Source organism: Arachis stenosperma, chromosome 8, assembly GCF_014773155.1.
Source record: "Arachis stenosperma cultivar V10309 chromosome 8, arast.V10309.gnm1.PFL2, whole genome shotgun sequence".
Lineage (NCBI taxonomy): Eukaryota > Viridiplantae > Streptophyta > Magnoliopsida > Fabales > Fabaceae > Arachis > Arachis stenosperma.
In genome coordinates this window covers 44,262,946-44,335,034 of record NC_080384.1, presented here as the reverse complement: position 1 = coordinate 44,335,034, position 72,089 = coordinate 44,262,946, and the positions used below count along the sequence as shown (strand labels likewise).

At 30.8% G+C, this 72,089-nt stretch overlaps 4 protein-coding genes across 16 annotated transcripts in view; all 4 read left to right on the top strand.

The window, feature by feature from the left end:
* Window positions 1–29,143: 29,143 nt before the first annotated feature.
* LOC130946415 (MLP-like protein 34) lies at window positions 29,144–30,695 on the top strand. The gene is made up of 2 exons (XM_057875154.1): window positions 29,144–29,415; window positions 30,135–30,695. The coding sequence occupies exons 1-2, from the start codon at window positions 29,226–29,228 to the stop codon at window positions 30,404–30,406; spliced, it is 462 nt and encodes a 153-aa protein (XP_057731137.1). The 5' UTR covers window positions 29,144–29,225; the 3' UTR covers window positions 30,407–30,695.
* A 4,223-nt stretch (window positions 30,696–34,918) lies between these two features.
* Window positions 34,919–38,349, top strand: LOC130944225 (uncharacterized). Of its 13 annotated transcripts, XR_009072000.1 has the most exons (7): window positions 34,919–35,945; window positions 36,018–36,053; window positions 36,237–36,343; window positions 36,860–36,960; window positions 37,088–37,153; window positions 37,230–37,355; window positions 37,777–38,349. XR_009072000.1 is itself a non-coding variant. In XM_057872438.1 (6 exons), exons 3-6 carry the CDS (start codon window positions 36,221–36,223, stop codon window positions 38,135–38,137), a joined length of 672 nt encoding a protein of 223 aa, XP_057728421.1. In that variant the 5' UTR covers window positions 34,919–35,221; window positions 35,817–35,945; window positions 36,018–36,220; the 3' UTR covers window positions 38,138–38,349. The 13 variants fall into 13 exon arrangements, 2 of the variants coding, with proteins under 2 accessions (XP_057728421.1, XP_057728420.1); XR_009071993.1 differs by having other exon boundaries at window positions 34,919–35,221; window positions 35,817–35,945; window positions 36,237–37,153; XR_009072002.1 differs by lacking the exon at window positions 36,237–36,343.
* Window positions 38,350–67,170: 28,821 nt separating this feature from the next.
* LOC130944228 (MLP-like protein 43) lies at window positions 67,171–68,484 on the top strand. The gene is made up of 2 exons (XM_057872441.1): window positions 67,171–67,428; window positions 68,140–68,484. The coding sequence occupies exons 1-2, from the start codon at window positions 67,239–67,241 to the stop codon at window positions 68,409–68,411; spliced, it is 462 nt and encodes a 153-aa protein (XP_057728424.1). The 5' UTR covers window positions 67,171–67,238; the 3' UTR covers window positions 68,412–68,484.
* A 2,567-nt stretch (window positions 68,485–71,051) lies between these two features.
* Window positions 71,052–72,089, top strand: part of LOC130944227 (MLP-like protein 34) — a 1,672-nt gene continuing 634 nt past the window's right edge. The window contains exons 1-2 of the mRNA XM_057872440.1: window positions 71,052–71,352; window positions 72,083–72,089. The exon at window positions 72,083–72,089 is cut by the window's right edge and continues 634 nt beyond it. Coding sequence (XP_057728423.1) covers window positions 71,163–71,352; window positions 72,083–72,089 — 197 coding nt within the window. The 5' untranslated portion in view covers window positions 71,052–71,162. The remainder of the gene's footprint in view (window positions 71,353–72,082) is intronic.

Sequence of the window (72,089 nt, the reverse complement as noted above, 5' to 3'; positions counted from 1 at the left end):
AGAACATGGTCGTGGCTATGCAGGCAACGGCTGAGGTCCTTGGACAGCAAATTAATAATGAAAATTGAGGTAATGGTGGAAATAGATCGATGACCTTAGCGATCTTTATAAAGATAAATCCACCGATTTTTCGAGGAACCATAAATCCCACAGAAGATGATAATTGGTTTCAGGCGATGGAGTGGGCTTTGCAAGTGCAACAAGTGCATGAGAACCAGTGTGTTGAGTTTACCACTTACCAGCTGGTGGGTGATGCTCAGCATTGGTGGCAGGAAACCTGACACCTTCTGCAGTGAGACAATGTTGTGATACCCTGGGATGTCTTTCAAACTGAATTTTATAAGAAGTACTTCCCCAACTCAGTTAGGATGGCTAAGGAGCTCGAGTTACTACAGTTGAATCAGAGTTCAATGTCGGTATTTGAGTACACCAATTGATTCAAGGAGCTGTGCTAGTTTTCTAGGATTTGTCAGGGAGATCTAGGAAATTTTGAAGAGTGAAAGTGCATCAATTTTGAAGGTGGACTTTGGAGTGACATTCTGAGTATAGTGGTCCCGATGAATATCAAGTTTTCTCTGAACTGGTAAACAAGAGCAGAGTTACTGAGGATTGCATGAAAAAGGCGGCATTGGACGAGGTGATCACCAAGTGTTCGCTAGGAGGGATCAGGGAAGGAACTTTGCGCCTAGAGGTCAAAAATTCAAGTGAGGAGGCTATATTCCACAACCATCTCAAGGACAGAATAACTTTCAAAGGTTCAACAACAACAATAACAACAACCAAGGATGATGCAAGGGAAAGTAGATTCAGAATCCTTCCAATAACTTGACATGTAGGAGATATGGGGCATATCATCCTAACACTCCATGCAGAGTGGGTTTGGGTATATGCTATTACTGTTGTGGAGCCAAACATCTATCATGGAATTACCCAGAGAGGAAGAGATAGGAAGCCGAGAGAGTTCAGCAGCAGGAACGTGTGTTTACTATGTCAACGGATGAGACTGAGAGATTAGATACTCTGATCTGTAAGGCCCACATCGGTTGGGAGGAGAACGAATCATGCCTTATAAGGGTGTGGATACATCTCGCTAGCATGACACATTTTGACGAGTGAGTGTGGGGGTTTTGGCTAGCATCCCTATCGTCAAAGGCAAAACCGTGAGGCCTTGTGTGCCAAAGCGGACAACATCGTGCTAGTAGGTGGCTTGGGCTGTTATAGATGGTATCAGAGTCAGAACCCGGATCGATGTGCCAGCGAGGGCGCTGGGCTCCCTTAGGGGGGTGGATTGTAAGGCTCACATTAGTTGGGGAGGGGAACGAAGCATGCCTTATAAGGGTGTGGATACCTCTCCCTAGCATGACGCGTTTTGACGAGTGAGTGTGGGGGTTTCGGCTAGCATCCTGTTGAGTTAAGAAATTAACTAAATTAATTAGTAATGACAAACATTATTTTTGGGCAAATAAATAATTAGTGTTGATTAATTATAATTTCATATTACTAATTATTTATAAAACTGCTGCAGGCCAAAATCTGATTTATAGCCCAAATGGAATTGAAAATAAAACAAGGCTAATGGGTTAATGAAATAAACAAAGCCTAAAAAGGAATCAAAGCTAAGAAATCAAAACGGGCCAAGCTAATGGATACCCGATCCAAGCCTGTATCCATCAATTCAAGTTAATCCTACCAAGCGTCTCATACAAGATTGAAGCCTTCATTCCCTCTCACTTGCTTTTACCAAAGCAACATTCCTCTCTATGTGGTCTAAGTCAAATCAGTTTCAGAAAAGTAAGAAAGAGAAAGAGAGAAAGAGCTTCTACACCAAGATAGTCACCAAAGAAGCAAGAAAGAGAAACTAAGCTTGAAAGGTAGAAGTCAGCTCAACAAATCCAAACCAAATCAAGCTTAGGTTATAGGTAAATCTTTTCCTCATACATGAAACTCGGTCTCATCTCTTTCTTCCCAACTCTCTGCTCTATCCGAAAATGGCATTCAAGGGAAAGTTGTTCTCTACCCTATTCTGTTTCACATCTATGGTCACAAGTGATACTTGGGGACCAAGTAGTTTTTCAATGGCTAAGATCAAGTTGACCATGAGAAGATTTCAATGGTTGCTGTTTTATGACTTTCGGTTAAGATGAGGAAGTCAGAAGGAGAGTTTCCACTCTGGGGATTAAGGTGAAAAAAAATGAATCTGTGGGTTGGTGAAGCTCAAGGCTCAAGGTGTTGACCTTGGAAGAAGAACCAAGCAACATGCAAGGAGATAAAAAGGAAGCTTGCTGTCCATTCAGAGGTAAGGAGAGAAAACCAGAGAGTGAGAACAGTGTTCTGTGAAGTATTCCCTGTGAAGTTCCTTTACTTGGATAATGCTTTCTATCAAAGAAGCATTCGGCCAATACTGAAGAACTAAATCAGTGGTTTGCAAAGTTGGTTTTTCACATAGCAAATAGGCTATTGAAGAAGTCAATCTCCTTCATGTTTTACTGATTGTAATGTACTTTTCCAAGTTTATCTTTCTGTAATTTCTTGTGAGAAAAGGCATTGTGAGAAAACTCAAGTAAAAGCCATGAGTGGAAAAAGGTTGAGTGATACACTTGAGAGAAAAGCCTAGAGTTATTCTTCTGATTTCTTTAGGTTGGTTAAGTGTCTTGTATCTTATACATGTTTGGTATCCCTTTCTTAGTTAGGTTAGCACTAAGAGTGAACAGTTAGGAATTAGCATACCCAATGTCAAGTTAGGTTAGAACTTGAGTGTGAAATTGGTGTATGTAATACTGTTAACTATAGTGAAATTCTTCCATAATTGTGGAGGAGATTGGATGTAGGTTGCATAGCACAAGGCAACCGAACCAGGATACATGCTGGTGTTCGCTTTTCTCTTCTCTGCTGAGTTCTGTTTTCTGATATTCATGAGACAAAAATAAATTGTCTCATAAATTTCTGCTGCTGAGTTCAAACAGAATCAGAATTGTAATTTTGTTTAAAAGAGTCATAACAACAACTTAAAAAGGAAGGCATAGATTCAACCCCCCTTCTCTAAGCCTACCACAACCTTCAATTGGTATCAAGAGCTGAGGTCTCAAGAATCAAGCTTAACCGCTTGGAGAAAAGATCTAATGGCAAACAACTTGGGCACAACCACAGTTGCTTACACCCTCACTGAAGGCCAGTCAAACAATCGGCCACCTTTCTTCAACGGGAAGAACTATTCCTACTGGAAAGAAAGGATAAGGATCTTCATCCAATCCATTGACTACAATATATGGAAGATCGTTGTGAGTGGTCCCAAGATCCCAACAAAAATAAGTGCTGATGGAGTGGTGACTCCAAAAGAAGAAGCTGAATGGAATGAAGATGACAAGAAGAAGATAGAGTTGAACGCTAAAGCAATCAACCTTCTTCACTGTGCTATCAGCTTTGAAGAGTACTGGAAGGTGTCTAGATGCAAGACAGCTAAAGAAATCTGGGAAAAACTCCAGGTTACACACGAAGGCACTAAACAAGTCAAAGAAACGAGGATTGATATGTTGCGAAAAGAGTACGAGATGTTTAGCATGAAGGATGGAGAAAGCATTGATGAAGCGTTTGAGAGATTCTCAGTCATAATCAACAACCTTGATGCTATGGGTACAAACTATGCAGAACAAACCTTGGTGAGAAAACTCCTGAGAAGTCTCACAAAAGAGTGGGAAAACACTACCACTGTCCTAACCGAGAGTAACAACATAAGTCCCATAACCTATGATGAGCTGAGAGGAAAACTCCTTGCCTATGAAGCCACACACACAAACACAGACTCAAAGAAAAAGGGAATAGCCCTCAAGTCATAAATAGAACCAAAAGAGAGTGAGTCTAGTGATGGTACTTCAGATGACGAGCTTTTGTTTTTTGCTAGGAGATTTAGAAGCATGATGAAGAGCAAGGGCAAATACAAGGGTTCAAGTTCAAAGGAGCACAAGATAGACTTGAGCAAGGTGACGTGTCATCATTGCAAGGAGGCTGGACACTTCAAGTCAAACTGTCCAAAGCTTAAAAAGGAGGACAAAGGAAAGAAGGAAAGGAAGAGAGTACTCATGGCAGCTTGGGAGGATCTTGAGAATGACTCAAATGAAGAAGAAGAATATGAAGGAGATGACAAAGACTGCTTCATGGCTGGAAACAACAATCTTGATGAGGTAAACTATTATGATTTGACCATTGAGGACTTGCATGCCATTATTGATGATCTCACTTTAAACACATCAAAACTGCTTGATAAATAAAATTAATGCAGATCTGAAAGAGATGTGTTAAGAGATGAAAATGAATTTTTAAAAGAAAAAGTAAAGGAAACTGAATGTGCTTTGGACATCATTGAAGAAAACAGATTTCTAAAATCTGAACTTGAAAAATTAAAAGGAAAGCACATTGTGGATCCTTCACATGAGTTAATTGCTGAAAATGAAAGATTAAATGATATGATTAAAAGACTGAACGGTGACTTAGCAAAATTTGCTCAAGGTTCTAGTAACTTGGACAAATTACTTGCAAGTCAAAGACCATTGTTTGAAAAATCTGGTTTAGGCTACATAGCCAAGGAAGATGCAGTTTCTAATATTTTCTCTATAAAATTTATGGCTTCTTCATCAAATACCAAAACCATACCAAACAAATCTGGTATTGAAAATACTCCAACACTTGAAGAAAAATTTGATGAAGTATACACAAGTGAAACTAAGCCTTCACCAAGAACTGGTCCGAGTTCAAACCGGCCAGGTTTGGGTTACATTTCGAATAATGAGGCTATTTTCAAGAAACCACCATTTTACAACAAAACCTCATATTCGAAAGGTAAAAATGTTCAAAGAAATTCTGGTGAAAATACTTTTGTAAAGAGGAATAACTTTAATAAAAAACAGTTTGTCAAAAGAAATGCATCTCCTCCAAAAACCAGAAAATTCCAACCATTTAATCATTTCAAGCAATATAACTCACCTCAATTTCAGCGGCACACATCAGAAAATCATTGTGTTAATTGCAAGAAATTTGGTCACTCATATGCACAATGCTTCATTAAAAAAAGAATTATTAAAAAAAAGGTTTACAATATTGTTTGTGATTTCAATGCACTTGGACAACCAAGATGGATTAACTTCAAAGGATCCAAATTAATTTGGATACCTAAGGCTACTTAAAACTCATCATGCAGATTTGCCTAGCATCCAAGAACAAAAAGGACATGTGGTACATGGATAGTGGATGTTCAAGGCACATGACTGGAAGGTCAACCTACTTCATCAAACTAAGTAAGTATGATGGAGGTTTTGTGACCTTTGGAGATGATGGAAAAGGTAAAATAATTGCTGTTGGAAAAGTAGGTAATGAGCAATCTACACTCATTGATGATGTGCTTTTGGTATTTGGTTTAAAGCACAATCTTTTGAGTATAAATCAGCTGTGTGATTTAGGATATTTAGTTGTTTTCAAAAGGCTTGAATGCTGTGTTGTTAATGAAAAGACAAATGAAGTGATGTTTGTTGCCAAGCGTTTCAATAATATGTATGGACTTACTCTTGATGAACTAAAGGATCAAAATGTAGCTTGTCTTCACTCTAAAAAATCTGAAAAGTGGTTATGGCACAAGAGATTGGGCCATGCAAGTATGTTTCAAATAAACAAACTTGTAAAGAAAGAATTAGTAAGAGGTCTCCCTTTGATAAAGTTTGACAAAGACATCACTTGTGATACTTGCCAAATGGGAAAACAAACAAAAAGTTCTTTTAAACCAAAGGAAGACATATCTACCAAAAGACCACTTGAGTTGCTACACATTGATTTATTTGGTCCAACAAGAACTCAAAGCCTAGGTGGTAAACATTATGGTTTAGTGATTGTGGATGACTATACTAGGTTTGGTTGGGTTTTATTTCTTGCACACAAAAATGAAGCCTTTTCGGCCTTTGAACCTTTTTGCAAGAAAATTCAAAATGAAAAGGATTTGAAAATCTCTTCTATAAGAAGTGATCATGGAACTGAATTTGAAAATAATTTGTTTGAATCCTTTTGTGAGGAATTTGGAATATCTCACAACTTCTCTTGTCCAAGAACACCACAACAAAATGGTGTTGTGAAAAGAAGAAATAGAAGCATACAAGAGATGACAAGGGCTATGCTTTATGAGAGTAATGTTCCAAAATTTCTTTGGGCTGAAGCAGTAAATACGGCTTGCCACATTTTGAATAGAACAATCATAAGGAAATTCTTGAAGAAAACCCCTTATGAACTTTGGAAAGGCTACCCACCAAACTTAGATTACTTGCACATCTTTGGATGCAAATGTTTTGTTTTAAATAACAAAGAAAATTTAGGTAAATTTGATCCAAAGGCTTATGAGTGTTTGTTTGTAGGATATTCCACAACTAGTAAAGCATATAGAGTTTATCATCAAGATGCTAGAATTATTGAGGAGTCCATACATGTTACATTTTGTGATACTAACTTGGTGCAAAGCATTTTGGAAGATTGTGATGCAGGAAATCCAGCTCAAAAGGAGGATGAAACTGCTCAAAATCATGGAAAAGAAAATTCTGGACAAGCTGAACCAGAAACTGCAAATGCTGAAAATTCAAAAGACAATTCCATTTTGTCTCATGAATCTGAAAGAAATCCTGCAGCCAGCAGCGCCCAAAATCCCTTGGTGACTGAATCTGCCTCCAAGTCCACCAGACCTCGTGAGTGGAGATTTTTGAAGAATTATCCTGAGGAATTTGTCATTGGGGACGTCTCTCATGGAGTGCAAATAAGGTCTTCCACTAGAAAGGGAAATGAAGGATCCAACATAGCCCTTCTATCACAAATAGAGCCTCAAAACATCAAGGAGGCACTTAGTGACCCCTCTTGGGTTAAAGCTATGGAGGATGAGCTTCTTGAGTTTGATAAGAACAAAGTATGGACTTTGGTTCCAAGGCCAAGTGAAAAGAAAGTGACCGGCACTAAGTGGATATTTCGGAACAAGTTGGGAGAAGATGGTAGCATTGCAAGAAACAAGGCAATGCTCGTGGCATAAGGATATGACCAAGAAGAAGGAATAGACTTTGATGAATCCTTTGCCCCTGTTGCCCGAATGGAAGCCATAAAACTTCTCTTAGCTTATGCTGCATATTGTGGTTTTAAATTATACCAAATGAATGTGAAATGTGCATTCTTGAATGGAGTGATAGATAGAGAAGTGTATGTGGAGCAGCCTCTTGGTTTTGAAAATAAAAAGCATTTTGATCATGTTTTTAAACTATCTAAAGCTCTCTATGGTTTAAGACAAGCTCCTAGAGCTTGGTATGAGAGACTTAGCTCTTTTCTTTTGAAAAATGGTTTTCAAAGAGGCACCACTGACACAACTCTATTTATCAAGAACTCTAATGATTCTTTTATTCTAGTCCAAATATATGTTGATGACATTATTTTTGGATCAGCCAATGAATCCCTTTGTTCTGAATTTGGAAAACTCATGACAAGTGAATTTGACATGAGTATGATGGGTGAACTTAATTTTTTCCTTGGGCTGCAAATTAAACAAACTGAAAATGGTATTTTTATTCACCAAGAGAAGTATGCCAAGGAATTAGTTAAGAAATTTGGTATGGAAAATGCCAAACCTATGGGAACCCCCATGCATCCTAATTCAAAATTAGATAAGGGAGAAACTGAGAAAGATGTTGATGAGACTAGGTATAGAAGAATGATTGGTTCTCTCATGTACTTAACTTCCTCTAGACCCGATATTATGCAAAGCGTTGGATTGTGTTCTAGGTTCCAATCCAAACCTAAAGAGTCACATCTTTCTGCAGTTAAAAGGATCATTAGATATGTTCATGGCATATCTAATTTTGGTCTTTGGTATCCTAAGATTGATGATTTTTCTGCAGTTGGTTATTGTGATGCAAATTTTGCTGGTGATAGAGTTGATAGAAGGAGCACTTCTGGTTTATGTTGCTTCCTTGGAAAGTCCTTAAATGTTTGGTCAAGTAAGAAGCAACCAACAATGGCATTATCCACTACAGAGGCTGAGTATATAGCTGCTTCGTCTTGTTGTTCTCAGCTTTTATGGTTAAAAACACAGCTTGCTGATTACAAATTAAATGCTGAAAATATTTCCTTATTTTGTGACAACATGAGTGCCATTAACATTTCTAAAAACCCAGTTTTGCACTCAAGAACTAAGCATATTGAAGTGAAATTTCACTCAATAAGAGAACATGTTCAAAAAGGGGATATTAGTATTCAATTTGTTAAATCGGAAGAGCAATTGGCAGACATTTTCACTAAACCACTGCCTGAGGACAGATTTTGCATGCTTAGGACTAGTCTTGGAATCTTGAATTATGATTCTTTGTTTAAAAATTACTGATGTGCTTGCTGGAGCAATTTTGTCTCATGAACAGGTATGAGACAATTCAGGGCAGATGATGGTTATTTCCTTCACTCAGTGTGTTCTGGGCTTCTGGCAAGAGTTAGTTGAACTGGGCTATGCTCAAAATTCAGATCATGGGTGGTCCTATGTGTTTCCTTAAATCCAACTATCTCTGGGCCCATATGTGAATGTTACATTTTTTTTGGTGATGGGCTATATCTTTTTTTTAATTTTTCATTTAATATTTATAATCCAAAAAGATTTTCAGTTTATTTTTTTTGGTTTTTCAAAGTTAAAATTTATTTCCTGTTTTTATTTTCAAATCAAATCAAATCTTAAATTTATGAGGTCAGGTCTTTTCATGTCATTTCAAAAGTTGATGCAGTTGCATATTTTTGGAAAACCACTTTTGGGGTACGGTTACCAACACTCCCTCTCTTCCCTCCATAACTTCTTCTCAACCCTTCGGTTTCTTCCCTCTCACTCCACTATCTCTCTTCCATCAAAAGCTTAAATCTAACCAAAAATGGGGAAGAAAGTTATTGCCAAAAGAGCACCTCGTGAGAAAATCCATAAACTTCTAGGATATTCTAGACCTTCAACCCGTTCTCAAGACACCACTTTCACTCCCTCACCTTCTCCTCCTACCTCTCCTCCTCGAATTGATCCCATGGCTCGTACCAAGAACACTCCAAGATATCCTGCCTCTGTCAAACCAACACCACCACCAAAGGCGACGCCTTCAAAACCTGGCTTTTCAAAGCCATCCTCATCCAAAGGGAAGCGTTCGGCGACGGAGGAACCTGTTCCTGAGCCACAACAACCTAGGGCAAGGTCAGTTTCTGTGCGCTTACAGAGAGGTAAAACTCGAGTTCCTCTCAAATCAGTTAGTGAACCTGACATTGGACCGTTTGATCACAAAGCTCACTTTTTGACCTCTCACTCGAACTATAACCCTTATAGATTCAAATCTACCATGAACAATGATTTTTATGAAGGGGTTATCCAGTATCGTACTCTTTGTCCATCTTTTCTAGCTGATCTGCATTCTTTGAAAAGAAAAGGTTTCCCTTTTGTTGATAACTTGATTTTTCTGGACTGGAATCATCTTTTTGATATCAAAAAGCCTGTTTATCCCTTGTTGGTCAAAGAATTTTATGCTAATATGACTTATCATGAAGGCACTGCTCACTCATATGTAAAGGGCCGAGATATAGTTTTAAACAATGAGACTATCAGTGATGCTTTGAAGTATACTGATGTTGGGCCTAGTGCTTACACTTCAGTTAAGTGGGATGAAGGAATTGGTGTTTCATACAATGATGCCCTGGCTAGTATCTGTGAACATGTTTCCTTAATTGATGGCATTACACCCACTCACAAAGCCCTTGGACATGAATGTGCTCAGTTGCACCGAATGGTCAACCACATCATACTTCCTCAAAGTGGTTCATATCAAAGGGTTTCATACACTGACACTCTTGTTTTATATGCCATTCTCACCAAAACTGAACTTTCATTTGCATATTTAATGGTTAGATACATGTTTGATTCTGTTAGAAGTGAAAAAGACAAAGCACTTCCTTATGGCATGTTTCTAACTTGTATTTTTGAGTATTTTGGTGTTGACTTGACCAATGAGAAATATGAAAATAGACATTCATATCTAAAGAGAGGTGGTTCAGTGAAACAGCAAAAAGGACCAACTCGATCTGAGAGAGTGGTTCTAGATGATGATGATGAAGAGTACATCCCAGATGACTCTCCTCCTCCTTCCACTGAGGGTACTTCCATTTCCACTGGGAAGAAATCTGCTCTGCTGAATGTGGTCAAGGATGTTGCTCAAGAGTTTGTTTTCCAATCAAATCATTTGATTGCCATGAGCAAGGAACAAAGGAAGCTAGCTAGCAAGCATGAGAACTTCCTGAAGAAATCAAGAGATAGGGTGACTGTGCTCATGACCTTCATTGATAACCTTAATAATGATGAAGACATTGCTACTGATGTTGAAGAGGAAGCTGCTTCAGAGGGGGATGGTTCTGATGCCTAAAATTTGTCTCATGAAAACTATTGATGCTGCTCTGTTTTCTGTCTCATAAAATCTGTTTTCTTTTGCTACTGTTGGACTTATTTTTGTTATCTTGGATGACTGTAAAAACTTTGAATACTGCTGCACTTTTGGTAGTTTAGTTAGTAATTTGGATTGTGCACTGACCTTTCTTGCAGGGTTTTTAGTGATGTTTTTGTGGGTCTTGCTTATTATCAACCCTTGATGACAAAAGGGGGAGTAATAGGAGCAATAGCTGGAATGCTATTCTGACTAAAGTTACCTTTGATTACTATTTTTGTGAACTTTGTTTGACTGCTGCAGATTTTAATAAGCTTGATTTGCAATTGTTTGCAAATATTGTAAACTGTTGTGAATGAGGTTGGAAACTTGCTTTATGATATGTTGCTATCTTGACCCTGACCCTGATGTGTTAAAACTCTATTTTGGCCATTAAAACTGTCACTGTTTGATACATTTTGGTTGGTACATAGTATTTGTTTGGTTCCATATAAGCATATGTAAACAGGAAAGAAAAGAAGAGCATAAATCCAGGGGGAGCAAATTTTGAAAAGGAAAGAGGGAGCAACATGAAAGAAAATGATAAAAATCAAAGGGAGTTTCTAAACTTTACTCAAACTCATTTCTTTTGCTTATTGCTAAAATCATGTTTGTCATCAAGGGGGAGATGGTTGAGTTAAGAAATTAACTAAATTAATTAGTGATGACAAACATTATTTTTGGGCAAATAAATAATTAGTGTTGATTAATTATAATTTCATATTACTAATTATTTATAAAACTGCTGCAGGCCAAAATCTGATTTACAGCCCAAATGGAATGGAAAATAAAACAAGGCTAATGGGTTAATGAAATAAACAAAGCTCAAAAAGGAATCAAAGCTGAGAAATCAAAATGGGCCAAGCTAATGGATACCCGATCTAAGCCTGTATCCATCAATTCAAGTTAATCCCACCAAGCTTCTCATACAAGATTGAAGCCTTCATTCCCTCTCACTTGCTTTTACCAAAGCAACGTTCCTCTCTATGTGGTCTAAGTCAAATCAGTTTCAGAAAAGTAAGAAAGAGAAAGAGAGAAAGAGCTTCTTCACCAAGATAGTCACCAAAGAAGCAAGAAAGAGAAACTAAGCTTGAAAGGTAGAAGTCATCTCAACAAATCCAAACCAAATCAAGCTTAGGTTATAGGTAAATTTGTTCCTCATACATGCAACTCGGTCTCATCTCTTTCTTCCCAACTCTCTGCTCTATCCGAAAATGGCATTCAAGGGAAAGTTGTTCTCTACCCTATTCTGTTTCACATCTACGGTCACAGGTGATACTTGGGGACCAAGTAATTTTTCAATGGCTAAGATCAAGTTGACCATGAGAAGATTTCAATGGTTGCTGTTTTATGACTTTCGGTTAAGATGAGGAAGTCAGAAGGAGAGTTTCCACTCTGGGGATTAAGGTGAAAAAAAATGAATATGTGGGTTGGTGAAGCTCAAGGCTCAAGGTGTTGACCTTGGAAGAAGAACCAAGCAACATGCAAGGAGATAAAAAGGAAGCTTGCTGTCCATTCAGAGGTAAGGAGAGAAAACCAGAGAGTGAGAACAGTGTTCTGTGAAGTATTCCCTGTGAAGTTTCTCTACTTGGATAATGCTTTCTATCAAAGAAGCATTCGACCAATACTGAAGAACTAAATCAGTGGTTTGCAAAGCTGGTTTGTCACATAGCAAATAGGCTGTTGAAGAAGTCAATCTCCTTCATGTTTTACTGATTGTAATGTACTTTTCCAAGTTTATCTTTCTGTAATTTCTTGTGAGAAAAGGCATTGTGAGAAAACTCAAGTAAAAGCCATGAGTGGAAAAAGGCTGAGTAATACACTTGAGAGAAAAGCCTAGAGTTATTCTTCTGATTTCTTTAGGTTGGTTAAGTGTCTTGTATCTTATACATGTTTGGTATCCCTTTCTTAGTTGGGTTAGCACTAAGAGTGAATAGTTAGGAGTTAGCATAGCCAATGTCAAGTTAGGTTAGAACTTGAGTGTGAAATTAGTGTATGTAATACTGTTAACTATAGTGAAATTCTTCCATAATTGTGGAGGAGACTGGATGTAGGTTGCATAGCACAAGGCAACCGAACCAGGATACATGCTAGTGTTCGCTTTTCTCTTCTCTGCTGAGTTCTGTTTTCTGATATTCATGAGACAAAAATAAATTATCTCATAAATTTCCGCTGCTGAGTTCAAACAAAATCAGAATTGTAATTTTGTTTAAAAGAGTCATAATAGCAACTTAAAAAGGAAGGCATAGATTCAACCCCCCTTCTCTAAGCCTACCACAACTTTCACATCCCTATCGTCAAAGACAAAACCGTGACGCCTTGTGTGCCAAAGCGGACAATATCGTACTAGCGGGTGGCCTGGGCTGTTACATGATCAGAGGTAATTATGGAATTGGTGATAAAATTTTAGTTGCTTTGTTTGATATTAGGGCATCACATTCATTTATATCGTTTGTGAAAGCCAGTGAGTTAGGATTGAAGATAACCATATTAGCCTATGATTTGCAAGTACATACTTCTGCCTCTAAGGCTATCATGACTAGATTAGGTTGTCAACAAGTCCTGTTTTGAATTAAACACCGAATTTTTACCATGACTTGATTTGTTTCCTGATGATTGGGCTTGATCTAATTCTGGGTTTGGATTGGTTGTCGAAGTATCACGTACTAGTAAATTGTTTTGAACTATCAGTGCGATTTATGTTTGAAGGGTCAAAAAAATCGGTGATGGCGAAGGGATATTACTTAAATTCTGTCATAGTGAATTGCAGTGGAAGTGAGTGTCAGAGATTCATGCTTTTAGCTGCAAGTGTGTCGGGTGATAAATAAAGTTTAAATCAGATTCTGGTTATAAATGAATTTCTTGACGTATTCTCTAAAGACATACTTGGATTTTTTCCTTCTCGAGAAATCGAGTTTACGATTGAACTAGTTCCTGAAACTAGTTTATGATATTATTATTATTATTATTATTATTATTAAAAGTGGCGAAGTCATCCAATAAACAAAAGGAAGAATTAAAACATGGCTTATATATATATATTCATCATATTTCATCTTCACATCTCTTCATTTGTCACCGAACGTGGAAAAGAAAGGAACTGAGTGTGAGAAAGAGGGAACCGAACCGTGACTTCCTTTGATCATTCAGCGTTCGATTTTTTGAGATCCGTAACTCCAATAAAAAATTTAATCTGATAAAAGTGTTCGTATTTTTTTCTTTTATACATTGTTATTACTTTTATTTGGTAAAAGTTGACGGTGACGTAGCTCTTCTTCCTCTTGAGTTCGACTAATTGGAGTTCTAGGAGGTACAGACGATTTCTGACGTTTTCTTTTTCAGCAGCTCGATCAAAAAGTTTTTCCGGAGCTTCCATTATTTTAATTTCGCACGGAAATAGGATGTGGTAACTTTATAATAATTAAATATGAATTTGATAAGTGAAATGTTGATTTGGTTGATTATTGTTTGAGTTTGAATGAGTTTATATTGAATTATTATTGTTGCTTGTGATTTGTTGGTTTGGCTATTAAAAACAGATAAGTTGTGGTTGTTTTAATGATTTTGGAACTGTTGTGATAAGATATTTTGAGGAAATTGATGAGATTTGGTAGTTGAAAGATTAAATTAAAAGTTGAAAAAAATTGGTAATCGAAAGACTCGAAAACAGATTAAAATACAAGTAATATTTTGAAAGGGAATGGCTAAGGGTTTCGATTTCGGTATGAGAGAAAGATTAATATTTAAACTTTATTTTTGAAGGATAACATTGTATTTGTATATAAAAATTGAGGTACAATTTGTAATTATACAAATTTCTGTGTATTTTGGGTAATAGATAAAGTACGGGGATAACAATGGGTATTTTATAAAAATTTAGGATTATTTTTATAAATATAAAAAAAAGTGAGGGTTCAAATATAATTTTATAAAATATTAAGATTAAAAATAAAATATTAAAAAATTCATGGCTTAAAAAGTAATTAGTAAAAGATTAAGAATAAGGTTTTATAAACTAAGTTTTAAGAAAAGACATATATATATATAGTATTTACTATTTAAAATATCTTATTTATATTATTGTTATTATTAATTTATTAAAAATATTATATATTAAAAATATTATTAATATTATTATAAATCAGAGAAGAGCAAACAGAGTGATCTTAAAAGCTTTAGAGAACACAGACTCGTTTAAAGTACTTGATAATTCGTTTCTATAAGACGCTTAGGGAAAGACGAGGGAATAATGCAAAGATAAATTATATTATGAAATGGTAGGGAAGAAAAGAAGAAGAAAGAAAAGTAAAGAAAAGAGAGATAATTAAAGAAATCTCTGTCACAGGAGAGCAGAGAACAAAGATTAAAGGAATATATTAACTAAAAGAATATCTGCCACAGGAGAGCAGATGGCAAAGATAAAGAAAAAACTTTAAAAGACTGTCTGCCACAAGAGAGCAGATGCGACCTTGTTTGGACCTTAACACCAAATGTATAGTGGGGACGCCCACACACTGAGAACTGTTTTCCAGATGTAAGCATATTATAATACATTTTAAAGTCACATTGTATGCGACTTGGCCATAAGACTTATATGCACACTGTATGCATGTGGAAAGTCATATTTGGGACTCATACCTGGGTAATGTCGGGAGCAGATAGGCAACCAACACATGAGTCATGGCCTGCGATAGCACTAGACATGCATCATACTTGTTTGCGCATATTTGTTTGTGAGTGTATTTTCTATGATTGTGGATGTGCTAAATGATTGTTTGAATTCTGTGTTCTATAATTGTTGAACTGGATAGTCCCTTGTTGACTGTTATTGCTGACCAAGTATATAAAATGAACTAAACTTTTAACTCCGATTCTACTAAGAACTCTCCAGTTCTTACCCCCTATCTCCACTCTTTTCAGCTACAGGTGCGAAGGTTTAGTACGGAGCTATAGGAGCATAGAAGATTAGTTTCACAAGTTGAGTTGTTAGAATTTATTTTTCCTCTGTCGTTTATTATTTTAATTTTTAGAGGGGTAGGACTTGTATTGAGGATCTTTGAAATAAGTCTATGTATATAAAGCTATGTGAATATATATACTTTTTTGATTAAGTGGTTCAAAACAAAGTCTCCTTTTGTTTTCTTAATAAGAGTTTCTGTTCGTATTCACGAAAACTCAATATTAAATAAACATAGTATCTAATTAAAAGAATAGAGGTAAGTGACGCCTGGGCTTTTAGTACGATCATGAGGTGTTAAAAGTTAGGGTGTTACACCGTCGTCCTCAACAGGCAGTGGTAACGTGGGTCTCAGAGAGCCAGCATCGTTGTCAGCAAGGGGCTTGCCTAAGCTTCAATCTATGATTCCATTCCTGTATAATCAACCTAGGTTCGTGCTGCTCTCTCAACAAGGTTTATTGCCAGGAGATAACAGAACTCAATAAAGATAACAATTCATCCCCGCTAAGCTTTTCACCTGATCTAAAAGGACAGAAACTACATAAGCAACCACTAAAAGGCTCTATCAGAAGAGAAGCATTAGCAGCAAAAAAAAAGAAAACAGCAATTGCCTCTTCAATCACCCGCATTAGAAGCCTTCGATCGAGTGGACTACCTTACATTAGACGCTTGGCACAGTCAGGACATCGAGTTACGGCTTCCCTCACTAAAGTAAATAGAAAACAGGTTTAGGCTCTATGCCAAGTAGATAATATAAACCCAAGTACTATAATGATATAAAAACTAAAAACTGGCAGAAACCACAGAATTCACCATGTCAATTCTTAGTTGCTCCTCTTTCTAGGGATCTAATGGTCTACGACCACCTTCTTGTGACTATGTTGAAGAATTCTTTCCCCCCCTTGAGTTCTCGAGTGAAAGGGTCCAAGCCATAGGAAAATATCCAGTTTATCTCGCAACATATCTAGTTTATCCTGAAGCAGCATTTCTCGAAGTAGCATTCCCATAAGTAGAGGATGAAACCCTTGCTTGTTTATCCCGACGAGGGTTTATGAATCACTCAAACGAGCCTTTCTAGCCGCATCTGAATCGGCATCCCTATCCATATGTTTATGCGCAGGGGCATCCAAATCCGAATCTGTAGAATCTATTGGGGAATCCCCATCCGCACCCGAATTGGCTAAATCTAGTATAGTGGGTCTTGTTCCGATGCGGGAAAAAATCTTTTGAAAAGGCATCTCAGTCAGTGGTGCTCTGTCTCCCCCTTCATCGCTACATTTTGAGCGTTTCAATGGAGCCTCAGCCTCAGATATGAACTTGTTTCATTTAGCTTATTTTTTTTATCCCTTTATGTTTTGCTGTATGAATCTGTTTTGTTGAAGTCATTCAATTGTTTTCTTTGTTCTACTTATTTCATTCATTTCATTCAATTAGTGGTTAGTTGGTTGTTTAAAATTTCTGAGTTAGGATTAAAAAAATTTTGGTATTTATTTTTATGATTCTAATTTTAATTTTGAGTTTATATTTCTGTTCATGATGTTCTATTTTTTATTTGCTATTGTTATCTGAATATATATAATTCATTGTGATTCCCTCTGAAAATAACCAGTAACAAAAATTCATAGAGGTACTGTGTGATTCTCTCTTAAAAGGTTTTGTTGTTAAGTTATTGTTAATGCTATGAACATATCTATTTTGTCTTTTTGTGCACATAAATAATTATGAATGTTAATCAAATTGAGTATAACTGAGCTACTTCCTTTTTCGATCAGATATAAGCACTTTACCTCCCCAATATCTATTCATTTTGTAGCGGACTATGCCAAATGCCACTCTTTATAATGTTGCTGTGTAAGGGGGTTAAGACGACTAATAAATACCAATTCACCATAAGCTGCAGACTGCTCATTCCCACCAATAGTTATAGGCACCGACCTTTTTAGTATAATAATCACATACTGCAAATTAGGAATAGGGTAAAGTTTACAGGCTTTAGGATAATGTGAATAACGCAAACAAAAAATCAATATACCAAAAACAAAGAAATGTTGAAAGTGAGAAAAATGAAGACTTCCAATTTGAAAAATAACTCTATAAAACACCATTGATCTAATATCTAACTGAAGCATACTTTAAGACATATGTTGACAAGAACAAAAATGATTCAAAATGCTCAGCAGCAATAAAAATCTTAAACAAACATCCTTAATTGGCACATAGATTCATCAATAAGGGAGCTAAGATATAACTAAAACTTTAGCAAATATTCATATACATGATATTAAAAAAGAGAGGAAAAAATAAAAAAAGAAAAGAAAAGAAAGAAGACAAGAAAATAGCTTATTATCATGTATTTTCATGAATTGCTTCAGTTTAAAAATCTAATACAAATTAACAAAATATAACTAATATTGGACAACAAATTATAATATACAAAAGTAAATATCTATCCACTCATCTTCAGTATTTCTAAATCAAGATATAAAGATCTCACAATAAAAAGCACTAAAAAATACAACTTTTTGAAATTTAAATAACAGAAAACTCAGTATTATGATTAATCTAAATAACAGAAGTATATGATGAAACTTTGAATGATGAAAAGAGAAAATTAAAAGAAATAAGTTTACAACTTCAATTGAGTTGAAAAGGGACATAGTAGAAGTTGGGTGCACAAGCAAACCCTAAACCCTAATTCTTACGCAAAGAGGAGTGTGGTGCAGCATAATAAATTGAGGAACTTGAGCACCACGAAGCTGGTGGCAGATTAAATAAAATTCACCAAATCACACATCAAAACAAAACAATCATCATCATCAACATTTGTTAATTGTAAAATGCACAAAATTGAAATTGCCAAAATATAAAACCTTGAAGATTAACTTGTACCAATGAGAATCTTCTTGATAATGGCGTTGAGGAAAATCCCGGTAGAACTGAAGAGGCATCGCGTCCGACACAAGTTCAAGGGACTTTCAGAAATAAAAAAATTGCATTAAAATGGGAAGGTACCTGGTGAGGAAGACGGTAGAGGAAGAAGCAGCAGGTCCTCACGAAGAGGAAGAAGCGGTAGCAAGTATGAGGTACCTGGTAAGGAAAAGGTCCCCATGAAGGGGAAGAAACGACAGCAAGCATCTGAAACGAAGGCTTATTACTCAAATTTTATATGGGCTAATTTTAAAATATCAAATACTTGTTATTTTTTACTATAATTTTTAATAATTCATTTATAAATTAAATATAAATCACTAGATCTATTATCAATCTAATCTAATGCTTCAAATTATATGATGTATCAGATAAACTCAAAACATTTGAGTTGATTTTAGACACACCATGAAATAGATATCAATGTAATTTTATAACCAAATTTTTCACAATATTACACCCTACAATTAATTATGGTTCTAAAAATCGGACCAGATCGATCGATCTAATCGGTTTATTGTGAACCAACAGCAATCACGGTCCGATTAACTTTCTAAAACTGCTGCTTTAAAAACCGATGGAAAACCACCGAACCAGGAACCAGCCGGTTTGAAAAAAACGTTGTCATTTTTGGCAAATTTGGCTTAGCCTGGTGCCTCTTATTCTCCTTCCTCTCAGCCTCCATCAGAACTCTAAATCCCCCTTCTCCAACACTAGCCTCTCTTCGAGCCACTGTCGCCGTGCATTCGTCGAGCTCGATCGCCGTCCGTCCGTATAACCATTTCTCTCTTTTTCCGTGAGCTCGTTCCAACCCTTGTATTCATCTTCTCGGTGTTGTCGTCAACTTGTCATCTTCTCGCCGTCGTCTGGTCGGCGTCTTCCGTCAATAAAGCCATTGAATCCCTTTTTCTTTGCGGATTGAAGTTCTGCCCCCTTGCTTCTCATTCGATCTGGCAGAGTGCTCTCGTGAGTCGTCAGTGGTGAAGTGAAGAAGAAGGATAATAGTGGTCATCGTCTGGTCTTTGTCTGCTCGTAGTCATCTGGTTGTCGTCGCACTCAACTGATCGCCGTCATTATCTGCTGCTCAGATCGAAGGTCAGTGTTCACTGTTAGGGCTTGTTCTTCATATTTTTAATGATCTGTTCAGATGCAAGAACAAAAGTTTAGGATTCTGCTAGTGCTACTTAGATTGCTTTTTTTTTTTGAATTTTTTATTCTTGGTTCTTTGTTCTTTGGTTTAGGATTTTGCTATTGCTAGTACTACTCAGATTCAATTGTTGAATGATTAACTTCGTTCCTCTCCGAATCATATGAAAAAATATAAATTCATCAAATGAGAAAATGGTTTGTTTATTCAAATCGGACTCCTGCCAAAGTATAAAATTTTGTTAAATTTTACTTCCATATTTGTTCTTTAGCTTTGGCTATGTAATTGGATTTATGTCCTGAAGTTGAAAACATGCTATCTGCTGGGTTTGGAATTCAACAGTTCTAGATACTATTATGAAGGCTGTAGACTAGAATCTAATGCCTTCTAGGGAATATCTTCTACAGGCACTTGAACTATGTGTTTGTTTGAGCGTCATTATTTTGATAAAAAAAAAATATATTTTTTCAGTAAAAAAAATATTTTTTTTTTATTTTTAGTATGTTTAGTAAATTTCTAATAGTAAAAATAAAAGTATTAAAAAAATCAGAAAAACATTTTTTTTGAGAAGTTGTAATTTACATATTTTTTTAAAAGATATTTTTTTCTTTAAAAAAAAGATGTTTTTTATGTAATAAATAAATAAATAAGTACTTTTATATTATTATACCCAAACATAATTGATAAATAAAAAGATCCTTTTTCATGAAATATCCAAACATAAAATTACTTTTATTTTTCTCTAAAATCTTTTAGAAAAAAATAACTTAAATTTTTTTTTTTAAGTTTATCAAAACAAACCTTATCAATATTTGGTGAATTTAATTTTAACCGATTTAAAGTGAAAGTAATTCATCTTTCCTATGTGCACTCTAAATGGAAAAAAGACGTGTATCGATATCTGGTTTTTCTTGTGAATGCTGAACAAAAATTCTTTTGAGATATGTGATTGTTAAGGGATTAGAATGAGACTCTCGCAGCTTGTCAATATAATGAGACAGAGATATGCCAAGTGAGATCCTGCATATCTTGGCAAAGTTAATTCTAGTCTATTATTCAACCTTTTAAAATTTGATTATTTCCATAAGAATTTGCTTCATGCTTATGGTATTATGTCTTTGAAAACATAATATCATTACTAATGGGGCTATTTTACAAGGACCTCTACTATTGCTGCTAAGAGATCTGGTTTTCCAAATTTGGTTGGAATCATGTATAAATTGTGTGGTGTGATGTGATGTGGCATTGCTAGTGTAGTTTTTTAAGTTTGATCAGTCTGCTGTCTCTTGAAAATTAAAATATTACTAATTTTTGTTAAAATTATGCTAATGCATGAGCTTTTATCTATATGATTGAGTCTTCTTTGTTACATTAAACTGAATTTATTTATTAAATTTTGTTAAATTAGATCTTGTTTTGAACTGAATAAAATGAATAATGAAATTTTTATTATTGTTAAATTTTTGTTGTTGAATCTTTGTTTGGATTAAAAAAAGAAATAAAGAACTAAAAGAAAAAAGAAGAAAGTTAATGCATAAAGAACTAATTATGTTGTAAGGTGTTTATTTATTATTTTATTATAAAATAATTTTTCGGTTAGACTAATAAACTAATAAACCAATAATTAAAATGGTTCGATGACCAATTTAATTTTTAAAACCTTGCAATTAATCGACCTTAGTCTAGAGGTTGTTTCGCTCTTCTTGAAATTCGTTATGAAAGGTTTTTTTGGTCAAAATTAAAGAGTATATTAGTATCCTAAAATAAACATGATATTTTACTATGAAAAAATAAAATTCAAATTTTTAAATTATAATACAATCAAACAATAGAAATTACTCATATAATAGTATTTTGGTCTTTTTTTAAATTATCCTTTAAAAGGCATTTTTTCTTTTCATAACTTAAACTGGACTTTTTTCATATAAAAAATAACTGTAATTCTTTTCTCTTTTGGACAATCTAAATATTTTTGTTTTATTCTTTTTTCGTGAACCAGGCTTAGCCCATGTAATAAAAAAAATTATCTGACAAACTTTTCAAAATGCCATTACGGTCAAAAAGTGCCAGCACCGCGCGTAACATTAACACACCATTACGATGCAGGTGAATCTTAGCATGAGACTGTCCAAATCAGGCGTCTTGCTCGCCTCGTACTCTTTGCGATGCTGGCAGATTGGGCATAAGATACGTGGAGTTGTATGCTACTTAAATAGAGTTCTGACCGGTCTTTCAATAAATGAATAATTGGCTTTGGTTATTGGGATTGATATATAAATATGTATGTATTACATGCCGAATTGTTAACTGAACGTTTGTTATAAAGTGGGCCGTTAAGATGGACTGTTGGATCTGTTTTTGAAGATTTTTATTTTTGTTGTCCGTTAGAGTTGTTTAAAATTTTTCATTACTAGAGATATAGCATTGCAAGGAAAAAACGAATTGACGTTAGGCAAATGAATTAAATTTTTTTTTTTTTTTTGCAAAAAATGTATTAAAAACTGAACATATAAATATCTTTGGTTCGAGAAAAGTGAGGAGAGATCATAAATGAGGTAGCTTTCGTTCTACAAACTACAAAGTGCAATGAATGGGAGAAGAATGAGGAGCAATGCAAATTGAGAACTCACTGTGACTTCACCCTCTCTAGAGTTCTACACAGTTTTCTTCCTTTTTCTTTCTCTCTCGAGACCTTTTTTTTTTACATTTTATTTTTTGTTGATAAACTTTTGGGCCTGTATTAAAAGTTGTAAAACAAATTTGACTTGTTGGCCGATGCATTTTGCAGCCTGATCCCTATTATTTTGATAGAATAAATATTATCATTTTTAAATTAATTAATAACACTTGACAAAAAAAATTAATTAATAATATCATCTTTAAATTATAAAATTTTGCTACAAACCAACATTATATTAAGAGTACTATTTTCTAAATTGAAAGTAGTAATATTCACTCTCTTAACCCTTTTATTTCTATGTTCATCTTGAAAAATTTTCAATAACAAAAGATTTTTTTAAGGGATAAAAAATGTGATAAAAAATCTAAAAATTTCATTTCAGCTCATTTATGTTATAATGAAGTCTTTTTAATATCAAAATGTTAAAACTAACTAAGATTAAATAATTTTTAAAAGGCATATATGACTTTTTTTTATTCGTAACAGGAATCTTTTTATTAAATATTTAAATATGAAGAAGGTATATGAAATACACAATTATACAACTGATGTTAATATAACTGATATTAATGTTATTGTATACAACTGAGAAGTCAATTGATTTCTTGTCTTAAAATAGAGGGTTTGTTGGACACACTAGAGAGTTTGTTGGCTTGACTCCATTGAGGCAGCCATTTTGAAGAGAATGGAGTACTAACCTTTCAAAGGGTTCTCCTTGCAAAATGAGAGTTGCATTTCAAAGCCAAAGGATTTTAGGGTTTCTCCATACTCATTTGCAGAAGCAATAAGTTTTCCCAGACTTTTACTTTATAAGATAGTGTTCATTCCTTCATGAGTATGGATTTTTTAGTCTAAGTCTTAAGGTTTTTTTCATAACTTAACAAGCATTTAAGCTATATTTCGACCGATCCTTTCATGGATGTTTATCACTTATTTACTTGTATGGATCTTTTATGAGCACATCAACATGAAAAAAAAGAAAGAAATAATGAAAATATATCAAGCATCAAGGACTACTATATAATATGTCTTCTTAGCTAGGGTCAAAATAAAATTCTGAAAAAGACCAACTAACCAAGCAGCAACATGTGTCAAAAAAAAGACAGGCTAATGCTACGCCTCATTATGACCGGCGTTGGCTAAAATTCCCTACGATGCAAGGTGACATGGAGATTTCCTACGCCACGTGTAAAGATATTATTTTTAAGTCAAACCTTAGCCATGGTAAGTCAACCTATGTCTAGCCACCATAAAACTCTCCTAATAAATATACAACATTACTTAAAAATCTAAACAATAATCAATGAAAAATACAATCAAATAAAATCTTTGTCGAGGTACCCACTATTCACCCTGTGGTCGTCCTCATATCGCTGCTCAAGATCATGATCAACGATGTGTGAAAATACGGGCGATAGTTGCGATAGTTGTGAAAGTGGTGGAGGTAGAAGAGACATGGCCGGAGGAGCATTGAATGATGAGCCACTTTGCATTTTTTACATATAATTGTACATCTAGAACTCATTATTGGTATTTAGTCTTAAGTTTAGGATGTGAATGGGTCTCCATGGAGCAGAAATTTCTCCCTGTAATAATAACTCAAAAATAAAAGGAATATAGAAGAAAAGATAAGTAAATAAATAATATTGGGGGTCCACTTGATATTTTTTTTTTCTTTTGTTTCCCTTAACCCTAATCACACACGGACACATTCTTTCATCCCTTCACTTAGCCGTCACACATAGCAAAAGAAAAAAAAAAAAGAATGAAAAGATAGGGAGGAGTGAGGAAGAATAGGGGAACAAGAAGAATAAAGAAAGAAAAAGAAGAGGAAGATGGTGCCGCTGAGTCACTGTAGGAGGGAGGGAGGGAGGGAGCACAGTTTGAATCTGTGAGGGGGAATGGACAATGGTGTGAGAAGCTGCGGTCACTGTCGTTGTGGTCAGAGCTTCCGCTGGAGGGAAACCTTGCCGCCGTCGTCGCAACAAAGGAGAAAAAAAGAGTGCGAGTAGAGAGAGAAAGGGCATCACGGTTTGAGCTAGGAGATGCTTTTGTCGCGTTTGCCATCGCTGTCGTCGTCCAAGCGTGAAGGTTGAACAAGTAGAAAGAAATGCGAGCAGAACGAGAGGGAAAAGGAAGAAGGCTAACAGGGAAGGAAGGAGCAATTGTGTTGCCATTCTGAACTGCTCCGATGCCATCGCCGAGCTGCCGTCCTCCTTGCCGTTGAGCTTCTGCATCCATTACCTTACCTTAGCTCTGCCCTCTTTTATTCCTACCTTGTCTATCTGTCGACGTTGTTGTCACTAGATTGTTGCTGCCAGAGTTTTCCATAATTGTACCTAGCTCCACCTTGCCACTGTCTCCATTCAAATTATGCGCTCTCTCGTTCCATTATACTTCAACCCTCTTTACCCTTTGATTTGACACTCCAGATTTGGTATCTTTGGTTTCTTGATACCAAATTATGGGTAGATTTATATTTAAAATTGTTAACTTTTGGTTTATGTTATTATGAGCTTTTAGTTATATTTATAAAATTATTATTGAAGAATTTTAATTTGATTAGAATAATTGATTTATTATGGTTGAATAATTATTTTTGTGAAGCTGAAATCTTAGAAATTTTATATGAGACTTTATGTATATTTGATGAAATTTTATATTATTTTAGAATATTTGATTTTACTTGAATATGTATTTTTGAAGCATTGAAGTATTTGTTGGTACTCACTTACTTTAAAATTGTGATATATGTTTGGAATTCCTTAATTATGATTGAAATAGTATGATTGAAAATTATTTTCAATGAGAAAGTATTAATTGATTTGATTTGATAACTTATATATTTAAAAGATCAAAGATTTTTTGTATTTGAAATTATATGTTTTGAATTAATTTAAGAGGCTCGTATTAGAAAATCGTAGTTAACAACAATCATGACGTTAATTTAGATGTATCTAACTCAGACCTCAACTAGTAGGAACGTTGCTAGCCCAACGTGTAGGCTACATGTTAGATCTATTATTCTATTCGGGAAGTGTTAAATAAACAATGACTATCTTGAACAACATGAACAACCACCAATCAAATAACAATACACTACACTCCTAATTTAATACTACTAATTAAATTTAAGATTAATTTACTCTTTTAACCCTATTAATTCACATTGTTTAAAAATGTTGTTGGTTACATATACTTTTCCTATTCTATATGGACATAGAGAGAAAAGGGTTATCCATAGAAGTGAAGCCACCCAATGTGGACTATTTGATTTGATTTCTGTATTGAGAACTCTCTTATTTATTCGCTTATTTATATAAATTATTATTTTCTAAATAAAATTACTTTTATAATAATATTTATACGATCTTATGTAGATTATAGATGTATTGTCTAGACATTAAGTTATAAAAATTCACTCTATTTTTTTAAAAATATTTTTCAGAAATAAATAATCAATTATATGAGCTTTTTTATTTAAGGAAAATAATCTGCAATGGGTATCTTTTATTTGTTGTGTTTCTAAATATTATATGCTCCATATCCATATGTCATTGGTAGGATCTAATTATTTTTAATTATTTTATCTTTTATTAAAAGTGTATAACACTATAACCATTCTTTCTAGAACTTGTAAATTTATTAAAAATATTTGTAATTTTTTTATTTAACTTATATTCAAATCTGTTAGACTTATTAGGAGACTATTTTTCTGGTATCAGTTATAATTCATTTTGGGTCGCAACACTCTTTCACTTCCATAATAAAATTCAATATAATTCAACCAAATGTATTAAATCAAACACAATTCAAACACAAATTGAACATAATAATATACACATAAAATTTTCGATATATAAATTAAAATAAAAAGAATTAGGATTACTTACATAACTTATATATAGATAAGGATATTTAAGTAATTTTTTTTGTGGAGATTTCACAAGTCCTTAGCTTCCTATAATCCTATCAATTAGAAAAATACATACTATCCAAGAAGCAACTGTAAATGAATAAATACCTAAAATCAGTATATTACCAATATGATCTATCTTGTGATTGTGTTGTGAGTGATCAGGTCCTAGAATGTCTAGTCTGGGATGTTGAGCTTCACCATTTTCTACAAAATGTAGCAAAGAATTCAAAATATATTCCAAACTGTATATGAATGATGTTTCCTATTTTCTCAAGAGGGAAAAAAATTTCTGTTAATCAGAGAGGAGAATTTTTCCTGATTAAAAAAGAAATCAAATTATCTTTGTGATGTATTAGCAGACAAAAATATGGATATCATAGATATATGATATGCACAAAGAACTAGGAAGATAAATTATGAATATTATTGTGTGTACCAGCAAAAGAGAGTAAATTAAATGTGCTATAGCTACAAGTTGTTTTGGAAGTGGCTGACTTGTACTCACAGGTGGATTCCAATTTTCATGTCGATTCTCATGGTTAGCTTCAAGTTGAATTTTGACATTATTTAAATCAAATAACTACTTAAATACACTAATAGTTTAGATAAATTAACCATAGTGACAAAAAGGAGTTTAAATTTTTTTATATGGAACTATATAAAAATCTTACACTAACATTTATCAATGTATAGAAATTAAAGTTTTGAATGAAATCAATTTACAAAAAACTTACCCGGGTATCACAGAGAGACACACAAAGAAAGATGTTGGCAAAACAAGCCCATATACCATTGTTTATTGAACAAGATTATAAACTATGTTACATTTTTATTATGGAGGCTAAGGAGCAATAATAATAGTGAAAAATCATAACACAAATGATTATTAAAATGAGATATGTCTAAAATAAGTACAATAATTTTGTGTTTATTGAATGTATTTTATTGTTATAAACCGTTAGATTTTATTAAATGTAAATCAAAACTATTATAAAAAAAATATTAATAGACCATAATAAATATAGAATATACTAAGCATTACTAATATATAAATAAATAAATATCTTTTGATATACAATACTTTAAATGAGAAATATACTTTTTTTAAATAATAAATATAAAATATATAAATATGAAAAATATAAATTTTTTAATTATTAAGATCAACAATTATCATGCAATAAAAATTTTTATAATATTAAAAAAATCATATTAAAATAATATTTTTAATTACAATATAAAAATATAAAATAATTAAATTTATTTTATATTACTCGATAACCAATTTAAATGATTATATTAAAATTTTATTAAATAATTACTTCGTTAAAAATATTATTATATAATATAAATTTTTATTTGAATATTTATAAAAATGTAATTTATTTAAAAGTGTAGCTTCCGATAAGGTGTAAATATTATTATATATATTTAATAATAAATTACGTCAATAAATATTTTAAGAGTGTAGTTTTCGACAAAAAAAAATAGGAATGAGAATGTTGTAGAGAATTATTTTAAATATATTTATTAACGTAATTAGTTAATAAAAGTATTATTATATAATATAATATTTCCGACAAAAGGAAACAGAAATGAAAATTTATTAACTAACTACGTTAATAAATATTTTAAATAAATTATATTTTATAAATATTTTAATAAAAATTTATATTATATAATAATATTTTTAACAAAATAATTATTTAATAAAATTTTAATATAATAATCTAAATTATTTATCAAATAATATAAAATAAAATTTAATTATTTTATATTTTTATATTACAGTTAAAAATATTATTTTAATATAATTTTTTAATATTATAAAAAATTTTATTGCATGATAATTGTTGATCTTAATAAATAAAAAATATTTATATTTTTGTATTTATATATTTTATATTTATTATTTGAAATAAAAAAATTATATTTTTATTTAAAATATTATATGTTAAAAATATTTATTTATTTATGTATTAGTGATGTCTAATGTGTTCTATACTTATTAATTATTAGAGTAATTACCCAAATCAGTCCCCAAGGATTTTAAAATTGGATATTTTAGTTCCCAAGAAAAATTAATACACAGATCAATCCCAAGAGTTTTCCGGCAGACAAATCAGGCCTAGTTCATTTTTCGACAAAGTAATTACCCAGATCAGTCCTTAAAGATTTTAAAAATGGACATTTTAGTCCCCAACAAAAATTAATGTACAAGTCAATCCCCAATATTTCTCTTTGTTAGACATAACAGTCCTCCGTCCAAAAATAAAATAAAATAAAATAATTATTATTATTATTAATTGTACATAATACTGTACTATATTTTTTGCATTTTTGGACAAAAATAATGATAAATTTATTCATTAGATTCTTATATATATAAATTTATCATTATTTTTATCTTGAAAATACAAAAAATTATCTTGAAATTATAGGGTTATTATTATTAATGTATTAACTGAATTTCAATGTTTATTATTTATATATTTAAAAATTATTTATTTGGTTTCATAATAAATAATATTTTTAAATTTAAATAATTTATTAATTAATTTGTACTTATTTATTAAAAAAAATATTAATATAATTAAAAAAAATTAAAAAATATTGTTTAAAAAATAATATGGACAAATAAACCCCTAACCAATTTAAATTTAGAGACAATTATGTCCCTGTCCATTTTTTTAACATGACACGTTAGCAATTTCTATCGAGTTTTTGCCGTGAAATTGACCAAAGAACCGGGTTGGCAGACGGAGTACAGGATCAGAGACCGTAATAGAACGTATTTTTTTATTAAGGGTCGTCTTGTCATTTTGAAAAATGGACAAGTACCGGTTTGACATTTACTAGTAAAATAACATATATTGACTATATCTTGTGTTGATTAAAATTTTGTATTAGCAGTGCAATAAATAGTGATGAGGAACAAGCTGACAATATAGTAGGTAGCTTATTTTTCTATATAAGGTCCTATAAATCTGAATTCATTGTCTCATATCTCCCATCAGATGTTCTAGCTAGCTAGCTTTATTACATTATTGGTATTATCTGATTTCTTGCTTCATAGTAGTTGTTTCCTTCTTAAGACAATGGCACTGAGTGGTAAGCTTAGTATTGAAATTGTGATCCATGCACCTGCTGGAAAGTTCTTTAATCTTGTATCAAAATCTCTCCACCAAGTTCAAAATATTTGTGAAAGAGTGCATCACACCAAGCTGCATCAGGGTGAGGACTGGCACAGCATTGGCGGTTCGGTTAAACACTGGACTTATGTTATGGGTAATTAAGCTTAATTTTAAATGAATTAATTTGTAAATTAAAAGAAAGCATCTCGTCGAATTTTTATTTGTCATGATATCATTTTTTCAAAAACCTAAACTTATGGTAAAAGTCGCATAAATAATTATATTTTTAATACATCTTTTTTTATGTAAGAGTTATTTTTTGGGTTTACATAAATTTTTTTTATGATTTTTTCTTTTTTTTATTTATTTTAAGCTAAAATTCTTTCTATTAAAGTTCAATATGAATCAAATTTTAAATTTTTTTATTATAGAAGTTTTGATATTATATTATGATACCACTTTTTACAAAAATTAAATTTGAGAAGGAGATACATAAATAATTATATCTTTAATATTTTTTTAATTTGAGATTTTATTAAATTTAATTAGTTTCCCTCCATTTACAACAAAAAAAAAAAGGTTCGTTCTTACTATGAAATAATATTAGTGAGAATTATATGAATTTTGTTTAAAAATTCTATTATGAATGAGATTATTAGAAGAGAGCTATAAGTATTTTTTTATAGTTCCTAAAAATATAAACAAAAAATAGATTTTGTCTCCAAGACAAAAGACAAAATTTTAAGACAAACAAAAGGACTAGCATAATTTGTATGTAATTATGTTAACTAATTGACATAATTATTCTCAGGTTTCCTCAATTTTTTTCCTTTTTTTTTTATTTTTTTAAATTTGATTTTTGTCAAGCAACAGATGGTAAAGTAACTACATGCAAGGAGACAATTGAATCCATTGATGAGAAGAACAAGACAATCAAATTCAATCTCTTTGATGGAGACATAAATCAACAGTATAAGGTCTTGAAGGTCACCATTCAAGAGATTGATAACAGCAATGGAAGTGTTTCAGCTAAATGGACAGTTGAATATGAGAAAATTAATGATAATGTGGAAGCTCCTTATGGTTACATGGAATACTTTGACAAATGTACTAAAGAGATGGATGCTCATCTTCTCAAGGCATAATAATTACTAAAAAATTAGAAACATGTTATATGCATGGTTGGAATTTAATAAGGGGTAGGTTTTCGGGACTGTTTTGGAAGTGTTTATATAAATTAAATAATAAGTGTGAACTTCGGTGAACAATAGAATAAGGACGGAAGTATGTTTTTAAATTCCAACCTTGCATGTATGTATATATGTATGTATGTATGTATGTATGTATGTAAAGTCATCGTTAATGATTTCTTTTGTTGGGTTGTGTTTATGCCATGGATGTGTGGAAACTTGAAAAGTATCTGTGTATGTCTAATAAAAATTAGAGTAATGATTGGTAATCAATTTTTTTGGGCAACATACATAAGTTAAATTTTTAAAATTATTTTGTTTATTTTAAATTTAAATTTTAAATTAAAAATTATTAACTCTAAATTTTAAATTAAAAATTTAAACGTTGAATTAAATCGACTAATATTAACTAATTAAAAATTAATTTTCTAACTTTCTCATAAACATAATGAGTATATCGGAAAAAATATTTGAATGATCAAATTAGTATTTTTTAAATAAAAAAATATTTTTAAAATATTTAATTAAAATTAATTTTTTAACTTTTGCATAAACATAATGAGTAAATCGAAAAAATATCTGAATTATCAAATTATTGTTAAAAATATTGTTTAATAATAAAAATAATTTTAAAATATTTAATTAAAAATTAATTTTCTAACTTTCTCATAAACATAATGAGTAAATAAAAAAAAATCTGAATTATCAAATTATAATAATAAAAATATTTTTAAAATATTTTATTAAAAATTAATTTTCTAACTTTCTCATAAACATAATGAGTAAATAAAAAAATCTGAATTATCAAATTATTGATAAAAGTATTCTTTTAAATTTTTTAATAATAAAAATATTTTTAAAATATTTTAAAACAATAAAAATATCCAACTATTAAATATATATTCTTAAAAAATATTTTAAAAATTATATTTTTATGTATTTTATGCAAAAATATTAGAAAAACTAGATATTTTTACTTTAAAATTTAATGATTTTAGCTAAATGAATTTTGTAACAGCGCAAACCACCCGCTAGCACGATATTGTTCGCTTTGGCACACAAGGCCTCACGATTTTGCTTTTGACAATAGGGATGATAGCTGAAACCCCTCACACTCACTCGTTAAAACGCGTCATGCTAGGGAGATGTATCCACACTCTTATTCATTTCCCTCCTCAACCGATATGAGACCTTACAAATTTAGTTTGCAATTTTTGTCGTAAATGGACAAAAATATTTTTATGAAGTCACAAAAATCTAAAGATCGAATAATCAATCAATACATTTTTTTCAAAAAATTTTAACATTAATTTTAATACCAAATATTCTTTGATTTTTTTTATTTAAATTAAATAATTTTAATATTTGTTAAAATATATAATTGGTAGAGTATTTACTAATTTTAATATGTGTTACACATTTCAGATACTGTGATATAAAAATCATAAAAAATATAATCCGATAACTAATACATACTCAGGATAAGTAATAATGTTTGAAATTAAATAATTCGGTTACATTCGAAATACATACAAACCATATATTTGTTTATAAATAGACTACTCAGTACTCGTGATATGTGTATTTATATATCTAGATGTCTCATTACTTGGGATACGTCACATATGTTTATTCATAACTAGATAATTTAATATCTGAGATATGTGTATGCATGTATGTTTAGGTGTCTCAATACCTTAGATATATTGTCAAAATATAATATATAAATAACTGAAGATAATGATTAATAGGACTTAGGTTTGGTTTGAAAAAATTTTTACTTTTTAAAAGATATAGCACTTGCATTTGATAAAATCAAGTTAAAAATGGCTTTTAATAAGCATAAATACCATAATTATGTTTGGTAAAATAATTTTTAAAAATAAAAATCTATAATAAACATATCTATATATAACAAAGAATAATTACTTTTTTTTTAATTTTTTAAAATTTCATATAATATAAAAAATAAATATTTATCATATCATAATACCATCACGAAAAAACCATATCAACCAATAATAAAATTTGTATGTAATCTAATATTACTATTAGTACATCCATTATCCACCTATTTTTACATATGTATATATATATTGTTACTATATATTTGATTATATGTTGTTACCATAATTTTGACTAATATTTATTTAGTTAGTATACAAAAATTTTGTTTTCCTTTTGTCCATAAATATTTTTTACTATTCCACTATTATCCCTTTTTATTTTTTCTATAATTAGTCTTGAAACTTTTAAAAGATAAATATTATTAAAAGTAAAATTGATCTTTTAAAATGCAAAAAAAAAAATAATTTATAAGTTGTAATTGATTTTATATAATTTAAAGAAAAATCAGTTGTTAGATAAAAAAATTAATTTTCTAAATAAAAATAAATTTTTATGTGCAAAAACTAATTTTTTTCATGTAAAAACGGATTCTTTTTTAAAATTGATTTTTTATTTAAAATTAATTTGACTTATTAACTTAACCAAAATTTTTTATTAATCAAACTTAGATCTATTTTTTTATTAATCTTAACCATACGTATTCTTAGATATTAATAATAAATTTAAAAATAAAATAAATATATTTATAATTTTTATTTTAATATAAATACTATTATATCTTTTTTATTAAAATTTTTTGTCTCTTCAAATATGTTTTCAAATTTCGTCTATACTCGTACGTACTCTCATTCTATATTAAATTAGTTTGTACTTGATATATAAAATTTGGAATTATATGGTTATTTTAGTCATTTTATATAATATTTTAGTTTTATCTATGTGTATTCAAACATAATACTTGATATTACATTAGTGTCTTATACATCGTATCCAAACACAATACACAAACAATAATTTTTAGTGTCTCCATCCTATTGTTTCTGTCTTAGTATCATGTTCTGTCTGTCTTTAAAAACAAACATAACCTTAGTGATTAATCATTGTTAGATAATTTCATCGAGTAAAATAACATATATTGACTATTTTTTTGTGTTGATTAAAATTTTTTATTAGCAGCGTAATAAATTAATAGGGAGGAACAAACTGACAATATAGTAGCTTAGGTAGCTTATTTTTCTATATAAGATCCTACAAATCTGAATTCATTGTCCCATATCTTGCATCAGATGTTCTAGCTAGCTAGCTTTATTACATTATTAGTATTATCTGATTTCTTGCTTCATAATAGTTGTTTCCTTTCTTAAGACAATGGCACTGAGTGCTAAGCTTAATATTGAAGTTGTGATCCATGCACTTGCTGGAAAGTTCTTTAATCTTGTATCAAAATCTCTCCACAAAATTCAAAATATTTGTGAAAGAGTGCATCACACCAAGCTGCATCAGGGTGAGGACTGGCACAGCATTGGCGATTCGGTTAAACACTGGACTTATGTTATAGGTAATCAAGCTTAATTTTAAATGAATTAATTTGTAAATTAAAAATAAAACATTTCATCGGATTTTATTTGTCATAATATCATTTTTTTCAAAAATCTAAATTATAGCAAAAAGCGCATAAATAATTATATTTTTAATATGCCTTCTCATGTAAGATTTATTTTTTGGGTTTATATAAATTGTGTATAAATTTTTTTTGTTATTTATTTTAGGCTAAAATTCTTTTCATTAAAGTTCAACATGAATCAAATTTAAAACTTTTTTTACTATAGAAATTTTGATATTACGTTATAATATCACTTCTTCCAAAAATTTAATTTGAGAAGAAGATATATGAATGATTATATCTCTAACATTTTCTTTTCTTTGAGATTTTATTAAATTTAATTAGTTTCCCTCCATTTACAACAAAAAAAGGTTCTTACTACGAAATAATATTAGTGAGAATTATATGAATTGTTTAAAATTCCATAATGATCAAGATTATTAGAAGAGAACTATAAGTATATACATAATTTGACAAAATTCTTGTATTTTTTGTAGTTCCTAAAAATATAAACAAAAAATAGATTTTGTTTCCAAGACAAAAGATAAAATTTTAAGACAACCAAAAAGACAAGCATAATTTGTATGTAATTATGCTAACTATCGACATACTTATAAATAAGATTTATAATTTAAAAAATTAAAGACTCAATTAAAAAGATACGAAAAAGATGACGTTAAAATATTCTAACTACTCTCACTACTAGAAAACTAGTTATTACAACTGATATTTTCGACGGATTTTATTCCACGGAAATACAGAGGGAATTTCAGAGGGATTTTTTGTCGAAAAACAAAAAAAATGGATTAGCATAAATTACAAACGGAAAAGAGAATTCGTCGATAATTTCGTCGAAAAAATTAATTTTTTTTCGTGAAAAATGGTTACAGACAAAAAATTCATCTGTAATTAAATGAATAAAATGCTACATTTTATTAAATTATTACAGACGGAAAATCCGTCTATAATTTAAAATTTTCCGTCAGAAAATATTAAAATAAGAGTTGTAACTGAAAAGCTCCTCGTTTCAATCACGGTACTTCTCCAAATCTCTACACTTACCCTTCCAAATCCTCCATCAGCAGCGCATCTCAGCTTTCCAATTTCATGCAATTAATTCCTCTTTTTCCAATGGATCTTCTTCGTCACGCTCTCTTCCGTTTCTCCTCCTCCTCCACCGCCGCTCTGCTGCCATTGTTCGGTTGTTCCTCTGAGTTTTTGGCGTCTTCCGCTGCTGCCGCGACCGCTCGCGTCGGACGATCTCTCTCTATCATCCCTTGCGTCGCACGAGCCTCCTCCCTGTGATTCTGTTGCTTAGGGTTCAATTTTTCTGTGCCAATTTTAGATTTATCAATTTTTCTTCGCAGTTTCTATCTTCTTGTTGTTGTTGATGCTGATTGAGCTTCTTGTTCCTGTTACAGTTTCTATCACATACTGGTATCTCGAAACAGATGTTAATTTTGCCCTTTTCATTCTCTTTCTTCTGTTTAAATGTTTCTAATTTCTAGCTTAGGAATTCGATCACCTGTTCTGAGCTTGTTCCACGATTCTACTCTATTTGTGATTTTTTTTGTGTGGATAAATGCATTGCTTTCAATCCTTCATCTTGGTTAATTATTTTGGAACCCTAGAATTGCATATTCTTAATTAATAAGTGTTCTAGCAATACAGTAAAATTCTTTGAACTCTTATAGATATAGAATGGAATTGAACTTCTAGATTATGGCTTCTCTTAATCACTTATTGCAGCAGATAAATTTATCTATGTAGAAATTATAGTATTAGGATTATTTATTGTAGTATTATTCTCTCTTCTGTGATTTGGAAGTTGTAGAAGTAGTTGGGTGATATGTTAAGATAGAATATTGAAAGGTTCTTTTTTTTTCTCCTTCTGTTTTATGACCTTCTTTTCAGATTAAATATTAATGAAAATAAAATTAGCTTTGTCTATGACCTACTTGGCTGAGGAGTAAGGAGCAGATATTCCGATATGATATCAAGTTTGGTGGAAAAGTCCAAACAGCTTTTCATGAAAGATATCAGGTTAGTGCACTAATTGATTCTATGGATTTGTTAAATAGGAATTGGTTACTAACCTGGTTATTTTGGTGGCAGGATGCTGCCCAAGTATAATGTCACTGCCACGTTAAGGTTGGTTTCAAATTAATTTCTGTTTAAAAAATGATAAATCTAAAGCATCAAGCAGAAATTGGAAGCTAATAATTACTAGTAGAGAGTACACTCGAAGAGACATAATGTGAAGTTCTGGGCTTATTATTATTTAGAGCATAATGTGACATTAGTTTATTTGAAATTGCATGATGCATGGTTTAGAGTTTCTTCATGTGAAACCTGGAAAAGGAGCAGCATTTGTGAGAACCAAGCTCAAGAACTATGTTACAGGGAATACAGTTGAGAAGACTTTTAGAGCTGGAAGCTCGGTAATCTATTCTAAACTGCAGTTTTAGGGCTCATGCTTGGAGTTGTTATGTTCATAATTGTCACTTGAATAGGAAAAGGAAATGTTCTGGAGTTTTAGTAGCTATTATCCTCTATTAATAATATTACATAACACAACTCTCCTCTATTATCCGAGTTCTGGAGAAGCTATGCAAAGCACATCAGTGAAAAAATTGCTAATCCGAGTTACTTGAACAGGGGAACCAAACTCCACTCTTGATGAGGCAGAAACAGCGCTACCAGTATTTATTTGTTCTTCCAAATTCGGGAGCTTGTCTTGTTCATTGCCCATGAATGTTTGGCTTCTACTGTAATGATATCAATCAATAGTTCACAATAGGATAAGAGAAACTAATATACTGAAATGTCAAATGTGTTTCTTTTGATCTTGTTTGTGTACCTAGATAATTCAAATATTTATATTTATTTATTTTATTATCATAAAAGCTTTTCAGTCCTTAATTATATATGCTTTTTTTTGTGTTGTAATTATTTAGGCTTTATTGGTTGGAGTTATGTCTTATGTTCTTGTGAATTATATATTTCTAAAACATAAGGGCCACATACACACGGACAAGGAGTTCCAACTTCACCTGCTGTAAGCTATGATGTTTTCTGAGATTAGTTCCTAATTTAGGCATAGTAAACATATCTTTGTTCTGTTATAGATAATTTATATGCAATCATCTTGTTTCCTTTTTTCCTGATCTGTTTTTCTGTTTCAGGCTCTAGAACCTGCTACTCTTATTCCTCTTCAGCTTTTAAAGTCAACTGGAACCAAATGCATAATGGTAAGTGTACTTAAAAAGGTTTTTGAACTTCTGCTATAAGGTAAGAGGTTATACTGACATTTGCAAATTATCTAAGGTTGGCGACCCAAAGCAACTTCCCGCAACTGTCCTCTCAAATGTTGCGAGTAAATATCTTTACGAGTGCAGCATGTTTGAACGTTTACAAAGGGCAAGGCATCCTGTTATCATGCTTACTGAGTAGGTACATAGTTTGCTACTGGATCTGATCTGAAGTCTCATTGTATGACATATATTTTGGTGGAGCAATCATTGCATGCTTGAGGTTCCTTGGGTATTGGGGTTAGACTGTTAGCAACTTAGCATATGGTCTAAAAGAATTTCTTTTTGTTTTTAATGTTTAGGGTTTATCCGTTTAGTTTGCCTTGTTTGACTGAATAATCAATTCAGCACAATTCTTATTTACTGTTGAGAAGGATTGAGTAGAGATATAAAAAAGATTGAGTAGAATATGTGTGGTGCATTGCTATATTATGAAATTGATGCTGATTATTTCTACACTGACTGTAAAAGTGGAATCCATCCCATATGGAATATGCATTTTGTCTATTTGGTGAATCTTGGAGTGTACTGAATATGGATTTTCAATTGTTTCTTTTGATTAGTTGCAAAAGCTTTGAAGAAAGTAAAGGTTGTTTTTCTTTTGGTGAATCTTGGAGTGTATCTATTCAAGCTGAAGGCTTGCCATGGTGCAGATTTCCTTTCCTGGTACCGATGAGAGATCTTGTATGGTTTTCTCTTCATGGGAAGCCCAAATTTTCCAATATTCTTCAGTTAATGATAGGGTCTATGTTCTCACTCTGGGCATCTTTATTGAGGAACAAAAAGGCAAAGTTTTTTTGTGAGAAAAACAGTGATGAAGAAGAAGAAGCAGCAGCAGAAAGAGCAAGTGAAGTGAATTTTGCAGATGAGATAAGTGGAATTAACACAGGACCTCCTTCACCAACTTCATCTATTAATTATTAGAGCAGCAAAAATTGTTCAAATAAGTTAAGAAATTGAATAGGAGTTGCTTGCAATATAGGTATTTTAATTTACTAGTATGAGAAAAATCAATTAGAGCCTTTGGATACTCATTAACAACTTTTAATTTACTCAATAGACTTTATTATGTTTGTTACTTATTATTATAGTTGATGTATCAATACACTTTGTTTATATTTTGAATTATATTGACTTGCTTGTTTATAGTACTTTTTTTTAGTTTGATAATACGATGAATTTGTTTATTTTTTGAAATATTATAAATATTTGAATACAAATTAGATAAAAATTTGTATTAAATTTATATTTATTTTGTATGAAAACAAGTTTATTTTGTAATTGGAAAAATAAAAAAATTCTATTTTAACCTTACTGACAGATTTACAAATGGATTTTTTGTCTGTAATCATGATTTTCCAAAGTTTAAATTACAAACGGAAAATCCGTCTGAAAATATGTCCGTAATTACAGACGAAAAATCCGTCGAAAAATTTGCCTGTAATTACAGACAAAAAATCCGTCGAAAAATTTGCCTGTAATTACAGACGAAAAATTTGTCTGTAATTACAGACGAAAAATTTGTCTGTAAGTTTGTCGCCTTATGGAAATGGAGGGAGAATTTACAGAGGGAAAATCCGTCGGTAACTAGTAAAAATCCGTCGGTAATTTTTCGACAAAAAAAAATCTGTCGGTAAATAATTTCCGTCGGGACTTTTACAGAGGGACAAAATCCGTCGATAACAAAAAATTCGTCGGTAATAAAGACTAAATCTGTCTGTAAATCTGTCTGTATTTATCCATTTTCTAGTTGTGTCTTTAAAATAAAAATATTCAAAATTCAATTAAAAATGATTTAAAATTTAAACTCAATAAAAATTTATATTCAATGTGTTTTGTATTAAATATATTTAATAACCTATTATATCATATTAGTTGAAATTAGCTTTTATAATGTTAATTTTTTAATAATACTTTATTAAAAAAATTATTTTTTTAAATTTTTTTAAAAACTAATTAATATTATATATATTTTGTTACACTACGTCATGTTATAAAAAAATTATTTATTTCTAATGCTTATAGTAAAAATAAAAACAAAATTTAAATTAGTAAATTTTAATTTATAATATAATTATTTTATATATTATACGAATATAAATTAATTATTTTTTTATTTGTAAAAATTTTAAGAGCTTATTTTAATCTATTACCTTTTTGGTTTTAGTCCAAATTAAATGTTTTTTTATTATTTTTGGAAAAAAATCTTTTAAAAAATTTAATAATATATGATGAAAAACACCGAATAAATTATACAAAAATCAATTAAAATATAATATAAAAACGTCTTTAACAAAAGATAAAATAAGCGTATTTATGTGAATGGTCACCATAAAATAATATCACATTCCGTTGTCGTGGGGCTAGGGCACGAATCTTAATCATAGTGTTACCACCTTGTTTGTTTGGCACGCACTTGGTCTAGCCACCATACATTATTATTGTTATTATTATTATTAAAAAATCTAATAATTTTATCGCAATAAATATATTAAAAATTTAAATTTTATTTACTAGTAAAATATTTAAAATTAGACTTTTTTTTTGTTTTTTCAGTACACAACTAGAAAATGGATTAATACAGACAGATTTACAGACGAATTTAGTCTTTATTACGAACGGATTTTTGGTTATCACCGCCAACTTCACTTCTCTATATTAAATGTACACATGACAAATTTTGCTTCACTCATAAAGGTACCTCTAGAACAATCTATGCCAAAGAATCAAAACAAAAAAAAAACAGAGAACAACAAAAATAAACAGAGATCAAAACAACTTAATTGGTATCTCTCTCCTTTCCATTCCCAATTTCAATTGGTACTGCATAAGCCAAAATAATTGAAACATTTAAAGGGTTCTTAACAGAATGCAGAATGAAAAAGAACATTTGAAAGAACTCACATGGGCTAGGCAAAGTCAAACCAGCAGAAAGCCTAGGCACAACAATAGCAGGATGATTCTACACATGTGCCAGAAAATCCTCAGATGGTTCAGAAAATACAATTTCATCGTAAGATTCAACTAGGAACATCTAAATAACTAATATTCAACCAGTCACCATGATAACATAAAAGCACCAAAAGGCAACAATTAAAACTCACAGGTGGTAGGAGCTGCTCATTTAATCACCTCCATTGGTGATTGGATATGGTACAAGTCTCATGCCTTTACACCCATGTCATATTAACAAGGTCTTGCATTGCAGGTGCATTTTCATTCCATGAACACATTTTTAATAAGGATCGTTAGCCTCAAACTAGTTGTGCTTGTACCTGAAAAAGAATTTGAATGAGATATTGAAAGCAAGTATAAATCAGGATGCAAAAAAACTACCAACGTTAGAAAGAAGTTAATACTTTATGTCGCTTATCTCATCCCTCTCTCAATACAACATACAAATAAGAGTCTTTTTATCGGTATATTGATACCGAAATTAAAGTCTGAGATAAGAAGGGAGTCTTTTTATTGGTATATTGAATAGACAAACATGGCTCTTTCATTTGACAAAATGCAATCAATTGAAAAAGAAAATACCGAAGGGAGTGCCAATCTAATATTTTAAAACTTCAAATCTATAAAAAAAAATTCTCTCCCATTTTAACAAAAGAAGCAACATTAAGACACAAACTTATGAATACAGCATGGAGATACAGTTAGCTCATTGTACAGTAACAGAGCAAGAGAAGAGTTACAGAAAAATTTAATGATTCAAACCAAATCTTTTTTTTTTTCAAAAAAAAAGGTTTAATACATTCCTATAGAATATTAGACTTTAATTATGATAGAATAAGATATATGACTGAATATGTTTAGTGTACTATCACGATTTCGCTTGAAAATGTAGAAGTGTACTTATTCCTATTGCAGTATATATATATAGTGCTCAATGCTAAAAGGCTTCTATCCTAAAGCAAGTATTGAAGCTAAGTTCTAAGCAATGTGTCTCATAGATATAGTTTCTCTGAGATTATATTCTTCCAATGAATTCAGTATATGACAATAGTAAATCCTACACCTCAAATTGCCTAGATGGTTTTGCTACCCTGATAAAGCAGAAATTAATAGATATAAACTTAGATGTATCAGTTTGGTAAAAAAGAACATACCAATCCAATTCCTATACCATAAACAAATCTCCCTATCACCAATATAGGAAGATTTGGAGCTAGTGCTCCGACAAGATATAACAATGCCGCTGAAACCAACTCCCTTCTTCTACCTAAAATTGAAGTTTGTCATAAACTTCCCCAGGAAAGGGGATATATAAAATGATAACCAGTTAGAGGGATAATTACCTAAGTAGTCAGCAACATTGAAGGCCAAAACAGAACCAATTAAGGCACCATATAATGATCCACTAGTCTGCAAAAGACATCAAAATCAAATACCTAATGTTATGTTCAAGATAAATAATAATAAAAATGTACCAAAAACAAGGATCAAATTATAATTATAATAGAAACAAATTGTAGCCGTAACCTAAGAAACAAGTTAAAGAGTTAGACTAAACAAGCAATAATAGATACTATCTTTAATTTCTTCTATAAAATGACAAATTACACCAACAGTTGATAGCTTGATTTAGTTGCAATTTAATTTCTACCAGAAATAATGTATACATATAACAAAATTAGATCAAGCTAGCCATATACATTTTAGGCCCTAGTTAAGCTAATGATTGGTTTCAATTAGCTTTATGGTTTCAGAAAAGTTCATCAACTCATTGCACATGCAATCAATATTCCTTTTAACCACCCTACTAATTTGGATTGCTAGCAAAAACAACAACTAGTATTGGCAACGTAAGTGACTTGTAGCCATGTGTTAGAATTTGAAAAGAAGTAAATAAATAGGTAATCTTGTCTTTATCTGCATCAAAATTGACTAAGTTCTTTGAAGCACGGTGGCATCCATCAAAATTGATTTGTTCATGCTGTTCAAAGACTTGGAGGACAAGAGAGTAAGTTACTTTATTCATTAACATAGATCTATTTTCTTTTCCAATTTTATTTAATCTTGCTCGGGTAATGATTAATTAAATCCATAGTTTAGTTAATTTGTATGTTATTATTACATATATTTGTTTCACTAGTATTTATAGAAAAGCATATTAGACAGTAAGGTAAGAAAACAAAAATGTCGAAGGACTGAAAATAGTCACGAAGCTAAGCACATAGAACTAAATAACAGATGCAGTTATATAGCACAAAGAATTTCTTTGAAGCATACTTACATGGATTATAAGAACAGGACAATTAACTAGTGAAATTTTGTTGATATTCTGCAGAACACAACTCAAAGAGCTCAAATTAGATCAAGGAGTATGAATGAGAAAATGATTAGAAATAGAAAAATATATACTACCTTATATATGTCGAACCAGTATGTGTGCTTGACCGGATACATGACCCTTAAGCCAGAAAGTATGGGACTATGCAGAACAACGGCTCTTAATTGAGGCAACTTAGCTGCAAACTCTGACAAGCTTTATTTTCAATGTATGTTTCAAATTATTCAGTATCACTAGAAAGAGTTTTATCCAACTAATATCATTAACTAAAGTTTGTCTGGACAATTCATAGAAATAAAAAATAAAAAGAGAATATTAATAGTTAAAAGAAGCAGAGATGAATGAAAGAGTTAGAAGTACCTTCCAACATCACCAGGCTTGACCAAACCAGAATTAACCCTAAGACATGGAACAGAAGCAGCAGTCTTGATCAAAAGTCTTAATCTTTACTTTATTTATAATTGGAACACATTAAAAAGGGAAAAATAATAATCCAATATTTTAGAGAAATCTAGTGCAAGGTTGTCCTAACTTACAGGGAGGATCCCAATAGTATGATGTATAAATAAATGATAAGAGAAATATCTGAGAAATTCAAATTATAACCATATTCTCATGTTACTGTCTTGACTGAAAAAGATTCTGAAAGAACAGTTGTAAAACTGTCATGACATAAACATATTTAACTACCTGGGTTCTTGAAGGAACTAAATAATCCCGGGCACCTTCTGGCGTGGATTTAGATAGTATTGGAGTTTCAATCTACCTTATGACTAGAAAAGGGTAAAGATCAACACTGGGATACCAACCGCCAAGTATCAGCAACCGAAGTAAAGTATCAAGGGAAGGTGGAAACATGATAAATCATTAAAGAGAGAAAATAGCCGAAATGATGAACTAACAATCAGAGAACAGTACCTCAACAAAACCATGGATGTCTTCTAGATATCTCCGAATGAGTTTAACAACTTTATGTCACAGCAATATGTTGAAACTCATTTGTTGCCGCCGTAGATCAAGGCATCGATACCTTCCAACAAGTAATCATAAACAATAGATCTCCAACAAGTAATCAGAAAAATACAAAATACGAACGAATATAAAAGTTAGGGTTTGCGATCTACCAGCTGCGCGAAGGGAATCTGACAAAGAAAGCGCTGATCTGGAATGAAAAGAAGCTCAGAATCCGACGGCGACAGATCTTTTACGGTGGCGGTGGAGGCTGTGTCTGTGTAGGGGCTGCGGTGGCTGCGCCGCTTAGGGGCTGCGAGGCTGTGGGGGTTGCGGGGAGCTGCGAGGGCTGATGCGGGGGCTGCGTGGCTGCAGTGGCGGCAGAGACTGCGGTGGCTGTGGGCGGCGGGGTGCAGGGCGAAGAGTTGGAGGGATGAGCCTTCTACGACGTTCGACAACTAGGTGTGAATGGAGTGTGAATGGAGCGTGATAAAACTAGGGTTTTCAATATTTTCGACAGATTTCATTTAAATTACAGACGAATTTTCTGTCTGTAATAATTTAATAAAATGCGCGTTTTGTCTACTTAATTACAGACGGAAAATCCGTCTGTAATCATTCATTCATTCTTTTTCCGTCTGTAATCATTCATTCATTCTACGGAAACGACGAATTCTCTTTTTCGTCTGTAATTTATGCTAATCCATTTTTTTTGTTTTCCGACAAAAAATTCCTCTAAAATTCTCTCTGTATTTCCGTGGGATAAAATCCGTCGGAAATATCCGTCTGTAATAACTAGTTTTCTAGTAGTGCGTAGGTTATTATCAAATATATCAGAATTAAAGAATAATTACCATAATCAATATAAAAAATTATACTGTTAAAATATTTATAAATGATCAAAAAATTAATTTTCATATCAGCCTTAATTAGATAAAAAATAACTTATTAAAAAAATCTCATAAAAATAAAATTTTAAATTTTTTTAAATAAATTAAAAGCTTCATATCCGACAATAAATAATCCAATAATGGACCATAAGTTTTTATGCATGTGATTATTCAATCGTTGCCGATTTTTGAGAGGAGACATTACGGGAGTTAATCACGTTGAAAGTGTATTAATTGTGGGGCAGCTGAATTTCCGTTTTTCAAAGTCCTTTCATTTTAGACAAGTGAAATTAATGATATTAAATTATTGGTTAGTGATTAAATGTTGATATGGGTTGTATTTGGGCCAATTAGAAAAGTTTTAGGTGGTGGACTAAAATGGGAGGGATGCGTTTTTTAGAGTGTATTCTTTTTCGTAAATATGTAGACTTTGGTGATTATTTATTTAGAATAAAAAAAAAGGAGATAATCAAAAAATAAAATTTATTTTAGTTAGATAAATAATCTTTTATTGTACAAAATATAATAGGAGCAAAAATATAAAGAATAAAAAAATGAACATCAGAATTTTAAATTTAAAAAATAATTAAAAAAAGTAAATAATAAATTTAATTATTTTTTTAATTCTATAAAATTGATAATTGTTATTTTTTTATGTCATTAATATGTATTTATTTTTTATCATTAATTTTTTATTCTTATTTTACTCACATTTTATTTCTTGTGAATGCTTATCTTTTTTTAATATTACACACATAAAAGTTGATGCAATTTATATTAAGTAAAATAAGAATATTTTGCTTTTATAACTTACTGTGAATATATTTAAGAAAATGCGCGAAACTTGTATTTAATTTATCATATTATAAACATGTTATAATATTTATATTATCTATTATATACAACCATTGATGTGAGAATTGTTCACACGGTCAATGATTGTCAAATTAAAAAAATATTAATATTAATATTTATGTAATTCGTACATAGATTTATTATGACATAAATAATTTTTATAGTGATATAATTTGATTCTATATTTACATTAAATAGATAAATTTAAATTTAAAAATTTAAAAATATAGCTTCTTAATTAATAAATATTTTGAGCCTAATTATATTAAAATAATTAATATTATTCTTTTTTTTCCTAACTATACTATTTTTTTTGGGTATTGCTCCTAACTGTACTATTACTACGGCAGTTATGCTATACATACAAGCCTTTTTAGCTTATAAGTAATACAAGTTGGACAAAAGTCTAACAAAAAATACGCTCACCCATAAGAGCGTGTTAACACGCACGATAGTTAATAGTTCCATTATAAAAAATGCTTCTTTTTCTTCTTCGATCAAAACCACAAATATCAAGATTCAAACCACGTTCGAAAACTCTGAAAAAACCGTCAATAAGAAAATTTCAAAATCTCCATAAAAAAACACCAAAAGATTATTCAATGTACTGTTTCATTAATCTTCGAAGTTTTTCACTTTTCTCTTTCTCATTTTGAACGCAAAACACTATATCGTCATATTTCGATTTATTAAGTAGATTCATTATGTGTTATTGGTTCAAAATAGATATTACTGTTATCGTAAAACTGTTCAAGTCGGTGATAACTATTTTACGTACTCTTTCGTGAATGGTTTAACTTATTTTTTCATCTATTTTTATGAATGTTTGCATGTTAGGAAGTGAGTTTGTATACATATAAACTTTCGACTGTATTTCGAGTGAACTCATATTTGGGTGTATATGACTGGTATTTGGGTGTATATCAATCGAATTCGAGTGTGATTGGTGTTGTTGTGCTTGCGCTTGTAGTATCATTATATGCATGTGGTTGACTTAAATATCATTTTGAACTCATATAATACAGTTGTATGTGACTGGTATTTGAGTATATCACATGTATTCAAGTGTAACTGGTACTGTTGTGCTTGTACTTACGTTTGTAGTATTATTGTATGCATGTTTGGTTGACTTGTATATGATTTTGAACTCATAATTTCGTGTAATCCAAAAAATAAGAAATATGTATTTGACTGGTACTTGGATGTATATCAATCGAATTTGAGTGTAACTTGTGATGTTTTTATCTATTAACAATATTTTTTATTCCTTACAGTAAAAATGGCAAGCAAGAACCCAACTGAAAAAAAAATATAATGTAAGCACATATATCTTAGAGCCATTCGAGAAAGCGAAGCAATAAGATTGTCCAAGCCATTTGCAACATTATTGAGTCCATATTGTCAAATAGATTCAGATGATATTGACAGTAATTAGTTTGAATGTTGTGTAATTTGTAAATAGTTTGAACACTTTTTATATAGTTTGTGAATATTTAATCCAATTTTATTATAAATGTTGTTTGCATAAATAAACTTCTATGAAGCTGTCTCTGTTGTATTCAAAAGCTGTCAATTACAGGTTCAAAAAATCAAGAAAAACAAGACAGAATGTACTAATACGACGAATTACTTTTATAATACACCAAAAAATAATTGAAATACACCCAAATTGCATGCTTACATATTTCCATGAAAAATATAACTAGGAGTTATGGGAATTCAGAAATTTGAATTGTTACCCTCCGTAGAAATTGAATTGTATATGTACTGTAAATTTAAAACAAATCTCTTCAAGACACTAATTTCCAACACAAGTAGCATATATATATATATAAAATGTAAAAATAAGAGCATGCAGAATACACCTAAAAATATTCATCGGTACACCCAAATAGTGTCACTCTACACCCCAAAATCTGTCCTCTGCTACTGAATCTCTGAATTGATAATTTATAACATGTCCATGATATTGGCTGGAATTTGATTGCACCACTGATCCGCCATAAAAAATGTTCAACTGCAAAAAAATAAACTCACTTATTAGCAAAACTATTAACAATAATAAACTCAATTACCTCACCCTGTTTAAAAAACATCATTTTTACCTCGTTTAGAGCTTTCATTTTCTTTTTCTTTAAAGCAACTATAGAATGCAATTACAACTATAGAATCATCATAAAAAAAATTAGATTCATGACTCATCATCAAATAGAAACTAAAACAATTCAACTAAAATAATAAGATAATTCAACCTCGGTCAATTAAAAAGAGTCAAAACACGTAAATACACCCAAATATTTTCACTTTACACCCAAATATTCCTGATTTACATCCAAAAATCTGATATAAAATGCAACAGATTCATCAAAATTACTACATTACATATAATTCAAACAATCAACAATGAACAACAAAATTTACAGGTAAGATTCACAACATTATTCACATCTAGAAATCATAAACTACTAACAAAAACATTAACTAGAATTGAACCTCACCTCAAAGACTTCATTGGATTCAAATTCAAAATTCACTTCGCTATGGTTGAGTTGACAATCTGAACTTGAATCATTTATTATCTGCAAAACGAATTCAGAGCTTGATTTCAAAACGATTTCAGAGCTTAATTTCAAAAACAATGGAAATCGAGAAGAATGAAGAAAGAGAACGCAGAGAGAAACGCACGAAAATGCCAAAAGAGAACAGAGATAATGAACAAAAAATGCAAAGATAATTTGAAAAAGGAAACAAAATCTTTTAGAAAAAAGAAGTTACATATTCGCGCGTTGATTGAAAAATCTGTTAAATTAGAAAGGCACGTGGAATAGACGCGAGAGAACATGCGCGTCTGGGGTGAAAGACTTGTATAACCTGTATGGTTAAAATGCTTGTATGTGGAGATTAATTCTTACTACAATTAGTACAATACTATTATTTCGTTTTTTTCCTTTTCAAAGTCCTTCTTTTCATTTTTTTAATCTAAAAATCATGCTAACCAACAATAAAAACCAATGTATTGGGCCCAAGCCCTAATCCCCAGCATCTAATCTCTCTTACCAGTCCACACACTTAACGTTAATTAATGGTGCTTCTTTCAAACGGATAACGAAAACATTAATGCAGCTCACAGTCAACCGTCTCCATACACATGTCGCATTAATATGTGAGCATATAGTGTCAACATCGCATGCTTACTTTCATGATCAGCACCAAAGAACTTTTCGTCCGTTAAAATTTATATTTCTCATATGAAATTTATACAAAACAAAATTTTCAGTAAAAATACAAATTAAAGTATGGATGATGTCAAACTACATTAAAATAAGTCTGATCTTATTATATATATATAATAGTAACATAACTATTACAAAATATTAGGGTTAAGTATGATTTTGGTCCCTAATGTAGAGGCTGAAAATTTCTTTCGTCCCTCGGCTTTTTTTTGCTCGAAAATGGTCCCCAAAGTTTCAGTTTGTTTTAAAATCGTCCTTTTTACCAATTATATTTTTTTTATTACCAAATTACCCTTTATTAAAAAAATTATAAAATAAAATAAATATAAAATAAATAAATAAATAAAGAAAAAAAAAGAAAGAAAGGGGGGATAACAGAAGCGGGGGTGGGTGGGGAGAAAAAGGGGAGGGAGAAAAGGGAGGGAGGGGGGTGGGGAGGGAGAAAAGGGGGGAGGGGGTGGAGGGGGAGACCCATGCCGCAGCACCGTCGCTGCCCGCCGCCTCCGCCCGCCGCTGCACCGCCGCCACACCGCTTTCTTCTTCTTCTTCTCCCGCCGCCACACTCACCGCCGCCCCACCCACCGCCGCCCCCTTCTTCTTCTTCTTCTTCTTCATCTTCTTCTTCTTCTCCCGCCGCCATACCCACCGCCGCCCCCTTCTTCTTATTCTTCTTCTTTTTCTTCTTCTTCTTCTTCTTCTTCCTTCCACCGTCACACCCACCGCTGCCCTCCACTTCTTCCCGCCGCCGCACCCACCGCCGTCCCCCGCTTCTTCTTCTTCTTCTGTGAATTCTGTGAATTGAATTTTTTTGTGAAATTTCTGGATCTGAATTTTTGTTTATCTGAGTTGAGTTCTGGATCTTTTATGATGATGTTGATTTTCTGAGTTTGGCAGTGGATGGGGAGTGGTGGTGGTGGTTCTGGTTTTGGTGGTGGTGGTGGTGGCATGATTTTGGGGAAGAAGGGGTAGGGGCATTTTGGTCCGAAGGACCATTTTAAAATAAACTGAAACTTTGGGGACCATTTTCGAGCAAAAAAAAGCCGAGGGACGAAAGAAATTTTCAGCCCCTACATTAGGGACCAAAATCATACTTAACCCCAAAATATTACAACATTCATAAATCATCCATGACAAAATGAATTTTTGCATATTTCAAATTAAAAAAAATATTTTTTAATATTATTAAAACAAAATAAAAATGACAAAGAATAAGATAAGCTTAATCAGATAATTTAGTTAATTCTAGTGATTTCAATGAGTAGTCTTTTTCCTTTGAACAATTTTTAAAAGTACATATATCTTTTTTCTTAACACGATACATCTTAATAAATACTTTCTTGTTTAAATTTTAGGAAAAATTTTCAAGTTTACTGATAGACCAATATTTCAATAAATTTTAACCATTAATCTTAATTATATATATTTATTATATATATCCTATATCGTTTTGCAAGATCCTTATTTTTTACTAGTCAATTAAAAGGATGGAATCTAATGTTAACATCATCAACACATGAGGAAAGCTTTTGTATCAAACTATCAATGTCATAAAAAATTTGGAAAACTTTCAAATATATTGATACATTGGTATTTCAGTAATTTTAAATCACTAATTTTAATTATAAAAAATATATAATATATATAATTAATCTCAACGGTTAAAATTTATTGAAATATCAGTATATATATCAATATACTTGAAAACTTTCCTATACTGTTTAGATAAAATATTCAAAAGATTACATTGTTATTTTATTAAAAAATATTGATAATACATATTTGACTCAAAAATGTAAACAACATATCCACTCTATCATTTTAATAGTATTCACATCGATGCTAGCTAGCATTACTAACAACTGCAACAGCATCCACATTAAACATTAACCTGCACTTATTCATATATTCATATGAAGACCAAATATTTAGAAACAGCAAAAAAAAAAAATGTTCAAAATTTTTTAACATAATCCCGGAACCAAAGTAGTATGAAAAGCATAGTCTATTCACAAATATTAAACCTCCTAATTCCTAAATAGCTGTATCTAATCAAGCAAATGATACTTCGATAAGATGATCCATCATGCACATCACAAGAAATGTGTACATATAACCTTCCAGTAGCTAATGCACCTCATTGAACATTTTCTATCCAACACCAAATTTGTATTCATTCTTTCGGTCTCAGCTGTTGAATAGCTTAACGATGAACTGATTTTAAACTCTATTTGGCAGCCAATTACAGTCCATCTATTCATGGCTCCAGCTTGGCAAAGGATCTTACTAAAACGAATTGGAACATATTGAAAATACAACAATAGATTAGTGACTTCTAATTCAAATAACTATCAAAAAGTTAGAAAGATTATAAAAATTACAATATTGCTACAACGGCAAGATTTTTAGAAAAATAATCATATCTCACTTGTACAATTTAAATCGGGAATATAAAAATTTAGAATCCAAAATTTATTTCAAATCTTGTGTACCTTAATCAATATGTGAATTGAAAATATATAGAAGAAGAGACACATTAAAAATTCCCTTGTGTGCTTATAAAGGTGAGAATGCTTGTTACTTTCTTTTGCAATAAGAGGTTTGGAGAAAGAGGGGTGTGAAACGTAAGAAAAAATGGTTTGAGACTTTGAATTATTTGTATGTTTTGGAATGTTCGTTATTGAATGATGCATTATATGTAATATTTTTTAATTGATTTCTAATAGGATTAAAAATTATAAATCTATTGATGAACTTAGTATATAAAATTTATTGTGTGTATTTTTTATATATAAATATTTTTAATTTGTAATTTATCAGTTTTAATATTAAATTAAAAAAATAAAAAATATCAAAATAATTCTCTCTAAAATTTGTTACTTGTTCAACAGATGGCCAGTTAAATTCAATTCTTTATTCTTAGAGAATGTTTTAAGATTCTTTTAAAAAGAGAGACCTTGATTCAATAAAATTGAATAGAAAATTAATAGATTATGATGTAAATATTCCTTCAATGCTTAAAAAATATTTAAGAGGAAAAAATGAATAAAAGAAAAAAAATTTATTCACCTAAAAAAGAGAATAATTTTAGTTTATTTCGGTTTTATACCATTTCTGTATTAATTAACTATCCTTCTTGTCTTTCATGAATATTGTCCAAATCGATCAAATCAGATATTGTTCCATTGTAATAACTTTTTCTTCAAAATATATATATTAGCACAACCTTACCATAATTTAGATCATTACAAATATTAATATAATAGAATGGCCTAACATAATGAGCAAAAATATAGGTGTCAAACTCTCCTTGAACACTCAAAATTTTTTCAATATTTATTTCTTGAGCAAAAATAATAAAAGAAAATCAAAATTGATAAATAACATCTCAATGAACTTTGCCTCAACATATAAAATTCACTACAACAATATAAATTATTTTCTAGGGTTATATGTGTAAAAAAAGAATTAAAATTTATCAAAAAAATAAATTTTGACATAATTTTAACTATAAAAATATGTTAACAAAAGTTTTGTCAAAAATAGTATTTTAACATATAAGTAATTGTGGAAAAAGTTTAAATCTTATTTTGATATATATTGGCTATTAAAAATAATTTGTTAGAAAAATTTGAGAATATATTTTCTGTGATACTTATTAACTGTCAAAAATACTATTTATTTTGACACATATTGACCATAAAATATTCTCAACAAAATTTTTTAACAAATAATGAGATGAGATCTTAAAACTAAAGAATAAATTGAGATTTTGAAGATAAAGAATGAGTAGTATGATCCCAAACTGAGAGCAGTGTGATGTCAAAATTGAACCCAGAGAAGAAGAGAAATAATGGAGTAAATTGAAAACAAATGAATGTCAAAATTGAGAAATAATTTTCTACGGTCAAATTATTCATAAAAAAACATAGAGAATTTGACATTTGTGATATTTGTCAAAAATATATATTAATTTTGACATTTAATTATGGTGTTAAAAAACAAAGTGTTAAAATAGCTCTCTTTTCTTGTAGTGTCACACGTTAGATCTATTATTCTATATGGACATACGAGAGGGAAGAGTTACCCTTAGAGGTGAAACCGTCCAATGTGGACTATTTGATTTGATTTCTGTACTGAGAACTCTCTTATTTATTCACTTATTTATATAAATTATTATTTTCTAAATAAAATTATTTTTATAATAATATTTATATGATCTCATGTGGATTATAAATGTATTGTCTAGTTATTGAGTTGTAAAAACTCACTCTATTTTTCTAAAAATATTTTTCAGGAACAAATAATCAATTATGTGAGCCTTTCTATTTAAGAAAAATAATCTGCAATGGGTATCTTTTATGTTGTGTTTCTAAATATTATATGCTTCATATGTCATAGGTAGGATCCAACTATTTTTAATTATTTTATCTTTTATTAACGTGTGTAACTATTCTTTCTAAAACTTGTAAATTTATTAAGAATATTTGTAATTTTTTTTATTTAACTTATATTCAAATCTGTTAAGTTTATTAAAGGATTATTTTTCTGAGCATCAGTTATAACTAATTTTGGGGCATGACACTCTCCCACCTCTGTTCTCATTTAATAAAATGTCTCTATTCCCGTCTTATCTCTATCATGGATTCCTGTTTATTTTTTTTATTTTTTTATTTTTTGCAGGGGAGACAGATACCAAATATCCATGGATATTAAATTTTAACTTTTTTTTTAAACAAAATTAATACAACCATAATAAAATTTAATATAATTCAACTAAATGTATTAAATTAAACACAATTCAAACACAAGTTTAACATAATAACATACATATAAAATTTTCAACATATAAATTAAAATAAAATAAATTAGGATTACTTACATAACTTATATATAGATAAGGATATTTAAGTAAATTTTTTTGTGGAGATTTCACAAGTGCTTAGGTTGTGGAACAGGTATACCTCAATCCCCGCCCCTCCCCCTTTTCGATTTATTCGCGGGGGCAGGTTCAGTCTCTGTTACAAGTCCCTGTTAGCATCCTTGTTATAGATACTATTAGAAAAATCATTTTTAGCAGTCATTTATTTTGCTTTTAGCGACAATAAATTTTATTGTCGCTAATAATTTTACCGACAATTAGACATAGCCATCTTATTCTTTGTCGAAAAAAGGTTTTAACGGCAATTATAACATTTGCCGGTAAAAACTTTTTTAATGGTCGAAAAAGTATATAACTTTAAACGGCCATTTTTTTTGGCAATTTATATGGCCACTAAAACTAATTTTAAGATTGCAATATTATTCTCTTTTAGTTGCTATTATTATTACCGCTAAAATCTTAAAGCATTTTTTAATTATATTATGCTACTTTTTAAAAAGTAACGATCTATTTTTTTTATTTTAAAATTATTTTTACCATTAATTATTATTATTTAAACAAAATGAACACTATGAAAAAAGATGAACACTATGAACATTACCAAAAAAAAAAAGATAAACACTGAATAAATGATTTCTTTTGAGAAAGAAAACACTATGAATCAATAGAAATGAATTGATATTTTCAAATAAAAAAAACCACATCAATCTGTACAGTAATAAGTAAAGAATATGCATGAGATACAATTAAAATGATCTGGTTCTTGAATACACATTAGCACAAAACTTTCTAGTAAATACATAGCTAGTATGTATAGAATACTAACTACTAAGTAATAAATATGCAGAATACACAATTTTGAAGGTATCAAGTATTACACTATGTTTATTTAAAGAGAAAATAGAAGAAAAAAAAGGAAAGAAAAAAAAAAGAAAAATGATCATTTTTTATTGTTTAGTTATGAAGAGAAATTGGAGAGAAAAGAAAAGGAGTGAAAAAAAACTGCTGGACCTACCAATTTTTTTTTCTCCAATGTTGAAAATAAAAGAGTAAACACCCAATTCGGTCCTTGTCCATTTTCACGAAGGATAAAGCGATCTCTGTCCAAAAAAATGGACACTTCGACCCTCAATCTTTTTATTTTAGGACAATATGATCCCTCTGTTAAAAAATTATTTAAATAATAATAAAAATTAGTTTTGTGAGAGTTTTATTTGTATTTTGTGGGGGTTTTAAACCTCCACAAACTATTAATAAGTTTGTTTTTGAAAAAATTCATTCACCAATGATGGTTAAGTGAAGAAAAACTATCAATAAAAATGATGTAAAAAAAATAGTAATTGTAGTACAAATACTTTTTAAAAGAAAAAAATAATATCGAATAAGAAATGAAAAAAGAAAACTTTAATGTTGATAATATTGATATTAATGATGATGATGGTAGAGGAGATAATGATAATGATAAATCAATAAAAATAATAGAAGTAGGAGCCATAATAATGAGGATAAAGAAGGTAGTGGTAGTAGTGGTAGTAATTAGCTATATTATTGAAAATAATTTTGTGAAAGTTTAAAACCCCACAAAACTAATTTTTATTATTATTTAAATAATTTTTTTAACAGAAGGATCGTATTGTCCCAAAATAAAAAGGTTGAGGGTCGAAGTGCCCCTTTTATTTGGACAGGGATCGCTTTGTCCTTTGTGAAAATGGACAAGGACCGGATTGAGTGTTTACTCAAAAGAAAAGGGAGAGAAAACTTATTTTCTCTCACAACTTCCAATATTACCCTTTCATTTTTTTCAATATATTTTATAATACAAGAGTAAAGTTATCTTTTTATAACATTTCTTTTCTTCTTATTTTTCTTTCATCCAAACACATCTAAAGAAAATAAAAATTCACTCAATTTCTTTTCTTTCTTTTCTTTTCTTTCTATTTCTTTCTTTTTCTATTTCTTTCTTTCCAACCAAACATAGCCTGAATCTGCTTTAAGGTATTTTGAAGGTATCAATTTTTAAGGGAGCTTAGGCTCCATAAGCTTCTGAAAGCTGGACCTTCCTATCTGAGATATCCTGCGGACAATTTCCTTTGACCAAGTTGTTGAATGGAGTTGAATGAAGAAGAAGGTGATATTGCAGCTGCAGAAGCCCCCGTGTTCGCTGAAGTTCCCCCAATCTTGAATAGAGTTGAAGAAAACTTACCTTCGTATAATCCTATCAATTAGAAAAATACATATTATTCAAGAAGCAATTGTAAATGAATAAATACTTAAAATCAGTATATTACCAATATGATCTATCTTGTGATTGCGTTGTGAGTGATCAGGTCCTAGAATGTCTAGTCTGGGATGTTGAGCTTCACCATTTTCTACAAAATGTTGCAAAGAATTCAAAATGTTAGAAACAAGAGACTGAGATAGAGTAATCTGAAGAGTGTATTATTCAGTGTATTAAAAAGTACAATATACAAGGGGTATTTATAGGTGCTAAATGAATAAGAGTAATAAAGGCATAGAATCCTATAATTAATATACAGATATACTATATAAATATAGACGATACTAATTGATTCTAATGATTCTCTAACATCCCCCCTTAAACTCAAGTGGGAGCTAAGGATACTAACTTGAGTTTGGATAACAAAGTCCGGAAATGAGTGGGTGATGAGCTTTCGTGAAGATATCAACAGTCTGATATAGTGTTCCAACAATAATGAGACGAACATCATCAATAAGGATACGTTGCCGAACAAAGTGACAATCAATCTCAATGTGTTTGGTGCGTTCATGAAACACATCATTATGGGCGATCTGAATAGCACTACGGTTATCACAAAAAACATCAGTAGGGGATGATTGAGGAGCACCCAGATCTTCGAGAAGATAACGAACCGAGATAACTTCAGCAGTGGTGTCAGTGAGGGCACGATACTCAGCTTTTGTGCTTGAACGAGCAGTGAACGTTTGCTTCTTAGCATGCCAAGAAATGAGAGCGTCGCCAATAAACAAATAGTAACCAGTAGTAGAACGACGATCAGTGGGATCACCAGCCCAATTAGCATCAGAGTAAGCTTGAAGAGACAAAGAGGAATGGGCAGAAAAATAAAGGCCATGAAATAGAGTGTCTTTGATGTAGCGAAGAATGCGAAGAACTGCCGCATACGAGGAGCTGACAAGAACTGGCTAAGGACATGAACCGGATAGGCGATGTCTGGTCGGGTGACAGTCAAGTAGACGAGACCGCCAACTAACTGTCGATAGAGAGTCGGATTATCCAAAACGGTGCCATCCATAGGGGTAAATCGAGCATTAGGCTCAAGAGAAGTAGACTCAGTGCGACTATCTGTAATCCCAGCGTGAGCAAGAAGATTTGAAGCATACTTAGCCTGAGAGAGATAGATGCCATCATCGATGGAGATGATCTCGAGACCAAGAAAATAGCTGAGAGAATCAAGATCTTTCATCTCAAAAGTACGATGAAGTGAGGCCTTGAGATCAGAGATACCATCAACATCATCCCCAGTAATGATCTTGTCATCAACATACAAAAGTAGAAGAACAACTCCACGTTCGCTTTTATGAATGAAGAGGGCATTCTCATGAGGGCTAGAAGTAAAACCAAGACTGCATATGGTAGTGCTGAACTTGTCAAACCATTGACGAGGAGCTTGCTTAAGTCCATAAAGTGCCTTGCGAAGGAGACAAACCTTATGAGAAGGACAAGGATATACCGGAGGTAGTTTCATATAGAATTTCTTTTTCATATCCCCATTAAGAAATGCATTCTTCACATCCATCTGATTGAGAGACTATTTTTTAACCGCGACAATGGCAAGAAGAGCTCTAACAGACGTAAGACAAGCGACAGGAGCAAAAGTCTCTTCATAATCAATATCATACTCTTGCGTATAACCTTGAGCAACCAAGCGGGCTTTATAACGGTCAATAGAGCCATCAGAGCGAGTCTTGATCTTGTATACCCATCTACTACTCACAACTTCCTGATCAAATGAAGGATCAACCAAATTCCAAGTGTGTGCTTTTTCAAGTGCCTGTATTTCATCCTGCATTGCTTGTTGCCAATTTGGATTTGAGGAGGCTTTTATGAATGACTTAGGTTCATGTTGATGATGGATAGTAGAAAAGCAATGGTAATCAAGAAGATGAGGATGTGGACTCCTTACCCTAGAAGAACGAGCGGGAGGAGGAGGCATGACGGTAGGAGCAGGATCATCGTCCGGTCTGGAATTATCGGGAGATGGAGAAGGCGGAAGAACAGGAGGCTGTGGAGGGTCACTCGAGATAGAATCTGTAGATTCATCACTAGGAAAAAGATCAACATTAGGGTCAGTAAACAAAGGTGACTGAGTAGTAGGAATGGACTCAAAGGATGAGAACCGAGAAAACATGTGGTGCTCCCAGAAGACAACATGACGAGATATACGAATACGTTTAGAGAGAGGATCCCAACAACGATAACCCTTGTGGTCAGTGCCATAACCAAGGAAACAACGCATACAAGCCCGAGGTTCAAGTTTACTATGTTCATGAGGCTGAAGAAGAATAAAACATACACAAATGAAAATTCAAAGAGAACTATAATCTGGGGAGGTATGAAAAAGATGCTCAAAAGGAGTAACATTACCAAGAACAGAAGAAGGGAGTCTATTGATAACATGAACAGCAATAAGAACAGCTTCACCCCAAGTACGCTCAGGACACGAAGAGGAAATGAGCATTGCACGGACGGAGTCAAGAATGTGACGGTGTTTGCGTTCAGCTCGACCATTTTGTTGAGACGTACCAGGACAAGAAAACTCAGACAAAGTACCCTATTATGCAAGAAAGGCTAAGAGTTTGGAATCACGGTATTCTATAGCATTATCACGTCGGAAAACCTTAATGACCTTGGAAAACTGAGTTTTAATCATAGTAGCAAAGTTGATATAGATCTGAGGTAACTCATGGCGATTAGTCATCAAATAAACCCAAGTAAAACGGGAATAATCATCAATAAAAACGACAAAGTATCGAGCTCCGCCCATAGAGGCAGTGGGAGCGGGGCCCCAAACATCAGAGTGAATGAGATCAAAAGGAGAACAAGCAAGAGATGAATTATTGTGAAAAGATAAAGTAGGTTGTTTGGCAGTTTGGCAAGAAATACAATCAAAAGATTCATTTGGAACCTGACCTAAAACACAAGAGGACGTAGTTTTCCTAAGGAGGTGTGGGCAAGACCTTGATGCCATAAATGGAGGGTAAAGGGAGAAGAAGCAGCACAGAGATTTGGTACAGGAGGAATATGAAGATTCTCGAGTTCAAACAACCTTCTGACCTTACGTCCAGTCCCGATGATTTGTCCCGTCCGAGGATCCTGTACGCGACAACCAGAAACAGAAAAAGTGACTTCAAAACCCAGATCAACAAGTTGACCAACAGAAATAAGATTGAAGTTTAATTTGGGAATATAATAAGTATTAGGAAGATTACGAGTTGACTGGGATATAGAACCTTTGTGTGTTGTGTGCAAGAGGGAGCCATTTGCAGTATTGACAGAAGGTCCATTTGTAGTGGTAGACATGGACGAGAAAATATTACGCAACGGAGACATGTGATTAAAGCAACCCGAGTCAAAGTACCATTTAGAATTACCTGGAGGGGTGGAAAAAGCAGCAGGGGCATTACCAGAAACAGAGAGAAGACGCTGAAGAAGAGATGCAAGATCAGATAGAGAGACAGGAGACGGGTTGAGTGGACCAGGACGTGTTTGGCGAGTAGGATAGGTAGTAATTAAATGTCTCGAGAGCTTGCAGTAACGGCAAAACAGCTATGAACAATGGTAGCTAATATGACCTTTCTGGTGGCATGTGCGACATTCAACAGAAGGACAGTCGGGGAAGAAGTGCCCAGAACGGTTACAATTTCGACAGAATTTACCCTTTCTGTCGGTGGCAGCAAAAACATCTGCCTTTTCCATGATAGTAGTCACAAAGAGCAAAGAGATGAGGGAAAACGGTAATTTCGGAGCAGAAAATGAGAAATTGGAGTGCAGAATTGGAAAGAGCTCACCAAAAAACCTTAGGGAGGATCCCGCTTGTCTGCCACGTCAGCAGTGATGTCAGCGCCTTGTCAGCGGAGCGATGACACGTGGCGGCGTCTGAGAGGAGCGGCAGGCCATGTTGGAGATGAGGATGAATGCGGGTGGACAACCGGACCGGGTCGGGTCGTTCGCGGGTTATTGGGCCGTGAGGGTGGCTTGCGTCGCGACATGTGGGAAGGCGAGGATCGTGCGATCGGCACCACGATCCAATGGCTGCGGAAAACTGGAGTGCGAGGAGGGCTGGCGTCGCGACACTTGGAAGCGCGAGGATCGTCTGATTGGCGCCGAGATCCAACGGCTGCTGAAGCGTCTGGAAGGAGAAACAATGGAGGTGAGCAGCGGATTTCCGGTGGCGCGTGAGGGCGCGTCCGGTGGCGTCTGCCGGCAATCTTGGCGGCGTTGGAAAGCTGATGAATTGAAGAATATGATGATACCGGAGGTGACGAACCAAAGTGTCAAAAACAGATCGAAAAATGAGAACGAAGAGGCACTGTCGGAAGAGAAAAACAAACAGGCTATGAACAGAATTTCATTGAAAAAAAACTTTAGGCTCTTGATACCATGTTAGAAACAAGAGACTGAGAGAGAGTAATCTGAAGAGTGTATTATTCAATGTGTTAAAAAGTACAATATACAAGGGGTATTTATAGGTGCTAAATGAATCAGAGTAATAAAAGTATAAAATTCTACAATTAATATATATAGACGATACTAATTAATTTTAATGATTCTCTAACACAAAAATATATTCCAAACTGTATATGAATGATGTTTCCTATTTTTTCAAGAGGGAAAAAATTTTCTGTTAATCAGAGAGGAGAATTTTTCCTTATTAAAAAAGAAATCAAATTATCTTTGTAATGTATTAGCAGACAAAAATATGGATATCATAGATATATGATATGCACAAAGAACTAGGAAGATAAATTATGAATATTATTATGTGTACCAACAAAAGAGAGTAAATGTGCTCTAGCTGGAAGTTGTTTTGGAAGTGGCTGATTTCTACTCACAGGTGGATTCCAATTTTCATGTCGATTCTTATGGTTAGCTTTTGTAGAGAAAGAAGTGAAGTAATGAACAACTCTTAGAAATGATTTATCAAACATATGCATGGAACAATTCATAAAGCATAAGAGATAACTAAAACTAGTATTCATAATGACATCTAATAATTCATTGTAAAAGGAATTCAACTGAAATGATTTTAAATAACTCAAATTTGCATGCACACAAAGAATATGTTTTACTACTTAGAAGATAGTTTGGTTGTCACTTAACATAAAACAAAGATGAATGACTATGTAAATTGGCATTTGATAGACCTCAGCAAAGATAATAAAATTCAACCAGCGAACCTTCTAGAAAAACAGATTTTATATCGTTTCTGCTTTAGCTGATACCAAAGTAGATCTTAAAAGTATATATGACTTTATAAATTTGAGAGGAAATGGTTCACTTGCTTTGCTTTTACCTTACTTTGATGTGTATTCATGAGTTACTTGTTGCTTTGAAGCTGAGCAGTGCTATCTCAGCGGCTTGGTTTAGGAAAAGGGGGTCTTAGAATGACACCTGAAGAGATTCTAAGTGAAATACTTTAGATTTGTGTTATTGTTCCATACGTTTTTTTGACATCATCTTTATTTTCCTTTTCTCTTTGTTTATCTTGTTTAGAAAGATGAGTCGATTATTAACAAAATAAAAACTATGCATTCTATGGTCCATGAAGGAACCAATTCGTGTTAATTCATTCATTGATCGAGTTAGTGGGGTCATTTGATAAATACAGTTCATCTGTTCCATGGATTAATCCAATCTTATATAAGAACTTTCTCTTATTCTAATGAATAATATATAGACTTAGAACTTAGAACCTTATTATTGTTAAATGCTCTCTTTTTGCTTTTACTTTTTGCACTGATATTTGATTATTATAATTTTTGGGCGGATTTGAGGTATAGTTGCTTTCTCTATCACTGTCACTCTACTTAATATTAACAAAATTTCAAAACTTGGATGCAAAAGAATGGTTTAGTACTAGTACAGCTTATTTTAATCTCCTCTAACCAATTCTTCTCTTTTGTTAACCAATGATCATCTCTTATAATTCCCTTTGATTTGTTGCAAGGAACAGCGTCGGTGGTCGTTGCCGGACTTGTCGCGGTCCTGATTCTCTCCCCTTGCCACCCTCATTTTTTTCTCTGTTGTGTTTGTGCTTCTCTTTAATGTTGTTTTTCTACTATACAATTTAGTAGGCCTGTAAATTAAAATTAGGAGATTTTAAAGAAGCATTATTCGATGCTGAGTTTGCACCGCATGAAGAGGACAGCCATGTCAAAACATTATTCCGGCAAGGACAGGTTGATATCTGAATTGAGGGGTTTTTTTGCTGTATTTTATTAACTCTATCCCACTTTTCTTTATGATAACTGTGACTTTATGGGCTTACTACTTCAATGATTTATTTTTACCATGGACCTACCTTGTATGTTGTATCTTATCCAACTTTTTTATTTTGTCCTAAATAAAAATTATGGAGCTTAATTTGGAATTTATATTTTTTGGGCATAACACCCAGTTGCTAAACCCAAAAAGATATCAAGGCATAGTTTTTGTGGGCCTTTAACTTTTCTGCTTTGTCTTGCTTAAAATATTGAAGACCTGGTGATCAATATCTTGTGATTTGAAACCTGTAAGGCTGTAACTAATTTAATCCCACTTGTAGAGGAAACTTATCATAAAGGACAGAGAGCCGATCAAAGTCAAGCACAGCAACTCAGTTTTCACTTTCGGACTGTTTTATATAATTGAGTTTTATTAATAAGTGTTTTATTATAGAAAAATAATTTTTGTCTACATTTCTTCGTTTTCAATTTAACTTTTGATTTAATGGAATTACTAAGCTTTGATGCACGTTTTATTCTATATTTATTAATTATTGATTTGATCTATCATGTAGATATGTCAAAATAAAAGAGGTACAAAAATTTACTTAAAGTAGCCGCAGCTACAAATTCTTCACAAGACAAATCAATAGCAACTGCAAATTCAGCTCGAGACAAGTCGACAACTTCAAATGCATCACAAGTCAAGTCCGTATTAGCTGCAAATTTCTCTCAAAACACATCGGCAACTACAAATTTCTCCCGAAACAAGTTGGTAGCAGTTGCAAATTTCTTCCGAGACAAGTCGACAGCAGCTGCAACTTCCTCCCGACAGCATTTTTGATACTTTGTTTTTGGATTATAATTTTTTATTTTTCGGAGACCATGTATGAATTAAAAATCTTATTATGATGTTTGATTTAATGTTATGCCTTTTGGTTATTATGAGATTTTAAAGTTTGAGCTCTAAAAATGTCACTTAAAATAGGTAATTTCAATCTCATTTTAAAAAGTATAAAATTGCCATCATACTTAGGTAAAAACGACGGCTAAAAATCGCCATTTCAAATAAAAATGGTGCCATTATATTATGGTAAAAACGACGGTTAGAAATGCCATTTTAAACAAAAAGGATGTCATTAAATCTAGGTAAAAACGGCGGTTAGAAAATGTCATTTTAAACAAAAAGGATGCCATTAAACCCTGGTAAAAACGGCGGTTAGAAATGTCATTTCAAACGAAAAGGATGCCATTAAATCCAGGTAAAAATGGCGGTTAGAAACACCATTTTAAACGAGAAGGATGCCATTAAATCCAGATAAAAACGGCGGTTACAAACCGCCATTTTAAACAACAACAAAACTGCCGTTTTATTTGGTTAAAATGGCGGTTAAAATCATCATTTTAACCGTAAAAAAACCGCCGTATTATCCACTGGTCATTACGGCGGTTTTAAAAAAACCGTCGTAATAACCAGAATAGCGCCCAGAATACCGACGTTTCTTGGAGGCGCCATTTTTGGTAATAATGGTGGTTGTAACCGCTGTAATTTCCATAAAAAACCGCCATTTTAACCTTTTATTTGTAGTGCAAGAGTAACACCGATACCTGTGAGGCTATCTTCTTCTCAAAATAGACATTCTTAACGCTCAAAATGAGGGGCGTTATTCCAAATAGAAGCGTGAATATTTGATTCATGAAAGAAACTTGAGCGTTACCACAATGAAGCGCCCATTTCAAATTGGAAGCTCTTGACATACTAGACACTTTTGAAACTGGGCACATGGTCATTGGTAACACACTCAACGTAAACCGCTACTGCCTCTAGCGTTTACGTTCAACATCCAATACACCTAAACCGCTATTGCTTGTAGAAGTTTATGCCCAAACAACATTCTACAGAAACCGCTGCTGCCTATAGCGGTTTCTGTTCACCTCCCAATGCATGTAAACTGCGATTACCAGTAACGGTTTACGTTCTCCCCTAATCCGCTACTGGTAGTAGCAGTTTCTATAAATTCATGAAAAAATGTATTTACATATTCGTTTTCAAAAATATGTAATCAGGTAAAATTGACCTCTATTTTATTTATTTAAGAGAATTGCCCCAATAATAATAGTGAAAAATCATAACACAAATGATTATTAAAATGGGATATGTCTAAAATAAGTATAATAATTTTGTATTTATTGAATGTGTCTTATTGTTATAAACCGTTAGATTTCATTAAATGTAAATCAAAACTATTATAAGAAAAGAATATCGATAGATCATAATAAATATAGAATGCATTAGACATTACTAATATATAAATAAATAAATATCTTTTGATATACAATACTTTAAATGAGAAATATACATTTTTTTTCAAATAATAAATATAAAATATATAAATATAAAAAATATAAATTTTTTATTTATTAAGATCAACAATTATTATGTAATAAAAAATTTTATAATATTAAAAAATAATATAATATTTTTAATTACAATATAAAAATATAAAATAATTAAATTTATTTTATATTACTTGATAAACAATTTAAATTGTTATATTAAAATTTTATTAAATAATTATTTCACTAAAAATATTATTATATAATATAAATTTTTATTAAAATATTTATAAAAATGTAATTTATTTAAAAGTGTAGCTTCCGACAAGTTGTAAATATTATTATATAAAAATGTAATTAAGTTAATAAATATTATTATATATATTTAATAATAAATTACGTCAATAAATATTTTAAGAGTGTAGTTTTCGACAAAAGAAATAGGAATGAGAATGTTGTAGAAAATTATTTTAAATATATTTATTAACGTAATTACTTAATAAAAATATTATTATATAATATAATTTTTTATTGGAATATTTCCGACAAAAGAAAACAGGAATGAAAATTTATTAACTAACTACGTTAATAAATATTTTAAATAAATTATATTTTTATAAATATTTCAATAAAAAATTATATTATATAATAATATTTTTAACAAAGTAATTATTTAATAAAATTTTAATATAATAATCTAAATTATTTATCAAATAATATAAAATAAAATTTAATTATTTCATATTTTTATATTATAATTAAAAATATTATTTTAATATAATTTTTTAATATTATAAAAAATTTTATTGCATGATAATTGTTGATCTTAATAAATAAAAAAGATTTATATTTTTGTATTTATATATTTTATATTTATTATTTGAAATAAAAAATTATATTTTTTATTTAAAATATTATATATTAAAAAATATTTATTTATTTATTTATGTACTAGTGATGTGTAATGTATTTTATATTTATTAATTATTATAATCTATTAAAATTCATTTTTTATAGTAACCTTTGATTTATATTTAATAAAATTTAATAGCTTATAATAATAAATAACATTTAATAAATATAAAATTATTGTACTTATTTTAAACATACTCGTTAAAATATCATCATATCTTCATTGTCACACAATCCATTGAGAAAAGTTAAATTCATAAACTCTAATCCTTGAACTCTGTGATATGAACATTTTTATAATTATCTATAAAATAATTTCCTAATTAACAATGAAATCTTTTTGAAACATTCACTTACAGGTTCAGCACCAGAAGCTTTTAAAGCATAACCAATATGTAGAACTTCATCAATTATCTTATATTCTTACCATAATAAAATAAACTATTACTGTGATGCACATTACAAAATTTATCTGCATTGTAAATTACTAAAAGAATTAAAAAATAAATAAAATAGTAACAAAACCTATCTTAAATCTTATTGAATGTCAAACCATTAACATCTGCATATGAGTTGATAAAGCAGGTATAAGAAAGTCAAAGTTTGATACCTGACATGAAGAAGAGCATAAACATCCAAGCCCTAATAACCCCTATTTTGAGAGCACCACCAAAGATCTGCTACAACAAATTCATTGAATAATAATTAGCTATTTCTCAAAAATAACAAACAAAGGTATTCATACAGTGAAGTTCAACAATAGCAATAGATATGAGAGAAAAGAGAATAACATTGATGATGTGGTAAGCTCAACACAACAACCTTAAGAAAAAGAAGAAAATCAGAATGGAATAAAAAGAGGAGCTGTTATTTGAAGAAAAGGAAAACGTACAAATAGAAATATAAAAAATCAAAATAATAATTAAAAAGATTCCCGTTATTATAACCTAATTTTATAATAAATTTAACAGTTTACCAAACTTCAACGTGAAAACAACAAACAATTGCAATGTGAAGCTATGATTTCTATTGCTTTCGGCTTTCTAAAGGAACAATGAATAATTGCAATGTGAAGCTATGATCTCTATGGCTTTCGGCTTTCTAGTTCCTCAAGTTCTGAATCTCCGACTTCACAGTTACAAATTGACAGTAATCCTACTCGAAAGAGTAGATTTGAGGATGATATATAACAACAGAGGTTCTGAAACTAGAAGATCTTGACGATGGTAGATCTGAGACAACGATGCAGATCTGATGTGGAGGATAAATGAAACAAAAATAGAGATGCGGTTTGAATATGTGCAGAATGATGGATCACAGTTGTCGGCGTTAGAAAGAAGTAAGTTCGAGAAAAGAGAGTGAAAATGTATTTTGTGATAATAGAATAGGAACAGTTTTCTTTTTCTATTCTTTTTTAATTTTTTTTAATCAATTTGATTTAAGAACAGTAGAACACTTTTATTGGCAATAATAATAATAATTACCGTTATTAATTAAAAAAAATTAAAAGTAAAAGTAAAAAGAATAATAATATAGTGGCAATAATAATAATTGTTATTATAACATCTATTAATAATGACAAAGGTATAATAACCACAAAAACATAAGTTAAACAAAAAAAATAGTAGTTATTGTACTATTATTGCTAAAATTTTGTCACTAAAAATGGTTTTTATTGTAATAATAATTCTTGCGGATATCTACGAATATGAGTTTTTTTTTGTCATTCTTACTTCGACTTCGCATATCTCGTCTTATACTTTAATTAATAACATATTTAAATATATTAAAATGTTTAAAAATATAATCATTTAAATAAATAAATACTAATATAGTAATATATGATTTAATTGATAGCAGCAAAACACTTACTAATGAACTAATAATGGCAGATAATTAGCAGACATGTGTGACCTACACATGAATCGGATAATGTGGGTGGTTTTATTGAGTAATATAACATATATTGACTATATCTTGTGTTGATCAAAATTTTGTATTAGCAGTGCAATAAATAGTGATGAGGAACAAGCTGACAATATAGTAGGTAGCTTATTTTTCTATATAAGGTCTTATAAATCTGAATTCATTGTCTCATATCTCCCATCAGATGTTCTAGCTAGCTAGCTTTATTACATTATTAGTATTATCTGATTTCTTGCTTCATAGTAGTTGTTTCCTTCTTAAGACAATGGCACTGAGTGGTAAGCTTAGTACTGAAATTGTGATCCATGCACCTGCTGGAAAGTTCTTTAATCTTGTATCAAAATCTCTCCACGATGTTCAAAATATTTGTGAAAGAGTGCATCACGCCAAGCTGCTTCAGGGTGAGGACTGGCAAAGCATCGGCGGTTCGGTTAAACACTGGACATATGTTATAGGTAATCAAGCTTAATTTTAAATGAATTAATTTGTAAATTAAAAAAGACATCTCGTGGGATTTTTATTTGTCATAATATCATTTTTTCAAAAACCTAAACATATGATAAAAGTCGCATAAATAATTATATTTTTAATACGTCTTTTTTTTATTTAAGAGTTATTTTTTGGGTTTACATAAATTTTTATGTTTTTTTTCTTTGTTATTTATTTTAAACTAAAATTCTTCCTATTAAAGTTCAACATGAATCAAATTTTAGATTTTTCTATTATAAAAATTTTGATATTATATTATAATACCATTTTTTTCAAAAATTTAATTTAAAAAGGAGATACATGAATAATTATATCTTTAACATTTTCTTTTCTTTAATTTGAGATTTTATTAAATTTAATTAGTTTCCCTCCATTTACAACAAAAAAAAGTTCTTACTATGAAATAATATTAGTGAGAATTATATGAATTTTGTTTAAAAATCCTATTATGAATGAGATTATTAGAAGAGAGCAATAAGTATTTTTTATATTTCATAAAAATATAAACAAAAATTAGATTTTGTCTTCAAGACAAAAGACAAAATTTTAAGACAACCAAAAGGACTAGCATAATTTGTATGTAATTATGTTAACTAATTGACATAATTATTCTCAGGTTTCCTCAATTTTTTTTCTTTTTTTTTATTTTTTAAAATTTGATTATTGTCAAGCAACAGATGGTAAAGTAACTACATGCAAGGAGACAATTGAATCCATTGATGAGAAGAACAAGACAATCAAATTGAATCTCTTTGATGGAGACATAAGTCAACAGTATAAAGTCTTGAAGCTCACCATGCAAGAGATTGATAACAGCAATGGAAGTGTTTCAGCTAAATGGACAGTTGAATATGAGAAAATTAATGATAACGTGGAAGCTCCTTATGGTTACATGGAATACGTTGACAAATGTACTAAAGAAATGGATGCTCATCTTCTCAAGGCATAATAATTACTGAAAGAAAATTAGAAGCACGTTATATGATGAATGGTTGGAAGTGTTTATATAAATTAAATAATAAGTGTGAACTTGGGTGAACAATAGAATAAGGAAGTATGTTTCCAAATTCCAACCTTACATGTATGTTTATCCTTCGTTTGTATGTATGTATGTATGTATATATATATATGTATGTATATATGTATGGTCATCATCGTTAATGATCTCTTTTGTTGGTTGTGTTTATGCCATGGATGTGTGGAAACTTGAAAGTATCTGTGTATGTCTAATAAAAATTAGAGTAATGATTGGTAATCAATTTTTTTGGGTAACATAAGTTAAATTTTTAAAATTATTTTGTTTATTTTAAATTAAAAATTTAAACATTGAATTAAATTGACTAATATTAACTAATTAAAAATTAATTTTCTAACTTTCTCATAAACATAATGAGTATATCGGAAAAAATATTTGAATGATCAAATTAGTATTTTTTAAATAAAATAATCAATTTTTTAACTTTCGCATAAACATAATGAGTAAATCAAAAAAATATCTGAATTATCAAATTATTGTTAAAAGTATTGTTTAATAATAAAAATATTTTTAAAATATTTAATTAAAAAATAATTTTCTAATTTTCTCATAAACATAATGAGTAAATAAAAAAATCTGAATTATCAAATTAAATAATAAAAATATTTTTAAAATATTTAATTAAAAATTAATTTCTAACTTTTTCATAAACATAATGAGTAAATAAAAAAAATCTGAATTATCAAATTATTGATAAAAGTATTCTTTTAAATTTTTTAATAATAAAAATATTTTAAAAATATTTTAAAACAATAAAAATATCCAACTATTAAATATATATTCTTAAAAAATCTTTTAAAAATTACATTTTTATGTATTTTATGTAAAAATATTAGAAAAACTAGATATTTTTACTTTAAAATTTAATGATTTTAGCTAAATGAATTTTGTAACGATATTGTTCACTTTAGCACACATGCCCTCACGATTTTGTCTTTGACAATAGGGTTGATAACCGAAACCCTCCCCCCACTCACTCGTCAAAACGCGTCATGTTAAGAAGAGGTATCGACACCCTTATTCGTTCTCCTCCCCAACCGATATGGGACCTTACAAATTTAGTTTGCAATGTTTGTTGTAAATGGACAAAAATATTTTTAAGAAGTCACAAATCGAAAAATTTTAACATTAATTTTAATACCAATTATTCTTTGATTTTTTTATTTAAATTAAATAATTTTAATATTTATTAAAATATATAATTGGCAGAGTATTTACTAATTTAAATACGTATTGCACATTTCAGATACTGTGATATGAAAATCATAAAAAATATAATTCGGTAACTAGTAGATACTCAAGATAAGTAACAATGTTTGAAAACAAATAATTCGGTTACACTCAAAATACATACAAACCACACATTTATTCATAAATAGACTACTCAATATTCGTGATATGTGTATTTATATATTTAGATGTCTCGGTATTTGGGATACGTCATATATGTTTATTCATAATTAGATAATTCAGTATATGAGATATGTGTATGCATGTATGTTTAGGTGTTTCAATACCTTAGATATACTGTCAAAATATAATATATAAATAATTGAAGATAATGATTAATAGGATTTAGGTTTGGTTTGGTAAAATTTTTACTTTTTAAAAGTTGTAGCATTTATATTTAGTAAAATAAAGTTAAAAATGAGTTTTAATAAGTACAAACACTACAATTATGTTTGGTAAAATAATTTTAAAAAATAAAAGTCTATAATAAACATATCTATATATAACGAAGAATAATTACTTTTTTAAATTTTTTAAAATTTCATATAATATAAAAAATAAATATTTATTATATCATAATATCATCACAAAAAAACCATATCAATCAATAATAAAACTTGTATGTAATCTAATATTAGTATTGGTACATCCATTACCCACCTATTTTTACATATGTATATATATGTTGTTACTATAATTTTGACTACATATGTTGTTAATTACCATAATTTTGACTAATATTTATCCAGTTAGTGTACAAAAATTTTATGATAAATTTCCATAAACTACGTCTCCTACCTCACGTTCTACAGAACAAAAAAAAATCTAAAAACGCTTAACGAACCGTTAGAATTCGGTTTTACAGCGATTAAAAACCGTCGCAAATCACTCCAAGAGTCGCCGCAATTTACCGTTTTCTTTGTAGTGAAATCAACTATCAATCAAACATCAATAATTCATTACAGAAATACATTTTGATAGGCAAAATGATCATATATTTACATTGATAATAAAACTTTATAAGCACTATAATCAAATTTTATAAATAATATAATCAAATTTAATTCATGATGCATATAATAAAATCAAAATACAAATAAAACTATAAAAATATTATGGTACCTATTTTGCGTTCCTAAAAATTTTATTAGAATTTAGTGATTAATCATTGTTAGATAATTTCATGGAGTAAAATAACATATATTGACTATTTTTTGTGTTGATTAAAATTTTTTATTAGCAGCGCAATATATTAATAGGGAGGAACAAGCTGACGATATAGTAGCTTAGGTAGCTTATTTTTCTATATAAAATCCTACAAATCTGAACTCATTGTCCCATATCTTGCATCAGATGTTCTAGCTAGCTAGCTTTATTACATTATTAGTATTATCTGATTTCTTGCTTCATAGTAGTTGTTTCCTTCTTAAGACAATGGCACTGAGTGGTAAGCTTAGTATTGAAGTTGTGATCCATGCACCTGCTGGAAAGTTCTTTAACCTTGTATCAAAATCTATCCACGATGTTCAAAATATTTGTGAAAGAGTGCATCACACCAAGCTGCATCAGGGTGAGGACTGGCACAGCATTGGCGATTCGGTTAAACACTGGACTTATGTTATAGGTAATCAAGCTTAATTTTAAATGAATTAATTTGTAAATTAAAAATAAAACATTTCATCGGATTTTATCTGTCATAATATCATTTTTTTCAAAAACCTAAATTATAGCAAAATTTGTATAAATAATTATATTTTTAATATGCCTCCTCATGTAAGATTTAATTTTTGAGTTTATATAAATTTTTTGTATAATTTTTTTGTTATTTATTTTAGGCTAAAATTCTTTTCATTAAAGTTCAACATGAATCAAATTTTAAACTTTTTTATTATAGAAACTTTGATATTATATTATAATATCACTTCTTCCAAAAATTTAATTTGAGAAAAAGATATATGAATGATTATATCTCTAACATTTTTTTCTTTGAGATTTTATTAAATTTAATTAGTTACCCTCTATTTACAACAAAAAACAGTTCTTATTACAAAATAATATTAGTGAAAATTATATGAATTGTTTAAAATTCCATAATGATCGAGATTATTAGAAGAGAACTATAAGTATATACATAAATTGACAAAATTCTTGTATTTTTTGTAGTTCCTAAAAATATAAACAAAAAATAGATTTTGTTTTCAAGACAAAAGATAAAATTTTACGACAACCAAAAGGACTAGCATAATTTGTATGTAATTATGTTAACTAATTGACATAATTATTCTCAGGTTTCCTTAATTTTCTTTTTTTCCCCTTTTTTAATTTTTTTAATTTTGATTATTGTCAAGCAACAGATGGTAA

Bases quoted from the DNA above. Each gene is read 5' to 3' on its own strand.
- LOC130944225 (XM_057872438.1), top strand. From the start codon at position 36,221: ATGATGCATGGTTTAGAGTTTCTTCATGTGAAACCTGGAAAAGGAGCA. The intron at 37,154-37,229 runs GTAAGTGTACTT...AAATTATCTAAG, and splicing joins CTGGAACCAAATGCATAATG to GTTGGCGACCCAAAGCAACT. The intron at 37,352-37,776 runs GTAGGTACATAG...TCTTTTGATTAG, and splicing joins CCTGTTATCATGCTTACTGA to TTGCAAAAGCTTTGAAGAAA.
- LOC130946415 (XM_057875154.1), top strand. From the start codon at position 29,226: ATGGCACTGAGTGGTAAGCTTAGTATTGAAATTGTGATCCATGCACCT. The intron at 29,416-30,134 runs GTAATTAAGCTT...GTCAAGCAACAG, and splicing joins ACACTGGACTTATGTTATGG to ATGGTAAAGTAACTACATGC.
- LOC130944228 (XM_057872441.1), top strand. From the start codon at position 67,239: ATGGCACTGAGTGGTAAGCTTAGTACTGAAATTGTGATCCATGCACCT. The intron at 67,429-68,139 runs GTAATCAAGCTT...GTCAAGCAACAG, and splicing joins ACACTGGACATATGTTATAG to ATGGTAAAGTAACTACATGC.